General features: G+C 45.4%; 1 protein-coding gene across 1 annotated transcript; it reads left to right on the top strand.

Moving 5' to 3' along the window:
• Positions 1-30,354: 30,354 nt before the first annotated feature.
• On the top strand, positions 30,355-71,043 carry PXYLP1 (2-phosphoxylose phosphatase 1). The gene is made up of 5 exons (XM_052643492.1): positions 30,355-30,454; positions 54,688-54,846; positions 55,674-55,800; positions 64,827-64,966; positions 69,863-71,043. Exons 1-5 carry the CDS (start codon positions 30,376-30,378, stop codon positions 70,798-70,800), a joined length of 1,443 nt encoding a protein of 480 aa, XP_052499452.1. The 5' UTR covers positions 30,355-30,375; the 3' UTR covers positions 70,801-71,043.
• The last annotated feature ends 1,046 nt before the right edge of the window (positions 71,044-72,089 follow it).

Below are 72,089 nucleotides of genomic sequence, written 5' to 3'. Positions count from 1 at the left end.
ATTAAAATCTGAATTAAACGTTTGCTTAGGGTCTCACCCCATAGATATTTGGCAGGGAGGTGCCTAAAGGATCACGTGAGCTCTTGCTCTGTATAGGTCTTGGACACCATGTGTTAAGTGTTAAGAAGCTTCACCCATTTCATATGTTCCATTATGGAAAGCACTCAGATTTGTGTGTTGCTCTTTAGTTGGAGGGTTACGATGCCGCCACAGCATTTAACATCTGTGAAAACATCCAGGAGGCGGTGTGGTGTAATGAGAATGCACTGAACTGGCAAGGCAGAGAGCTCGCTCCAGGTTTCAGCTTTTCCCTTGACTGTTACGTAGACCTGAAGAAGACATTCAACCTCTTGGGTTCCCCAAGGTCTGTGTGGTTTGAGGATGACCGAGGTGTGAGTGGACTTAGAAGGCCTGGTGGAAGATAGGCTAGTAGCTAACAGGCTAGTTCTAACTCAATGAGAATTCTAAGAATTTGAAGCTTCTAATAATGAGGTTGGCTGTTGTGGTGTCATAAAAAAAAATTAATATTCAGTCTTTGTCCCAGGTTCTGGCACACAGCTCTTAAAACCCCTGGAATTAGCCACTCAGTCATGTCTGACTCTTTGTGACCCCATGTAGCCCGCCAGGCTCCTCTGTCCAGTGGTATTCTCCAGGCATGAATACTGGAGTGGGTTGCCATTTCCTTCTCCAGGGATCTTCCTGATCCAGGGACTGAACCCGGGTCTCCCGAATTGCAGGAGATTCTTTACCATCTGAGCCAGATGACATATAACTGGCTAGTGTCTGGATAGCTTTAGGATAGGAGCCTGTGCCCAAAAGACCAAGGCAGGATTAAGGGGTTTTAATGATCAGTAGGGGAGAGAAGGAAATGGCAACCCACTCCAGTGTTCTTGCCTGGAGAATCCCAGGGACGGGGGAGCCTGGTGGGCTGCCGTCTATGGGGTCGCAGAGTCAGACTGAAGCGACTTAGCAGCAGCAGCAGGGGAGAGAACAGAGCCGGAGGTAGAGTTCAGTCAACAATGCCATTGATTTAAGCACTCTTGCCTACATAGAACCTCAACAGAAAACTTTCAACAGTTAGGTTTAGAGAAGTTCCAGGTTGACAGACACGGAGAAGTGCTGGAAGGGTGGTGAGCCCAGAGAGATGGTGTAAGCTGTGTGCTCTTGCCCCATATCCTGCCCAGTGTGTTTCTTCCATTTGGCTGTTCCTGAATATCTTTTATGATAATCTACAGTAAATAATAGTACTTATTCTGCCTCCAGATTCATGAGCTCTCATAACAAATGATCAAACCCAAAGTAGAGGGGTTGTAAGAAGCCTCCTATCTTTGGAGCCAAAGCAGGGCAGAAGTGGGCAGCCTGGGGGCGGAGACCTGTGACTGGCATCTGATGTGGGAGTAGTCTTGAGGACCAAGCCCTTAATCCCATGGGGTCTGAAGCTGACTCTGGATGGTCAGCGTCAGAAGCAAACTGAATCGTGGGACACCCAGCTGGTATCTGGAAAACTGGTGGGTGTGGGAGAAAGCCCCATACATCTGGTATCACAAGGGTTGTGAGTAAAAACAGCTAAGTTGAATATCGTCCGTCTCCAGAACTGTTCTGACGTGCTTTCAGCGGACTCTGTGCCAGGTTTTGTTCAACGCTGGAGACACACTTGTGAACAGACAGAACCCATCCCTCCTGTCAGGTGGCTTACAGTCAAGCACAGGAGGCAGCGGGCCAGCCAGGAATTTCAGCAGCTTGGTTATGTAATGATAGTCCTGGGAAGTGTCATAAAGGAGAAACACAGGGTGATTCGGGGGTATCAGACAGGATGCTCATCTAGACAGGAGATGGGCAGTTACCCTGAGAAAGGAGAAAGTGATCCTGGAGCTGGGATCCAAGGGCTGATTGGGAGTCAGCAAGGTGGGAAAGGCAGCATGCTGGCCAGAAGAAGGTACCGAGCGTGGGTTGCTGTTGGTTAGAGTGAGCTTCTCCTTTGTTCATTCACTCATTCATCCAACAAATACTGCTCTGGGCCAGACACTGTTCCTGCCACTGGGGATACAAGATCAGGGAGCAAGACTCAAGTTCCTAGCCTTCGTGTTATGCAGTGTTGGTGCAAAACAAATCCTCAAGCTGGATGCTTAAGATAATCATCCTTTTACTCTCATCCTCATGGTCTGGAGGTGGACCAGACTCAGCTTATGCTTCTGGCTCAGATCTCTCACATAGTCATTCAGGGGATGGCTGATCTGGAATTGTTCAAAGGGTCCCTCACTCACAGGTCTACTGTTGGGCATCCCTGTCCCTAGATGGCCTCTCATGGGCTTTCTCCTGTGTTATGGCCTTAGAGCTCTGAAGCATGTGGCAAAGGAGACAAGCCAGGTGGAATCTGCATAGACTTTCTGAGCTAGTGTTGGAGCTCACACAGCATCATGTCTATGCCTTTCTACTCCTTAAGGCAGTCCCAATGCCTGTTCCCAGAACCTAGGACCACCTTCTGGTGGGAAATGTGACAGAGAATTTGTGGATGTGCATTAAAACTTCCATTGCTTTCATGCTTTGCCCTCCTGAGCATTTCAGCCTTGGCTTCAAACTTACCTGTCTGCCCTACCCCCCTCACCCGAGTCTTCCCGGCAAGATAAACCCAATGGCCCCTTGCAGTCCCACCTCCCTTCTCTGCCCAAGCAGCTCCAGAAATGTACAGTTTTCTCCACCTCAGGCCCTTTCCTGTGAGGGGCTGTGCCCCTTGTGAACTGGTACCCCATCTGCCTGGCTGCCCCATCTCCTAATTGGGTTGTCAGAGGACAGGCTTGGACACAAGTCCCAAGTCCCCAAGGAGCACAGCTCTTTTGTGGGGCTAAGAGATGACCAGGATGGCTGGGGGGCTCTCGTGCATGAACTGGAGGTGAGGCTGGGTCTGTAGGCCATGGGCAGGGTTTGGTCATCATCCCAAGAGCATTATGGGAAACCACTAAAGGGTGAACGTTCAGATGACCACCTTCTGAGAAGATGCTAGAAGACCGTCCTTCTGGGGATGACAAGATTTTGCATTATAGTTTTAAATGAGTCTGTTAGAATGGTTTATTTTTCTTACAAAAGAAGATACCAGAGATGTCCGAAATTCGAGAGGAGGAAATTTCTCCATCCTGATTCGATCAGTCATAACAAGACTAGTGATACGGCAGTCTGCAGTTAGTTATCCCTGGGTTGGTGGGCAAAGCCAGTCTTCCATAACCAACAGTTCACAGCAGTGATACAGAACACGATCCACAGCAAACATTCCCACCACCGTGATGTCCTGTAAATACACACAGTAGTCCCTAGTAATCACGCAGCAGACTTTGGAAGATGACTGTGAAAGCTCTGAATATTACAGGATAGCTCTTTGCCCTGTTTAGTAGACCTACGTGGAAACTCAACTGTAAGGTGAGAATACAGAATAAGTATTTGCTTATTTAGTCTGTGGCTATCCTATTGTTTGACATTCTCAAAAGCGCTTGCATCAATAGCTTCTTCCTTCATGTTTCTCATTAAGCACCCTTTTTTTAAGAACCACTAGTAAAGTACAAGTATGACTCACTCTGGAAAACTGGAAAGGGCTCGGCATCTAGTGAGATCTCACCTTCTCTCAGTTTCAAGTTAGCGTTCAATGCAAGCAGCATATACCAGATCACAGAGTAATTTAAAGATGTAAATAGAACTCTCCAGAAAATGTCACCTGATAATAAGTTGCGGGGTTAACCCCAATCTATACTTTTAAATATTCCTATAAAATGCTTACTCCAAAGCAAAAAAAAAAAAAAAAAAAGGCATGATTTTATTGGTGTGTTTTTCACGTAGGTGGCAGACCCATGAATATAAAGGAATTAACCATCACTGAGCTACTATGACTCAGGTGTTTCATGATATTTTGCTTAATCTTTATCAAAAGTCTATGTATCCTGTATCAAACCTAGACTGGCGATTCGTTTCTTACATGATAGTGTACATGTTTCAATGCCGTTCTCCCAAATCATCCCACCCTCTCCCTCTGGTGGGAGTGGGGTTCAGGATTGGGAACTCATGAACACCCGTGGAGGATTCATGTCAATGTAGGGCAAAACAAATACAGTATTGTAAAGTAAAATAAAGTAAAAATAAAAATTAAAAAAAAAACTATGTAGAATCGGGGACTAAGATGGTGGGGGGGTAGGATAGGGAGACCACTTTCTCCCCCACAAATTCATCAAAAGAACATTTAAACGCTGAGTAAATTCCACAAAACAACTTCTGAATGCCGGCAGAGGACATCAGGCACCCAGAAAAGCAGCCCATTGTCTTCGAAAGGAGGTAGGAAAAAATATAAAAGACAAAAAGAGAGATAAAAGAGGTAGCGATGGAGCTCCGTCCCAGGAAGGGAGTCTTAAAAAAAGAGAAGTTTCCAAACACCAGGAAACACTCTCACTGCTGAGTCTGTGGTGAGCCTTGGAACCACAGAGGGCAACATAACTGGGAGGAAAAATAAATAAGTAATTTAAACCCACAGATTACGTGTCCAACGGTAACTCCCCCAGTGGAGAAGCAGTGCAGATGCCAGCATCCGCCACTAGCAAGCGGGGCTGGGCAGGGAGGCGCAGGCTGCATTGCTTAGAGCAAGGACCAGGCCTGAATACCCCGAGGGCAATCTGAGGGAACTAACTTGGGTTAGCAAACCAGACTGTGGGATAGCTACCACGCGAAAAGCCCTAACCTAAGACACCACCAGGCCTGCTCACAGAACAAAGGACTGAACAGAGCTAGCCGGCTGCAGACCATTCCCTACCACCACCACCACTCGCCCCTCTGCCCCCCGCCCCGCCGCAGGTGACAGGCAGCCAGAGCTGGAAGGGGGCAATTGCAGCCCCAGAGAGGCATTATCTACCAAAGTGCAAGCAGGCTTCTTTGCTAACTAAGACTTTTTGGGATTCTGGATGGTCAACATCCACCTGAGAAGGTGTTCTGGTTGTACACCCAGAAAACTGAGCAGCAGGGACAGGGGAGGTGATAAGTCGCAGTGACCGCGCTCGCCAAACACCTGATCACCTGAGCTGCTCGGACCTGGGAAGGGCACAAAATGCAGGCCCAACTGAGTCTGCGCCTCTGAGAACTACCTGAGTGCCTGAACCTGAGTGGCTTAGACCTGGGAGGTGCACACAGCCCAGGGCCAGCCTCAGACAGTTCCCGGCAGAGCAACCTAGAGCTTGAGCAGTGTGGGCAGGGAAGGTACACACGCCGTGAGCGGGGGCAGGCCCAGTGTGGCTGAGACACTGCGAGCACCCGCCAGTGTTATTTGTTTGCAGCGTCCCTCCCTCCCCACAGCATGACTGAACAAGTGAGCCTTAAAAAGTGTCCACTACCGCCCCCTTGTTTCAGGGCGGAAATCAGACACTGAAGAGACCAGCAAACAGAAGACGCTAAAACAGAGGGAACCGCCTTGGAAGTGACAGGTGCAATAGATTAAAACCCTGTAGTTAGTACTGACTACATAGGAAGGGGCCTATGGATCTTGAGAAATATAAGCTGGACCAAGAAACTATCCGAAAATGAAGTGATTCCACACTGCCCACAGCAACACCAGAGAAAGTCCTAGATATATTTTTACTATCATTCTTTTTTTAAAATTTTTAAGTCCTCTATTACTCCTTTAATTTTCATTTTTATAACCTACTATAACTTTGCAAAAAAAAAGAGACCCTATTTTTTAAAGCAAACTTCATATTTTTTTTTATAATTTTTGTGACTTTGCTTTTTTTTTCCTTTCTTTAATATTGTATTTTTGAAAATCCAACCTCTACTCTAGATTTTTAATCTTTGCTTTCTGGTATTTGTTATCAATTTTGTACCTTTAAGAACCCAGTCTTCAGTACCCATTTTTACTTGGGAGCAAGATTACTGGCTTGACTGCTTTCTCCCGCTTTGGACTCTCCTTTTTCTTCACCAGGTCGCCTCTATCTCCTCCCTCCCCCTTCTCTTCTCTACCCAACTCTGTGAATCTCTTTGTGTGTTCCAGACGGTGGAGAACACTTAGGGAACTGATTACTGGCTGGATCTGTCTCTCTCCTTTTGATTCCCCCGTTTATCCTCCTGGCCACCTCTGTCTCCTTCCTCCCTCTTCTCTTCTCTGTATAAATTTGTGAACATCTCCGAGTGGTCCAGACTGTGGAGTGCACATAAGGAAGTGATTACTGGCTAGCTTGCTGTCTCCTCTTTTGATTCCACCTCATCTCATTCGGGTCACCTCTAACTCCCTCCTCCCTCTTCTCTTCTCCATGTAACTCTGTGAACCTCTCTGGGTGTCCCTCACTGTGGAGAAACTTTTCATCTTTAACCTAGATGTTTTATCAATGGTGCTGTATAGAAGGAGAAGTCTTGAGGCTACTGTAAAAATACGACTGAAAACCAGAAGCAGGAGGCTTAAGTCCAAATCCTGAGAACACCAGAGAACTCCTGACTCCAGGGAATATTAATTGACAGGGCCTCATCAAACACCTCCATACCTGCAGTGAAACCAAGCATCACCCAAGGGCCAACAAATTCCAGAGCAAGACATACCACACAAATTCTCTGGCAACATGGGAACACAGCCTGAGCTTCAATATACAGTCTGCCCAAAGTCACTTCAAACCCATTGACATCTCATAACTCATTACTGGACACTTCATTGCACTCCAGAGAGAAGAAATCCAGCTCCACCCACCAGAACACCAACACAAGCTTCCCTAACCAGGAAACCTTGACAAGCCACCCATACAACCCCACCCACAGCGAGGAAACCCCACAATAAAGAGAACTCCACAAACTGCCAGAATACAAAAAGGCCACCCCAACACAGCAATGTAAACAAGATGAAGAGACAGAGGAATACCCAGTAGGTAAAGGAACAGGATAAATGCCCACCAAACCAAACAAAAGAGGAAGAGATGGGGAATCTACCTGATAAAGAATTCCAAATAATGATAGTGAAAATGATCCAAAATCTCGAAAACAAAATGGAATCACAGATAAATAGCCTGGAGACAAGGATTGAGAAGATGCAAGAAAGGTTTAACAAGGACCTAGAAGAAATAAAAAAGAGTCAGTATATAATGAATAATGCAATAAATGAGATCAAAAACACTCTGGAGGCAACAAATAGTAGAATAACAGGCAGGAGGTAGGATTAGTGAAGTAGAAGATAGAATGGTAGAAATAAATGAATCAGAGAGGAAAAAAGAAAAACGAATTAAAAGAAATGAAGACAATCTCAGAGACCTCCAGGACAATGTTAAGTGCCCCAACATTCGAATCATAGGAGTCCCAGAAGAAGAAGACAAAAAGAAAGACCATGAGAAAATACTTGAGATAATAGTTGAAAACTTCCCTAAAATGGGGAAGGGAATAATCACCCAAGTCCAAGAAACCCAGAGAGTCCCAAACAGGATAAACCCAAGGCAAAACACCCCAAGACACATATTAATCAAATTAACAAAGATCAAACACAAAGAACAAATATTAAAAGCAGCAAGGGAAAAACAACAAATAACATGAAAGGGGATTCCCATAAGGATAACAGCTGATCTTTCAATAGATGAATGGATAAGAAAGCTGTGGTACATATACACAATGGAGTATTACTCAGCCATTAAAAAGAACTCATTTGAATCAGTTCTGATGAGATGGATGAAACTGGAGCCGATTATACAGAGTGAAGTAAGCCAGAAAGAAAAACACCAATACAGTATACTAACACATATATATGGAATTTAGAAAGATGGCAATGACGACCCTGTATGTAAGACAGGAAAAAAGACACAGCTGTGTATAACGGACTTTTGGACTCAGAGGGAGAGGGAGAGGGTGGGATGATTTGGGAGAATGGCATTCTATCATGTATACTATCATGTAAGAATTGAATCGCCAGTCTATGTCTGACGCAGGATACAGCATGCTTGGGGCTGGTGCATGGGGATGACCCACAGAGATGTTATGGGGAGGGAGGTGGGAGGGGGGTTCATGTTTGGGAACACATGTAAGAATTAAAGATTTTAAAATTAAAAAAAGAAAAAACTATAAAAAAAAAAAAAAGAAAAGAAACTCTTCAGGCCAGGAGGGAATGGCAGGACATACTTAAAGTGATGAAAGAAAATAACCTACAGCCCAGATTACTGTACCCAGCAAGGATCTCATTCAAATATGAAGGAGAAATCAAAAGCTTTACAGACAAGCAAAAGCTGAGAGAATTCAGCAGCACCAAACCAGCTTTCCAACAAATGCTGAAGGATATTCTCTAGACAGGAAACACAAAAAGGGTGTATAAACTTGAACCCAAAACAATAAAGTAAATGGCAATGAGATCATGCTAAGCTGCTGAGTCATTTCAGTTGTGTCCGACTCTGTGAGACCCCCTAGATGGCAGCCCACCAGGCTCTGCCATCCCTGGGATTCTCCAGGCAAGAACACTGGAGTGGGTTGCCATTTCCTTCTCCAATGCGTGAAAGTGAAGTCGCTCAGTCGTGTCTGACTCTTTGCGACCCCATGGACTGCAGCCTACCAGGCTTCTCCGTCCATGGGATTTTCCAGGCAAGAGTACTGGAGTGGGTTGCCATTGACTTATCAATAATTACCTTAAATGTAAATGGGTTGAATGCCCCAACCAAAAGACAAAGACTGGTTGAATGGATGCAAAAACAAGACCTCTATATATGTTGTCTACAAGACACCCACTTCAAAACAGGGGACACAAACAGACTGAAAGTGAGGGGCTGGAAAAAGATATTCCATGCAAATAGAGACCAAAAGAAAGCAGGAGTAGCAATACTCATATCAGATAAAATAGACTTTAAAACAAAGGCAGTGAAAAGACAAAGAAGGACACTACATAATGATCAAAGGATCAATCCAAGAAGAAGATATAACAATTATAAATATACATGCACCCAACATAGGAGCACCGCAATATGTAAGACAAATGCTACCAAGTATGAAAGGGAAATTAACAATAACACAATAATAGCGGGAGACTTTAATACCCCACTCACACCTATAGATAGATCAACTAAACAGAAAATTAACAAGGAAACACAAACTTTAAATGATACAATGGACCAGTTAGACCTAATTGATATCTATAGGACATTTCACCCCAAAACAATGAATTTCACCTTTTTCTCAAGCACACACGGAAACTTCTCCAGGATAGATCACATCCTGGGCCATAAATCTAGCCTTGGTAAATTCAAAAAAAATTGAAATCATTCCAAGCATCTTTTCTGACCACAATGCAGTAAGATTAAATCTCAATTACAGGAGAAAAACTATTAAAAATTCCAACATATGGAGGCTGAACAACACGCTGCTGAATAACCAACAAATCACAGAAGAAATCAAAAATCAAAATATGCATAGAAACAAATGAAAATGAAAACACAACAACCCCAAACCTGTGGGACATTGTAAAAGCAGTGCTAAGGTGAAGGTTTATAGCAATAAAGGCATACCTCAAGAAACAAGAAAAAAGTCAAATAAATAACCTAATTCTACACCTAAAGCAACTAGAAAAGAAAGAAATGAAAACCCCAGGGTTAGTAGAAGGAAAGAAATCTTAAAAATTAGGGCAGAAATAAATGGAAAAGAAACAAAAGCAAAAATCAACAAAGCCAAAAGCTGGTTTTTTGAAAGGATAAATAAAATTGACAAACCATTAGCCAGACTCATCAAGAAACAGTGGGAGAAAAATCAAATCAATAAAATAAGAAATGAAATTGGAGAGGTCACAACAGACAACACAAATACAAAGGATCATAAAAGACTACTATCAGCAATTATATGCCAATAAAATGGACAACTTGGAAGAAATGGACAAATTCTTAGAAAAGTACAGCTTTCCAAAACTGAACCAAGAAGAAATAGAAAATCTTAACAGACCCATCACAAGCATGGAAATTGAAACTGTAATCAGAAATCTTCCAGCAAACAAAAGCCCAGGTCCAGACAGCTTCACAGCTGAATTCTACCAAAAATTTAGAGAAGAGCTAACACCTATCCTACTCAAAGTCTTCCAAAGAATTGCAGAGGAAGGTAAACTTCCAAACTCATTCTATGAGGCCACCACTGCCCTAATACCAAAACCTGACAAAGATGCCACAAAAAAAGAAAACTACAGGCCAATATCACTGATGAACATGGATGCAAAAATCCTTAACAAAATTCTAGCAATCAGAATCCAGCAACACATTAAAAAGATCATACACCATGACCAAGTGGGCTTTATCCCAGGGATGCAAGGATTCTTCAATATCCGCAAATCAATCAGTGTAATACACCACATTAACAAATTGAAAAATAAAAGCCATATGATTATCTCAATAGATGCAGAGAAAGCCTTTGACAAAATTCAACATCCATTTGTGATAAAAACTCTCCAGAAAGCAGGAATAGAAGGAACATACCTCAACATAATAAAAGCTATATATGACAAACCCACAGCAAACATTATCCTCAATGGTGAAAAAATTGAAAGCATTTCCCCTAAAGTCAGGAACAAGACAAGGGTGCCCACTTTCACCACTACTATTCAACATAGTTTTGGAAGTTTTGGCCACAGCAATCAGAGCAGAAAAAGAAATAAAAGAAACCCAAATTGGAAAAGAAGTAAAACTTTCACTGTTTGCAGATGACATGATCCTCTGCATAGAAAACCCTAAAGACTCCACCAGAAAATTACTAGAGCTAAATCAATGAATATAGTAAAGTTGCAGGATATAAAATCAACACACAGAAATCCCTTGCATTCCTATACACTAATAATGAGAAAATAGAGAAATCAAGGAAACAATTCCATTCACCATTGCCATGAAAAGAATAAAATACCTAGGAATATATCTACCTCAAGAAACTAAAGACCTATATATAGAAAATTATAAAACACTGGTGAAAGAAATCAAAGAGGACACTAGTAGATGGAGAAATATACCATGTTCATGGATTGGAAGAATCAATATAGTGAAAATGAGTATACTACCCAAAGCAATCTATAGACTCAATGCAATCCCTATCAAGCTACCAACGGTATTTTTCACAGAGCTAGAACAGATAATTTCACAGTTTGTATGGAAATACAAAAACTTCGAATAGCCAAAGCAATCTTGAGAAAGAAGAATGGAACTGGAGGAATCAACCTGCCTGACTTCAGGCTGCACTACAGAGCCACAGTCATCAAAACAGTATGGTACTGGCACAAAGACAGAAATATAGATCAATGGAACAAATAGAAAGTCCAGAGATAAATCCACACACCTATGGACACCTTATCTTTGACAAAGGAGGCAAGACTATACAATGGAGAAAAGACAATATCTTTAACAAATGGTGCTGGGAAAACTGGTCAACCACTTGTAAAAGAATGAAACTAGAACACTTTCTAACACCATACACAAAAATAAACTCAAAATGGATTAAAGATCTAAATGTAAGACCAGAAACTATAAAACTCCTAGAGGAGAACATAGGCAAAACACTCTCTGACATAAATCACAGCAGGATCCTCTATGACCCACCTCCCAGAATATGGAAATAAAAGCAAAAATAAACAAATAGGACCTAATTAAAATTAAAAGCTTCTGCACAGCAAAGGAAACTATAAGCACGGTGAAAAGACTGCCTTCTGAATGGGAGAAAATAATAGCAAATGAAGCAACTGACAAACAACTAATCTGAAAAACATACAAGCAACTCCTGCAGCTCAATTCCAGAAAAATAAACGACCCAATCAAAAGGGCCAAAGAACTAAATAGACGTTTCTCCAAAGAAGACATACAGATGGATAAGACATGGAAAGATGCTCAACATCACTCATTATCAAAACCACAATGAGGTACCATTTCACGCCAGTCAGAATGGCTGTGATCCAAAAGTCTACAAGCAATAAATGCTGGAGAGGGTGTGGAGAAAAGGGAACCCTCTTACACTGTTGGTGGGAATGCAAACTATACAGCCACTATGGAGAACAGTGTGGAGATTCCTTAAAAAACTGGAAATAGAACTGCCTTATGACCCAGCAATCCCGCTGCTGGGCATACACGCTGAGGATACCAGAATTTAAAGAGACACATGTACCCCAATGTTCATTGGAGCACTGTTTATAATAACCAGGACATGGGAGCAACCTAGATGTCCATCAGCAGATGGGTGGAGAAGAAAGCTGTGGTACATATACACAATGGAGTATTACTCAGCCATCAAAAAGAATACATTTGAATCAGTTCTAATGAGGTGGATGAAACTGGAGCCTATTATATAGAGTGAAGTAAGCCAGAAAGAAAAACACCAATACAATATACTAACTCATATATATGGAATTTAGAAAGATGGTAATGATAACCCTGTATGCGAGAGAGCAAAAGAGACACAGATGTACAGAACAGTCTTTTGGACTCTGTGGGAGAGGGAGAGGGTGGGATGATTTGGGAGAATGGCATTGAAACATGTATACTATCATATATGAAACGAATCACCAGTCCAGGTTCGATGCATGATACAGGATGCTTGGGGCTGGTGCACTGGGATGACCTAGAGGGATGGTACAGGGAGGGAGGTGGGAGGGGGTTCAGGATGGGGAACACGTGTACACCATGGTGGATTCATGTTGATGTATGATAAAACCAATACAATATTGTAAAGTAATTAGCCTCCAATTAAAATAAATTTATATTTAAGAAATAAAAATAAAAGTATCAGAAAAAAAAATTACAATTGGTCAGTATTCTTTTAAAATGAGAAAAACCCAACCCACACATTCCTTCAAATGTAATGAAAGTTTCATGAATACTAAATTTAACAATTAATGAGGTTGATATAATGTTAGAGTTGGACATTTGATTAAGGATTTATTGATTTCAATTTTGCAGTGTTCTTATTTTAGAGCACATAATTTTTTTCCAGCTGTCAAATATTCAAATGATGCCCTTGTGGAGGCTCTTGTGGGCAATATATGAGCAACCTGGGCCAATACGTCTTGACTATCTTCCACCTGAAGCATACATCCCTTTATACACACACACACACACACACACACACACACACAGAAACAAAGCCTATGTATATGGACATGTAATTGTTAGGAATTGTGTTAAGCTACTATAACAAATAAACTTCCAAACTTCAGTGGCTTAACACAATAGATTATTTTTCATTTCCGAAAACAGTCTGATTTGGTTCCAGGACAATGATATCAAGGATGGGGGTGTGTTAAAGAGGGGGGACCTGTGTTCCACACAGATTTGGTGTGCCAAGCTTGTGGAAGCTCTCTTTCTGTAGCATGTGACTTTCAAGTTTGCCTTTCTCTCTTTTCTTTTGGTCATTTTATTATTTTTTAACACTATACATTCATATATACTCAACACCAATTCATATCCTATCTTCTTTTTCTTTCGTTGATTGATACAGCTGATATACAACATTGTATTAGCTTAAGGTGTATAACATAAGGATTTGGTATATGTGTATTGCAAAATAATCACCACAGTGAGTCTAGTTAATATCATTTACCTCACAATGTTACAAAACATTTTTTTCTTGCAATGAAAACTTTGAAGATCTATTCTCTTAACAACTTTCAAATATGTGATAGAGTGTTGTTAGCCATAGTCATTATGCTATATATAACATCCCAAGAATTTATTTATGTTATAGTTGGAAGTTTGTACCTTTTGACTGCCTTCGCTCATTTCTCCTACTGCCCATACCTTACCTTTGGCAACCACCAATCTGCTCTCTATTTCTATGAGTGCAGTTTTGTTTTTAAGCTTATTTCACATATAAGTGAGATCATATGATATTTGTCTTATTTTGTCTGACTTATTTCACTAACCATAATGATTTCAGCCTCCATCATGTTGTCACAAATGGTAGGATTTCCATATTTTTCATGGCTGAATAATATCCCATTGTGTGTGCGTGCATGTGTGTTTGTGTGTGTGTGTATGTGCATGCATTTGTGTGTATAAACAACCTAAGTATCCATCAACAGGTGAATGGATAAAGAAAATGTAATGTGCATAAAGATGTGATAGATACAGAGGTATATCTTGGTTATTGTAAATAATGCTGCTGTGAATGTGGGGTGCAGATGTGTCCTCAAGAGTGTGATTTTGTTTCCTTGAGACATACACCCAGAAGTGGAATTACTGGATCATATGGTAGTTCTATGTTTACTTTTTTAAGGATCCTCTATACTGTTTTCTCTAGGGGCTGCACCAAGTTACATTCCAACCAGTGTGCATGAGGGTTCTTTTTTCTCCATATCTTAACACATATTATCTTGTGTCTTTTTTGAAAATTGCCAGTCTAATAGGTGTGAGGTGGTATCTCCTTGTGGTTTTGATTTGTGTTTTCCTGATGATTAGTGATATTGAACATATTTTCATGTACTTATTGGCCAGTTGTATGTTTTCTTTGGAAAAATGTCTGTTCAGTTTCTCTTCTCTATTTAAATCAGATTGCTTGTTTTTTACTGTTGAGTTGTGTAAGTTCTTTATACATAATTTGGATATTAACTCCTTATTTCATAGATGGTTTGCAGATGTTTTATCTCATTCGTTTTCATTTTGTTGGTGATTTCCTTTGCTGTGCAGAAGCTTCTGAGTTCAATATATTCCCGCTTATTTATTTTCGCTTTTGTTGCCTTTGCTTATGGTGTCCAAATCCAAAAGAAAAAAAAGAAAAAATCACTGCTAAGTGATCTTGGAGCTTACCCCTCTATGTTTTCTTTTAGGAATTTTATAATTACAGGCCTTATGTTCAAATCTTTAATCCATTTTGAGTCAGTTTTTATGTATGGTGTGAGATAAGGATCCAGTTTCATTCTTTTCCATGTGGCTATCCAGTTTTCCAGTACCATTTATTGAAGAGGCTATCCTTTCCCTATTCTTTGCTTCTTTGTTGTAAATCAGTTAATCATATATGTGTGGGTTTATTTCTGGTTCTCTATTCTGTTCCATTGATCTGTGTGTCTGTTTTTATGCCAATAGTGTACTGTTTTAATTACTATAGTTTTATAATGTAGCTTGAAATCAGGAAGTGTGATGCCTCTAGCTTTGTTCTTTCTCAAGATTGCTTTGGCTAATTGTGTTCTTCGGTGTCCCTTACACATTTTAATTGTTTTTCTATTTCTGTGAAAAATGACATTGGAATTTTGATAAAATATGTAGATTTCATTAGGTAGTATGAACATTTTAACAATATTAATTCTTCTAAACTATGAGTATGGAATATTTCCATTTATTTTGTCTTCACTTTCTTTCATCAATACCTTATTGTTTTCAGTGTACAGGTCTTTTACCTCCTTAGTTAAATTTATTCCTGGTATTATTCTTTTTGATTCAGTTGTAGATGGAATTGTTTTCTTAATTTCTTTTTCTGATAGCTTGTTTTTAATGTAGAAAGGAACTGATTTTTGTATATTGACTTTGTATCCTATGACTTTACTGAGATTGTTTATTAGTTCTAACAGTTTTTTGGTGGAATCTTTAGGGTTTTCTGCATATAATATTACGTCATCTGCAGATAGAGTTTTACTTCTTCCATTCTGATTTGAATGCCTTTTAATTCTTTATCTTGCCTAATTGCTCTGGCTAGGACTTCTAGTACTGTACTGAATAAAAGTGGCAAGAGTGGGCATTCTTGTCTTGTTTCTAATAGAGAAAAAAACTTTTAGCTTTTCACCATTATATATATGAGTACCATTGACTTTGAGGCTTGTATTTCATTATGACTTCAAGAGGATTCAATCTAAATGGAACTTATTATAGTGTTATTCCCTACTTTATTGGAAGGGTCAGTCAGTTCAGTTGCTCAGTCATGTCTGACTCTTTGCGACCCCATGGACTGCAGCACGCCAGGCTTCCCTGTCCATCACCAACTCCCAGAGCCTACTCAAACTCATGTCATTGCTACCATCCAACCATCTCATTCTTTGTCACACCCTTCTCTTCCCACCTTCAATCTTTCACAGCTTCAGGGTTTTTTCCAATGAGTCAGTTCTTGGCATCAGGTGGCCAAAGTATTGGAGTTTCAGCTTCAGCATCAGTCCTTCCAGTGAATATTCAGGATTGATTTCCTTTAGGTTTGACTGATTGGATCAGTCCCTTGCAGTCCAAGGGACTCTCAAGAATCTTCAACACCACAGCTCAAAAGCATCAGTTCTTTGGTGCTCGGCCTTCTTTATAGTCCAACTCTCACATCCATACATGACCACTGGAAAAACCATATTTTTTACTACATGGACCTTTGTTGGTAAAGTAATATCTCTGCTTTTTAATATGCTCTCTAGGTTGGTCATAGCTTTTCTTCCAAGGAAAAAGCGTCTTTTAATTTCATGGCTACAGTCACCATCTGCAGTGATTTTGGAGCCCCCAAAAATAAAGTCTCTTACCATTTCCATTGTTTCCCCATCTATTTGCCATGAAGTGATGGGATCAGATGGAAGGGAACTGAGACTAAAGAGCAATCCAGGGTCCTTCCAAGATAAATGTCTGTGTTTCTATGTGACCATGTTTTTAGCTCTGTTTTTGCTCTACCTGTCTCTTCATACATGCAAAGGAGACAAAAACACCATACCAGTTTTGAGAGTTTCTCAGAACATCTGAATTAGAGAATTTTTGGATCTCAGCATATGGATGCGGTTACAAGTCATCCCCCGTCACCCCTCCACAGCACCTCCAGCAGGTAGTTGCCCATTTGACCACCTCCTTAGGTAGGAGGGCTTATTCTGTATCGATATTGATGCTGCCAGCCTCTCACTGAGTCACCCAGCAGTTCTCTTTCTTTCTTTAAATTTTTAATTTATTTCTTTGTGCCTATGCTGGGTCTTTGTTGTTGCGCTTGGGCTTTCTCTAGTTGTGCTGAGTGGGGCTACTCTTCCGTGTAGTGCATGGGCTTCTCATTGTAGCGGCTTCTCTTGTTGCAAAGCTCAGGCTCTGGCGCATTAGGGCTTCAGTGGTTGTAGCTTGTGGGCCCTGGATTGCGGGCTTAGTAGTTACGGCACACAGGCTTAGTTACTCCCCACCCAGCAGTTTTCTGAAAGGTATTTTAGAGGCATAGAGCTCCTGCCCACCAGCACTAGCAGTGATAGTGACCCACGGTGACCCACTGTGAGGACCTGGGGCCCCATGCCCCGTCACAGCTGAGTCATGAGGTGGGCCAGCGGTGAGCACGGGTTTGTCAAGGCTCTCTCGGTGAGTATGCTCCCAGCCTGAATAAGGCCTCCTTGGGAGAAATGCCTCAGTCTGTTGTGTGGACGAGTGCTCTGTTCATGGATCTATCCATAGCAAAATTCTATTTCCCTGTAGTATTGTTAACAGAGAAAATACACCTGTTCAAAAAGCATCAGTGACCTTGGCAGCCTGTACTTTCAGGCATGCTTGATTCACCTTGCACAGTTGAGATTCTCAGGACATTGTAAGCCTTTTTTTTTTTTTGGCCTTTAAAATTATTACTTTATTACTGAAATCTTCAATTGTATACCACTTACATTTCCAGTTTTACAGCCCTGCCTATTCAGTCCTTTCGTGCTTTCCTTGACATTTTAAGAAACTTTTAATTGACACAGTTTGCTTGCAAAATAAAAAGAATCAGCTATATTTTTAAGTGGTTTTGTGGTGAGTAAGGCTTGCCAACTGCATGTTCTCCTTTTTGTGTTGAGGTACTTATCATTGCTCTTGACATTCTAAAATAAGAATGCCAGTTTCAGATGCAATGCCTCTAAAACTTAAGAAAGAGCAAGGCAGCCAAGTTGGCTAGAACCCAGACATCTCCTCAAATGTCAGGGGAAAAAAAAATCACTGAAGATAAAATAAAAGTGAAAATCCTGGCTTGCTGGATTATTTATTTCAGTCTGTTCTGGTTCTGAGAAATGATCAGTAGCCCTCACAAGTTTATCCTTTGTCGAGCTGGAAAAAATCTCAAAAGGGAAAGTGGTGGGTACCTGTAGCTCAAAAATACAGGGGGGGAAAAAAACACTTTACTTATTCAGGGATTTAAAAATACTAATTCTGCAGATTATGTGCCTCAAAATCCTGTTTGGGAAGAAATGACAAATAATTCATGCTGCATATTTAAGCACATGTGAATATGGAATAAAAGGTCTGTTTAGTAGAGCCTGTAGTCAGTAGGCTGAGGGATGCTGCTCTGCTGGTTATACCCGAGCAAACCAGTACTGATGCCCCTTAAACATATAATTATGACGACATGTGCTTTGATTGCTAGATCTGAAAAGGGCTGCTGCTGTCATCAGATGACTGGGTTTGAGAATAATTTTCTAGAATAACTGTGTGTGTTGTCAGATCTTCTCCAGCTGTGGGTTGGTACAGGCATCCCCTCCCTCCCTCCGCCCTGACAGAGCTCCAGTTCTATTCAGGTCTCTACTGTCTCCCTCCCTGTGTGGGTCTCATCCTGCCAGGAGATGAATCCTGATTGATTTTACCCAGTCTCTGAGCTCCATTCCTGGTGCCAGCAATCAGTCTGGAGCACGGGCATGTGACACAGTTCTGGCCATTAGACATTTGGGGAAGTCCACTGGAGAGTTTCCGGGAGGGCATCCTGGCTTCCAGTAGACGTGTGCGGGATCATCCCCTTCTGCCTCTGCATAGGGCCAAGTGTGATGCCTGGAAAGTGGTCACCATCTGTGACTCTTGAGGGGAGCCATCCTAAGCACAGAGGGTGGCAGAAAGCCCGGAGAAGAAGAGATCCTGGCTTCCTGATGATGCCTTCAAGTTGCTGACTTCAGCCACTCTGGAGCAGCAGTTCCTAACATTGTGCATCATTATGTGAGAATGTTGATGAGTCCCTTTGCATTAGTAGGGTTTTCTGTTACTTGCAGCCAAGCCATCTGGATAGCTACATGGATAGTTTGAGATAAAACAAAACATACAGCTCAAAAAGAACAAAGGTTACCCCAGCCATGTCTCATTTATATCACATCTAAGAGTGATGTTCAGCCTGGTCAGCGATGAGCCTCATGCAGTTCACCATGAATATGTGTGTGCTTATTCATAACATCCCTCAGAGGGAGGCCTCATAGAGAGGACCAGTGTTCTTTAGAGCTAATGGTGAATTCTAGTTAGGGTACTTCTCTGGCTGCTTTAAAAGAATTGAGATAACAATGACTTACAAAGGTTGTGAGATACATTTTAGTGACATATTTTATTTTCTTGGGGACCAAAATCACTGAGGATGGTAACTACAGCCACAAAATGAAAAGATGCTTTCTCCTTGGAAGAAAAGCTAGCCAGTGTATTAAAAAGCAGAAACATCACTTTGTGGACAAAGGTCTGTATAGTCAAAGCTATGATTTTTCCAGTAGTCATGTACAGATGTGAGAGTTGGACCATAGAAAAGGCTGAGCACTTAAGAATTGATGATTTGAATTGTGGTGCTGGAGAAGACTCCTGAGAGTCCCTTGAACTGCAAGGAAATCAAACCAGTCAATCCTAAAGGAAATCAACCCTGAATATTCATTGGAAGGACTGATGCTGAAGCTGAAGCTCCAATACTTTGGCCACCTGACGTGAAGAGCTGACTCATTAGAAAAGACCCTGATGCTGGGAAAGATTGAAGTCAGGAGAAGAGGGTGACAGAGGATGAGACAGTTGGATGGCATCACCAGCTCGATAAACATGAGTCTGAGCAAACTCCAGGAGATAGTGAAGGACGGGGAAGCCAGGCATGCCGCAGCCTATGGGGTTGCAAAGAACAGGACATGACTTAGCAAGTGAACAACAACAAGTATGAGCTGATAGATGGTCCAGGAGTTGGGTGGACTGTCCCACAGGGTCATCTGCGGTTCTTCTCTGTCATTCACATGGATGTTGTCTCCATGGGCATCCAGAAAGCTGGCTCACCACTACTCCAGTGTTTCAGAGTGTGGGGTGGGGAGGAAGGAAGGGCAGAGTGGGGCAGTGTAGGCAGCCTCCTTTTTCCCAGAATTGCACAGATTACTTACAATCACAGTTCACTGGGTGGAACCTGGTCACATCATTATGTGGTCACATGATGATGACTAGTTGCAAGAGAGTCTGGGAAGTAGCTGTCTCTAGCTGGGTGGCCATGTGTCCAGCTGAAACTTAGAGGATTCTGTTGGTAAGAAAGTGAGAATAGACACTGGAGGAGTATCTGCCACAGTGAAGAGGCAGACGTGTGAGCGTGACCTCAGCAGAGTGCTGGCTGCCACTCTCAGGTTGTGGAGCAGGTGTGTGAGCCAGGAGGGCCAGGCTCCCTGAGCACCCTTGTGCCAGTTCTGACCTGCCCTTGGCCTGTCTTCCCAGTCAGACAGGGGCCTTGTACCAGGTAGTGTTTAAAACCTCTTCAGACTCTGACTTGTTCTGGCATGGCCCGCGTGCACAGGCATTCTGCCTCTGGAGTGGGTGCAGAGACAAGGCGGCAGCAGGCTGAGCAGCCGCACGTGGGTGGTGGGTGTTAAAGCCATAACGGAAGTCACTGCTGACCTTGACTGGGAGCTTACGAGGAGCCAGGAACTGGGCTCTGTCCCTTATGTGGATTGACCCCATGAGCCCTTACATGCCCTGTGAGACGGATTGTTCCATTTCACGGATGGGGCAGCTGTGGCTCAAGAAGGCTTAGAGAAGGAGACCTGGCCATCTGACTCCAGAGCCCACAGGCTCAACTCCATGTCGTGGGGAGGACTGGGACTGCAGTGGGATTTGTGAGGCATAGCAAGGTCATGGTGAGCCCAGAAGTCAGGGCCAATGTCGGGGGTGATCTGCAGCATCGATTCTCCCCCTCCATGGTGACCCCATAGCCAGGAGGGGCTGTTGCCACTGTGTACCACATCTGGGCGTGACACTGTGGGTTACAGCACCCCTCACCAGCAAAGGCTGTTCTTCGGGAGGAGAGTGTTACAGGTGAGAGAGGTGTCTGGGGGGTCAGTGTGGGGCACAGTGCAGAATGTTCCATGGGGGCTCGTCACATGGCTCTCAAGCATCCTTTCAAGTGCCGCTCCTGCTGAGAAGGGCAGGGAGACCTCGGCCTGCCCCTGTCCTGTGTTCCCAGAGAAGGCTATGCTGGGAAGAGGTAGAACCCCAGCCCTAGAAAATGAGGGTCAGTGTATGAAGCAGGCCCGTCCCTCAAGCCGACACTGCTTGGTGGCCTGGCTCCTGACATCAGACGCTGCCTCTTGCTCCATCCTGGAGGTCAGTGGCTGTGTGCTCAGAGGGGACTCCAGGAAGGGAGGGGGCACCAGTGGGTGTGCAATATAGTCCCCTTAGTGGTAGGATTCCTTGGTTTTGTGGGCAGGCTGGCCTAGGTGGGGTGAGTGAGGCTCTTGTGGCCACCCACCTGTTGGGTGACCGCCCACCTGTTGTTGCCAGACCACAGGCAAATGCCACATGGAGGAGCAGACCCAGATGAGATCAGGGCTCCCTGACCCAGCCCCATTGGGGTTTCTGGGCAGCCAGCAGTCTCCAGGCACAGCAGACTCACTGAACGTGAAGCTGTGGGGTGGTGCTCGGGCTAACCCACCTCCCTGTTCAGGGTCTCCTCACCCACAAAGATGCAAGCCCCCCTCCTGCTCCCCTCAAGTCAGGACAGTCTCATTTAGGGTTGTTTCTTTGGTTCATTCCTAAAATACAGTTATTTTCCTAAAATGCAATTACAAATGCCTCAGCTCCAGGCTGCTCTTGAAGACTGAACTTGGGCAGAGCCTCCTGCACAGGAAACCTGCCACCCTCTCTGGGCCTGGGTGGGTCAACCCCTCCCTCCCCGACTCTGCCTCTCATTGATGGTTCTAGTGTCACAAGCCTAATGGTCCATTTACTCATTGTTCCACTGAGCAGACTCTGAGCTTCCTTTTTTAAAAAAAAAAAAATGCTTAAAACGTCAAACATCCACAGAAGCACAGAGGATTATATGAGGTGCCCTCTAACATTCATCACCCAGCTTCAGAAATTGTCGCAGTTTGCAAGTCTTATTTCATTACTTCATCTTTGACCTCTCCCCACTGACCTCACCCCCACGTCCAGAATATTTTAAAGCAATTCCTAGATCTCATATCCTTTCTCCCATAAGTACATTTCAGATACGAGCTTCAAAATGGAAGAAACTGTGTCCTGTATCCTGCATTCTTGCCACCTCGGAAGTTGTTATTGTTTAGTTGCTAAATTGTGTCTGACTGTTTGCAACCCCGTGGGCTGTAGCCACCAGGCTCCTCCGTCTATGGGATTTCCCAGGCAAGAATACTGGAGTGGGTTGCCATTTCCTTCTCCAGGGATTATTCCTGGCTCAAGGATCAAACCCATGTCTTCTGCATCGGCAGGCAGATTCTTCACCACTGAGCCACTAGGGAAGCACACTTTGGATGATGCCTGACACATATTGGCTTCGGGGAAATAAATGTTGTTTTGAATCAACTGATTGACTGGATGAATGAATTGGTTTCAACCTTTAGAGCCCAGCCTGCACATTAGCTGTCACTTGAGTAGCTGGAATGTGAGTGACAGCTGGGAGCCCACAGTCCCCGTGGTGCTTTCCAGGAGGTTCTGGAATCTATCAGGCTCTCACTCATCAGACTTTAAGGTTGGTTTATTCTTAGCCAGGCATCTTTGATTTTGCAATTAAACCCCACTTTGAGGTCACCTTGGAGATGGAGGCCGATGAAGATGTAGCTTTTACCTTTGTTTGGTTCATATTTAGGTCACAATTATAGACTTTAGGGTTTTCTTAATTATAATGCTATATTTACTTGGGCCAAAATGATTAGGACCGAAAAAAATCAAAGAATAGAATACATCTAAAGCATTTTCTTTAATACCATCTTTCTATTCCTGGTAATGGTATTTTAACTACACAAATGAGATAATTGAATGCACATTTTTCTTTCAAACAGTCTTGGTAATGTTTAAAACCCTAAATTCTGTACACTTTGAAGGGGACTCTGAGACTGGAGTCACTAAACGTGGCATTTCCAGCTTTTACAAGGTGAAAGTCAGGCCAGGGCTTGGACTTTGGAAATCTCTGATGGTAGAATGGTAGCTTGTAAAAATGCCTTTGGTATATTCCTTTTTTTCTCTTAATTCAGAAATTGTATTTACCGTAATACTGTAATGAGAGCTGCCTATTTCCTAGTGCTTTTTTTCAAAATTACATTCTAAAGTATTCTCTTTCACTCTTCAGATCTATTGTAAAGTTAAATTAAGGTGACTGAGTTTTCTGTGTAGCTGTTTTCTTTTTTGCTGCTTCATCAGGGATGCAGAGTAATAATTCTATTTCTGGATTTAAGGTATTTTTTACTTTGTGGGTTTAGCAGTGGGGACTAAAACTGCCCAGTAGACATTTGATGACTGGTGACTGTTAGATGTTCAGCCCACAACATGAAGCAGTTGTTTCCACTGAAGTATTTATAGGGGTTGGATTTGGTCATGATGCCATATTGAGTCAAGAGCATCTTCCATGGACAGTGATGTCTGAGGATTAGGAGATGTGGGAGCTATTCTGAAGTAGGTCGCGGTCCTACTCCCCCTACTGATGTGGCAGTGTCTCTTCCTGTGGACTTTGCTTTCTGGGCTGTGAGTGAGCAGACTGTGGAAACTCTGCTGAGGGCTGAGTCCCGGCTATCACTTGTGATGACGTGGACAAGTCCAGTGGGGTAACTAGAGGAGTTGCAGGAGACCCCATGTGTGTGTGTGCTCCAAGCTCCTGTGGAGTGAATATGCAGGATTATGACCAGAAGGGAACCCAAGGAATGCCTGATTTCTTGAGTGCCGGAGAGCTTCCTCGCCAGGGATGGAAAGGAGAAAAGGACCCTGGAGAATGGGGCTGGAGCTTGAGCCACAGAGACAGAGTCCATTGGATGGTAATCCTGTCTTCTGACAGAAGCCGAGACACATGTTCCAGACTGGAAAACCTGTGGCAAGGCAGGACACCGCAGCTGAGTCAGCCCTGAGGAAGGCTTGCATGGTGGAGGCGGGGGCAGGAACAAGCTGCAAACGTGGCTCCCCACTGATGGATGGGGCTGGGCCAGTGAATAGGGAAGTGGCGGTGGCCAGGATTTGGAAGGGGAACAACAATGTGCGGCAGAAGTAGCAGCTCAGGGAAATGGCAAATCTTTGTGTTTAGATGGTGGAGTTTCCCTGGTGGCTCAGATGGTAAAGAATCCACCTGCAATGCAAGAGACCTGGGTTTGGTCCCTGGGTTGGGAAGATCCCCTGGAGAAGGGAATGGCAACCCACTCCAGTGTTCTTGCCTGGAGAATTCCATGGACAGAGGAGCCTGGCGAGCTACAGTCCATGGTGTCTCAAAGAGTTAGACAACTGAATTACTAGCAGGGGGCTCTGTATGATTCCTCCAGAACTGGAGAGCCAGACACGGCACATCCCTGCTTTGTGCCAAGTGCTCTGCATATTGTGATATTTACTCCTCACTGCCCTTCTGCTCATTTATACTCTTATCCCCAGTCTTATTTAAAGATCAGTGTCCTGAAACTTGTCGAGATACAGTTGTCAGGAGGTCACACAGAAGGCAGTAGTCGAGCAGAGAGCTGACACAGTTCTGCCAGCCTCTGAAGCCTCATGCTTTCCGCTGTGTTGGGGCTCCCCTGGGTCTTTTCCACTGGAGAAGTGAAGAAGCATGCACTGGAACCAGGCACAGGCTTCTCACATGGGCACACACCTGTGTACACACACTGCTTACTCACAGCGCTTACACACACGTTGGGATCCTAGCTCCAACTGCAAACACAAACTTCAAAGCCATGTGCGTTTTGCATTATGTCATTATTATTTAGCTGTTTAAAAAGAAAAGAACAGAGCATGACCTTCCTCTCCAAGTTTTCTAGGAAAATGAGTTCCAGGAGAACAGCATGGAGGTGCTTATCTCAGGGCTCAGTGTCAGTGAGCTGCTCCCTCCCCCTGCCCCTGGGCTGTGGACACACCAGACTGGTCTAGCACAAGCGGAAGGAATGAGATTCTGACCATTATTTGCCATTTGGACTGCCGAGGCAGATTCAGGAAGTAGGGACACAGAAACCCAGAGCCTATCAAGGGGAAATGTTTGGTGTTCCCATGTGGAGGCTCATGTCAGGTACGTGGAGATGTCAGGAGCTGGAGAACTAAAAGCAGTAAGGCAGTCACATGATCCCAGCCATCTGGTTAACCCAGCATAGCCTCAGTATTTTCAATCTAGAACTAAATATAGCCCCTTTCCCAAAAAGCCCTCAGCATATTGAAGAATGTGGATGAGATGGAGCTTTGACATGTGGGGCCTGCAAAAAAAAGATGAGGGAAATCTACACCCTGACTTAGAATTTCCTGGTAAAGACCCAAAGTGTTTTCTCTCTATGGGAATAGCTAGTTTTTGCTTTACATGTATCAAGCTTCCGAAACTTAGTGGTTGAAAACAGCAGCCTCCATATTTGCTGTGACCTGGGGGTTGGCCACACAGTTCTTGTAGTCTGGGTTGACTCTTGATCTATGGGTGGTGTGGCTGGACTAAAAGGTCTGAGATGGCTTTGCTCACATGTATGGTGACTGGCAGGCAGCCTGGTTGTTTAAGAGAGCCTCAGCCGGGAGTGCTTGCCTTGGCCCCATGTGGTCTCATCCTCCAGCAGCTCGCCTGGGTGTCTTCACACCGTGGTCTCAGTGTTCTAAAAGCAGCCAGGGAGGGCAATGTTCTAAAAGCAGCCAGGGAAGACAAGCCCTAATGCGTAAGTGCTATTCATGTCTCTGTTTGCAGCTTGTCTGCGAAGCTTAGCTTTTGGCTTGTGGCCAAAGCATAGACCTTGTCCAAGCTTAGAGTCGGTCTGGGAGGAGATTTCCCAAAACCATGAATACAGAAAAGCATGAACAAACAAACTGGGGGCCGTCACTGCAACAAATCAAACCTGTCTATAAGTCTGAGATTCAACTTAGCAAAAGCAGTTGTTTCTACCTGACACCCAGCTGAAGATGACCCTGAACCACATTGTGATCTGTCCTCGTGTGATGGCAGTGTTGGGAAAACCATAGACAGCCTCCTCAGCCACTCTAGCAGCCTCATCTGCCAGTGAAGGGGGTGATAAGTCTCCCAAGAGGCTGGAGGCAGGAAGTGGTTGAAGGGCCAGACCCGGCCTAGCACCGGAAGAAAGTTCCTGCCTCGCACACCCAAGTGCAGAGCAACCAAGAGGCGAGTCTGGTCTTCCAGCTGCAGAGGCAAGAGACACCATCAGGCTCAGAAATTGGGGGTGGGTAGATTCCCCAGGCAGCAAGGTTTACATTGCACAGTGAGATGCTGAAGATAGCATTTGAGCTGGAGTGACAGAGCGATGGATGGGGACAAGAACATGCGACCATTTCAATACTCATGTAGCTGGAGGAACCAACAAACTGGTTAAGAAACTATCCTATTTCTCAAGAGGAGGGAGGAAGCAATAGAATGAACTGATGGAGATGAGTAGGGGGGACTTCCCTGCTGGTCCTGTGGTTAAGAATCTGCCTTGCAGTGCAAGAGACATGGGGATGCGGGTTCAATCCCTGGTGGGGGAACTAAGATTCCCACGTACCGAGAAGCAACCAAGCCCGTGCTCCTCAGACCACATGCCACTACCAGAGAGCCTGTGTACCGCAACGAAAGATCTCGTGTGCCACAACTAAGACCTGATGCAGCCAAATTAAAACCGAAGAAGAAAATGAGTAGGTAACAAAGCTAGTGGCATCATTTTCTTTTGAATACCTACCGTACACTGAGATTACACTTATTTAGCCTTTGATTCAGTCCTCACAACATAATTAGTCCCAACTTACAGATGAGGATACTGAGTCTCAGAGAGGTTAAGTAACTTGGCCCATGGTCACCAAGCTTGGGGTTCTGACCCAGGTCTGTCCAGCTCCAGAGTCCTGAGGACTTCATCTGCACGTGCTGCAGAGGTGGTCCCCACACAAGAAGCAGAGCTGCAGGACCCTCCTAACAGAATTCTGACAGACCCTAGAGGCCATATGCCAAGGAGGAACACTTGAAGATGTTTATGTAAAGGAAAAGGAGCCATTCCAAATGTAGTATTAGGCTCAAAAGAAGGCAATAACATAACAAAAGGGAGAGGAAGAAATGAAGGAGAGCTCTAACGTATTTATTGTTGGGGGTACAGGGACACCCACCCAAAGAAGGTATTTGCTCTGAACCTTCTTCTTGTTCTGTGATCTAATCTCTACGCGCACACCCTACTCACCTTCCCCAAATGAAAAGGATCCCCTTCTAAGAGGATCATTATAAAGTAAACACATCTAATTGGGAATGACTGAGAGAGCGAGATGGATGTGAGAGTTGGACTGTGAAGAAGGCTGAGCGCCGAAGAATTGATGCTTTTGAACTGTGGTGTTGGAGAAGATTCTTGAGAGTCCCTTGGACTGCAAGGAGATCCAACCAGTCCATTCTGAAGGAGATCAACCCTGGGATTTCTTTGGAAGGAATGATGCTAAAGCTGAAACTCCAGTACTTTGGCCACCTCATGCGAAGAGTTGACTCATTGGAAAAGACTCTGATGCTGGGAGGGATTGGGGGCAGGAGGAGAAGGGGACGACCGAGGATGAGATGGCTGGACGGCATCACGGACTCGATGGACGTGAGTCTGAGTGAACAACGGGAGATGGTGATGGACAGGGAGGCCTGGCGTGCTGCGATTCATGGGGTCACAAAGAGTCGGACATGACTGAGCGACTGAACTGAACTGAAAGAGCGAGACCTTCTGAAATCCACAGGCTAGTGAGCCAGTAGCAGTGAGCCGTCCTTGGGTAGCTAAGAAGCTGGCACGTGCCGAGAGCCAACCTCTTCTGTATACATACATAGGTGGCAGCTAGAGTCAGCATGCAGACGTGTGGGGGTGACACTGAAAGGCAGCAGAAAGAGCTTTAGAGGCACACCTCTTGTTTCATATCTGTCATCACCACTTAAGAACCTCATGCCCTTAAGGTTAGGTTTTCCGCTATTGGTTCGAAATCACCAAGCCTGTCCCCAGGGCATGTCATGGGAAACCCAAGGGAATGGATGGTTTTGAGCAGGTGAAAGCTCCTGGTTCCTGGAGCAAAGGTTGGAGGCTGCACCGGGGAGGCTGCTGTGAGGGAATGCTGACATTCCGCCCAGGTCAGGTATGATTTGGAAATACTGCCCAGTGTTTGCAGCTGAATGGCGGCACCTTCTACGCTCATCCCTTTGGGGCTTGGTCGGGCCGCCGCCGAGCCTGTCCTGGGTGAGGGGTGGAGAGGCTGTGACTTGGATTTGACTTAGGTTGTTTTCTTTTGTGGCAGGGTGAGTAGGGGACAGTTACTGTTGAACCAGCAGATGAGTATTGCCAAGATCTCCCTCAAGGTCAAGGATACAAGAGAATGGACTGTGATGCCTCCCAGACACCCCAGGCAAGGAACTCTGCAGCCTGGATCAGGGAGCCACTCAGGCTTGATGCTTTACCTCTGAGAATGGGGTTTGTTTACAGGAGGGCTTCAGCCTCTTTGTTGCCTCAGGAGGGCAAAACTGTAGGCTGCATGTCAGTGGGCCCACATCCTGTCTCATTGTGATCTCAGCCACCTCTGGGGTTCAGTGCAGAAGCTCTGGCCTTGGGCCCCTCACCAAATGCAGATTCTGGTGAGCTGTCTTCAGGGTCTGTGGGTGTCCTTGCAAACACCCCCAGGTGGAGGCCACAGGGAGTTTCAGTTTTGGAAAGAGCAAACATTTATTTGGAGTCCTAAGTCTGTTAAATCCTGATGGGATCAGCCAGGGTAATGTGTTGTTTTAGCCAGAGATGTCAGAGAGCTCCTGAGGCTGTTGAGTCCCTACCAGGACAAGGAAGTGGGTGTCCCCAGGAGGACAGATTATCTTGGGACATGAAGCACTGGTCCCTGGAAAGGAGTGGGGACTAAAGGGACAGAAGCAGCGCTCAGGTGAAGGTGTAAATTGGGATTTGTTTGTTAACAGGGTTGCTGGATGCTGGACATACAGGCTCATTTGTGAGGTACAGTGTATTTTCATCAGCCTTTTAGCCGGTGTTGTCCTGTGGTAGAAGATCTGACAGGTCCCTTAAAGGAATGGTTCTCAAACTCCCCTGTAGGGCCTTGGGTGTGGTGGTAAGGTGAGTGGCGGCATTGGGGGGGCCCAGTAAGAGACCCCAGGGCTCTGGCTTCTGCCTCATTCCCTGCATAGTTTCTTAAAAATACAACCTTATTGAGATATAATTCACATACAACTCACCCAAAGTGTATAATTCAGTAGCTTTTAATATATTCATGGAGTTGTGCGACCCTCACCATATTAGCAGGTGAGCTTTTATCTGATTGATTTTCTATTGTATTTGAAGGAGAAAAAGATTCTGCTGCTAAAATCAAGTTTGAAATAATGGTTATAATCTTGCTGTGGTTAAGAACCTTTTCTGAAGAGGCTGTGATTTTTTCAAGTTCTATTTTAAACCTCAATGAGAACCAGAAAATAAATTTGGTATCTAAGAGGTGGGCTAAATACCCATAGCAACCATTCCCTTTTTCTCACAGAATGGACATTTAGAGCCACATTTGGCACTTTTGTGAAGTCCTTTTGCACAGTCCTAACATGGTCAGGGAGAAGGAAATGGCAACCCACTCCAGTGTTCTTGCCTGGAGAATCCCAGGGACGGGGGAGCCTGGTGAGCTGCCGTCTATGCGGTCGCACACAACTGACGAGTCGGACACAGTCGGACACAACTGAAGCCACTTAGCAGCAACATGGTCAGAGGAAATTAGAATGGTGGGTGGGGCTGCGAGATGACCCATGGATGCAGCTGAAATGGGCCCAGTGGTCCAGGTTGCGGGGGAGGTCTCTAATTAGCTTATGGGGCTGCTTGATGTAGGAACATATCTTAGACATAGCCCAGCCATCCCTAAAGGTGTTAAAGTGGAGCATGAGGCAGTGATTGATGTTCAGGTTAATTATTGAGATCAAAGACGCAGGGTCATCATAGCAAAGTGTTCATCAGAAATGGTTGAAGAAGTTGGGGATCAGAATGGGGTGTTCATTTCCCAGTCCTTGTAAAGACTGCTTGGGTCTGGCATATACTATAAGGGCTGTCCGTTTTTCTTTGCAAAGGCCATGCCATAAAATCTCCTTGCCTGTTGAGATCAGATAAACGAAGCCTTCCTGAACTGTTTCCGCTCATTAATTTGAAGGGTACCTTCTCAGCCAGGCTGATTTGGGGGCAAAGACATCAGCAACAGCGCTCAATTGTTCTCTGACCAGGATTCACACTGCCCTGCTGGAGAACGGGGCTGATCAGATTCTTTTCAGTTGACAAACTTGGTTTTCTGCCTCAGAAACATGTTTCTTGCCTCTCCTCTCTTCGCAGGACGTGTTCCTGATCTGAGATGAAACCATGAAGAGAAGATAAAATAAACAATAATGCTTTTCCGCAATCGCTTCGTGCTGCTGCTGGCCCTGGCTGCACTGCTGGCCTTCGTGAGCCTCAGCCTGCAGTTCTGTGAGTGTGGGTATGCGTGCTGGGAGGGTAAGGGGGCTTCTCTCTGGAGCAGAAGCCCCCACGGGAAGGAAACACATAGGTCCCAAAGCCTTCGTTCTTTTTTTTCTTTCACCTTTTTTTTAATTGAAATATAGTTGATTTACAATGCTGTTAATTCCTGTTATACAGCAAAGTGATTCAGTTATACGTATATATATATATGTGTGTGTGTGCTGTGCTTAGTTGCTCAGTCGTGTCCAGCTCTTTGCGACCCCATGAACTGTAGCCTGCCAGGCTCCTCTATCCATGGGGATTCTCCAGGCAAGAATACTGGAGTGGGTTGCCATGCCCTTCTCCAGGGGATCTTCCCAGCCCAGAGATCCAACCCAGGTCTCCCGCATTGCAGGCAGACTCTTTACTGTCTGAGCCACCAGAAAAAGAATGTGTGTGTGTGTATACATCTTTTTAAAAAAATACTCTTTTCCATTATTGTTTATCATAGGATATTTTTTAATTGGTGGGTAATTGCTTTACAGTTAGTTTCTGCTGTACAGCATCATGAATCAGCTATAAGTATACATATATCCCCTCTCTCTTGAGCCTTCCTCCCACCTACCCCCCATCCCACACTTTAGGTCATTACCTGTGTTCTTTAAATAAACAGTGAGGTTTCAAACAACTCAGTCTTTTTAGTGTTGGTGCTAGAGGTGGGTGGGTGTACATCTTTGCTTGTGAGGAACAAGAGCAATCATTTGGCCTCATGACATACTTTTGGCTTCTCCCTAGATTCCTCAACTGCCTGGTTATTCCTGGATCCTTAGTTCAGGTTCCCAAGTTGTAGACAGTGAGTGGTCAGCTTGTCTCCTCATGCTGGGCCACACAGCAGAGGTGCTTGGCTTGGGGGCTGAGTGTCCCATTATCAGAGAGGGTGGAGGGGTTAGGTCCCAGTACCAAACTGGGCAGCAGGGACTGTGCATTGGGAAGTCTGGAGTGGCAAGGCAGCAGCATGGCTGAGGAGGCCAGTCCACAGGCCTCACCACCTGCCCTCGGCCCATGCCTGGGGACCTGTGCTCAGGCTGAGCCCCAAATCTATGTCCCCTACTGCTCCCTAAGGGTGGTGGTCCTCAAACACAGATCCAACCAGGCACTTCCTTGGTTGTAACCCTTCAGCAGTGGGTCTCTGAGAGGCACCTTAGCCATTCTGGGACCCCTGTCTCACCTCGAACCCTACACTACAGCCTTGCTGCTGAGTGGCTTGGCATTCTCTGCACATCCAGGCTGCTCTCTGTGCCTGGAGCCAGTCTGTCTGCCTGGACTGTTCTCCTCACCTCCCTTCTATCTGCCTCCCATCCCATCCTCTCCTCCACATGGTTCATTCACCCCTTTCTCCTTCAGGAAGCTTCCATCACTCCCCACCTGGGTATGGGCTTCTTGGTTGTACATCTGGGATGCTCTGAACCTACCCCACTCCTTGCGCTAGCCATGAAGTGAAGTGAAAGTCGCTCAGTTGTGTCCGAGTCTTTTTCCCCTGTAGCTGGCCAGTCTCCTCTTCCACGGGATTCTCCAGGCAAGAACACTGGAGTGGGGTGCCTTTCCCTTCTCCAGGGAATCTTCCCCACCCAGGGATCAAACCCAAGTCTCGTGCATTGCATGTGGATTCTTTACCATCTGAGCTACCAGGGAAGCCTTGCAATATCATAATTTTTCGGTTCTGTGTCTTTTCCTTCTACAAGACTGGCTGCTCTTTGAGAACAGGGCCCATTTCTGCTTCCCTCTTTATCACAGGAACCAGCCCTGCCAACCACATAGGAGGTGCCTCAGGAGTGTTTCAGTGAATGAATGAATCTACACCTGCTCTGGAAAGCAGGTGAACCCTATTTCTCTATCCTTCTGGTGCTGTGTACTTGTAAGCCAAGAAAATATCTGTGTAATGCTGGTAATTGTATTTTTGCTGCTGCCTACCTGCCCTCCACTTTCCTGCTCACCCCAGCAGGTGGGAAGCAACTGCTTGGCCCTCATCACAGCTTAGGATATCTCTGGGAGGAGGTGGCATTGCTGTCACACTCTGCATGATGGGAGGAAGGGCAGGTGGCCAGAGAGGGGGGATGTTCTGAGTGTGCTGAGGGACATGGGAAAGACTTGGCGTTCAGAATGAGTGGTTTGAAGGGAGGAGGCTTTGAGCAAATTTCCCTGCCTCACCTCTGATTTGTGACATATTCCACACACACATCTCGTGCATATGACAGGCACTTCTAATAGTAAAGAGAAGTAAAAGTGCTCACTTTATCCTTCCAGAATAGGAAAATAGATTAAGAGAAGGTGGGCATAAGAAGTTTAAAGATACTCTAGATGGTTAATGAACTATATATAAAAAAAATCTTTTCCAGAGAGTGTTTGGAATTAGTCGTTTGTTTGTGGCTTTTCATTAAAAATTTTCCATCCTTTGCTTGTAGGATGTTTCAATCAACCTTGGTTCTTAGTTTGAGACACTGACAGGTTCTGAGACGTGAGTGTGGGTTACTTGTGTTTGCTGCGTCTCTCTTGCATGAGGTGGTTTCCACGTCACTGAATTGGCCTGTGTGTTTTGCTTATATAACTCCTCTGAAAGTACCGTCTGTTTTAGGAGAGGCAATTTTCAGCCGTACTTATTTTAGGGAAAAATTTTCAGGATAAATTGGCCAGCCTGGGTCTGAGGTCTTTATTCTTCAATGCGTTGGGAGTTTGGAGAGATATTAAGATATGGACCTTCTTACTGCTCTTCTGCTTCTAGGTAAACTGTAACTTTGGAATTTAACAATTTTTGTGAAAATTGAGTTAAATTGCTTTATTTATTTAACCACTTTATTGGTTGCTAATTATTATGTTGTAAGAAACTGGACTAATTCATAATACAAAGATGTCTGCTTAAGTAACACTTATATTTTCATTCTTACCCTAAAATATATGGACTTTTTTTCTTTTCTATTTCTTTTGACTAATTTTTGAATATCAGATTAGCACATATAATTGTTTCAGGTAATATATTTGAGACAGTCAAATGGAACTTGGCTTTCTTATGTTTTAAGTAAATAGTATAATTTTGTTTTCTATGATTGTGTATTTTATTTAGACACGTTGGCAGTTTCATTTTTCTGATGCTTTGAATATGAGAAAGTTATGACCCAGGTTACAATGAAAAAATCAAGTTGCTTAAAGAAGTGTTTCATCCTCTCGGTACAGAAAGTGTGTATGTGTACTAACATATATTTATTAAGTGCTTATGTATGCTGGAGATTTTTCTGCACTATTGGGGTGGAGGTGGTTGGGAGAGGATACAAAAAAGATTAAAGTACAGTTTGTAGTTTCTCAAAATATGTTTATTTTAAATGGTAGTAATGACTCACCTTATGCTAATAAGCATTAATAAGAATCATTCATTTTGTATTTTCAAGTCCTTGATGTTTTTGAGTTTGGAAATACAGTGCTTCTGAAATTCCTGATAATCGAAGAAGGGAACAAGTCAGGCATAAATATCATTAGTTATTCTAGTTAAAATAAGTATAAGTGGGAAAATAACTTCTCAGACTGTGGGACTCCTTCAGTGTGACAGGAAAAGGGTTATGAAGACTTGTGGATGGTTCCTTATTTTGCTGCTTTTTCTGCTCGCTTGTAATCGTCTATTTTCCTGCTTCAACCCTTTCGTTCACGCTCATTTTGTGCTCATTTTACCGCCTTCCAAGCAGTCCCAAAGTGGCAGCGTGGCCGGAGCCCGGCTCCCAGACCCTGAAACCACAGCCTTGGGGTTGAATGCTGCTCGGCCACTTAGCTGTGGTGTGCCTTCAGCAAGCGTGGCCTCCTGGAGCCTCTGTTTCTTATTGCATAAAATGAAGTTCACTGTTGCTGCTTTGAGACATTGGTGTGAGAAGGGAGATTTTGTGGGAGAACCTTTGGCTCGGGAAGCTCAGTCAGTGTAAACAGTACAGAGTCCTGTCACGATGCTTCCTCAGAAGCCAGGGCTCTTGGTATCCCAAATGCTGCTTCAGCCATTGTGGAGAGAGCTTTTGAAGCAGTGTGTGTGTGTGTGTGTGTGTGTGTGTGTGTGTGTGTGTGTGTGTGTGTGTGTTAGTCACTCAGTTGTGTGCAATTCTTTGTGACCCCATGGACTATAGCCCGCCAGGCTTCTCTCTCCATGGAATTCTCCAGGCAAGAATACTGGAGTGGGTAGCCATTCCCTTCTCCAGGGGATCTTCCCAACCCAGGGATCAAACTGGGGTCTCCTGCATTGCAGCAGATTCTTTACCATCTGAGCCACCAGGGAAGCCCCTTTGAAATAATATATTGTGCATTTCTTTCTTTTAAATCACAGTTCATCGGCCATGATAGGGGGTCAGTCTACACTGGTCATTGGTATCTTGGGCAGGGCCCTGGTGGACCAGAGCAGGTTTCTAAGGGAAATGTCCATGGTGGACTGGAAACTCAGCTTCCCAGGTAGAAGGGGGCGGTTAACCTGCCAAAGTGAAGTTGTCTTCAGTATCTGAAGAGCTCTTATCTCTCTCCAGTATCTGTAAGAGGAGTCAGCCCAGCTCTGTGGCCTGGTGACCCGAGACATATTTCAGTTCAGCGGCAGGTGAAGCTTCCTGACTGTCACGTCAAGTGGAGGTGGACTGGCAGGATGCACACCCTGGAGCATCGCTCTGTGAAGAATAGAACAGCAGGCAGGTCACTGGGCCTGATCCCATTTAAAGCCTTCTCAGACTCTTTGAGGTTTGGGGAATTTTATCGTTCCTTGTTGACCCAGGACCTTGAGTTGGCATAGCGCTGTCCTTCAGCAAACATTCCACTGTGTGCTGGGCCCTTGGGGTTTCATCTCTCAAGGGCCAAAGGAGCTGTCTGTCTAGTGAAGGAGAACCCTGAGCAGATACTTGGCACTCAAGGTACAGCGTGCTCAGACAGGAAAGAAGTAGCCCCCCCAGGAGCTGGGAAACAACATGGACTCTGGAGCCAGACTGCCTGATCGAGTCCCTGTCCTGCCACTTACCAACTGTATGAGCTCAGGCATGTTTGCTACCCTCTCCATGCCTCATCTGTAAACTGGGGAGAGGGACAATGAGAGTTTCTGTTTCATCGGGTTGGTGAAGGATATTTTATAATATACCTAGAACAGATCCTGGCACATAGTGATCACTATATGCATGCTTGTTAAATAAAATGATTGAGATGAATTATGGCAGGGTGACATGGGAGGATGGAGGACAAGAAGCCAGCCCACGTAGGAGGTCAGGGAAGACTCCCTCCCAGGGGAGGTGACATCTGAGCTCCAGCCTTGAGGGATGAGTTAGAGTTGTCCATGAGGAAGCTGGGAAAGGCGTTCCTAGCAGATGGAGGCAGGTGTGCAGAGCAAGAGACAGCAGGGCCAGGTTAGTCACCTGTGTGTAGCTGTGAAGGTGGACTATGCCAGGGCCACCTACATCACCATGTTATACCTCGAAGATACTAGAGCCCCTGAAGCAGGAGGACAGCATGCCATCAGATTCGTGTCTGGGAAAGGCTGCAGTCTGGTACAATGTTTGCCAAAGAGTGGTCTCCTGAGCCCCTTGATTAGAGTAGCCCTGCGAGTTTGTTAAAGTGTATGTTCCAAAAACAAAGAAGAGCAGATCTGTGCCCCTCCCCAGGGAGTCAGAACTGTGGTTCCCCCTGGGGATGCTAATGTACACAGAAGTTGGGTGCTGCCCATTCAGAGGCTGGTGGGAGGGTAATGCTCAGAGAACCCGGGGGCTACATCCCCGCTCCAGTTGAAGGCTGAGGATGGCTCTGATGAAGGTGTCGGGCCCAAAAGGAAGGAACAGAGCTGAGAACGTCAGATGATGCTGCGGACTTAGAGCTGATCTGGGGTGCAGTGCAACCAGGGTGGAGAGAGAGGGGAGTGTGACTCGGAGGTCTCGTAGGCTGCCCCCATTCATGCATCCATGCTGTCACTCACACAGTCCCTTCTCCACCTGGGGTGAGTGTGCCAAAGGCTGAAGGAAGTACCCAGAACACGGTCTGGGAGGTCAGCCATGTGGGGCCGATGCCCCCGAGTCTGGATGAAGAGGTTGGGGGAGAGTGCTCTGAGCAAGCAGAAGCAGGCAGCTGGACGGGCTGGTGGGGAACAGGGGAAGAGCTGGGGAGTTGGTGAGGTGCATCAGGGCCGTTGGGGGTACCAACGGGCACAGTGGGTGCAGGTCCTACTGGAGGTGATTCCAGGGCCTGAGCCCAAGAGGAAGCCCGTCGGAGCCCCTGTTTGCAGACCTTGTGTCCAGCATTCCCTGCTCTCCCTGGAGCCCATGGAGGCTACTCCAGCCCCGCAGCCTGTGGGCTTGTATTTTTTGGCCCAAGCAATGTTTTCACTTTGGAAAATTTATTTACCAATGTTTTTAAACTAGCCAATTTCACGTAAACTTCTAGCCCCTCTTTTAAGAACCAGACTGTCCACAAGCCATGGCCCACAGTCCTTTGCAGGGACCTCAGCTGCAGCCGGCTGCAATCTGAGTAGGGGTGGCGAGAGCACCATGCTGAGCCCTGTCAGCTCCGGAGTTTGTGCTCCATGTGCCTGCAGAGGGGAAGGACAGGGCGAAGGTGAAATGTGGGCAGATGGAGGAGGAGAGGCCATGAAGGAGACAGGGCAGCAGCAGGGAGGGGGGCTCCGAAGCCAAGGGGCTGGAAACCTGCCCCAGGTTCTCAGGTGGGCAGCCCAGGAACCCCAGCCTAGCCAGCTTTTGTGCATGTGCGATGTGTGTGCAAGTGGTGTGTGTGTGTCAGTGGTATGTTTATATGATGTGTGTAAGCAGTGTGTGTGTCAATGGTATGTATATGATGATGTGTATGCTGTTTGTGAATGTGTAAGTGATGCGTGTTTGATATGCATGCAAGTGGTGTGTGTATGTGATGTGTGTGGTGTGTTTAAGTGGTGTGTGTATGTGTAAGTGGGCTTCCTGGGTGGCTCAGTGGGTAAAGAATCTGCCTGCAATGCAGGAGACACAGGAGACGCAGGTTCAATTCCTGGGTCAGGAAGATCCCCTGGAGAAGGAAAATGGCAACCCACTTCAGTATTCTTGCCTGGAGAATCCCATGGACAGAGGAGCCTGGCAGGCTACAGTCCATGGGGTCACAAAGAGTCAGCCACGACTGAAGCAAATGAACACAGTATGTATAAGTGATGTGGGTGTGTATGTGTGGGGTGTGTATAAGTGGTGTGTGTATGTGTGGGGTGTGTATGTGTGCGGTGTATATAAGTGGTGTGGAGGGTGTATGTGTGCTGTGTGTATGTATAGTGTGTTTTTATGTCTGGGGTGTGTATAAGTGGTGTGTGTGTGTGTGATGTGTGTATAAATGCTGTGTACGTGTGGGGTGTGTGTAAGTCGCATGTATGTATGTGTGGTATGTTTATGTGTGGTGTGTGTATAAGTGGGCTGTGTGCAGGCACATGTCCAGTAGCTTCCCTGGCACCTTCCTTCCCTGCATAGCCATCATTTTCCTGTGTCCTCCAGCCCGCATGTCCCCTCCCTCATGCTGCTTTGGGTCTGTTGTCTTCTAGCAAAGGGCAGAGCCAAGCTTGGTAGAACAGTGTGTAAATTAAAAGAAAATTGCCTCTTGAGCAAGAGAGCGAGGAACCCCTGCAATGTGCCAGGTGTTGTGACACTCACCTTGGTCCGCCCACCCTGGTTTTAGCCTCAGCCCACTCTTCGAGGGTGGCAGTTGGTATTTGCAGCTCCTGCTCTTCATGGGCCCTTCTGCAGGGCCTTGGCATGTGGTGGTGGGATTTTGCTGAGGCCCAAATACGCATTGGGAACATTTCATGCAAAGATGGGCTCGATAAAGGACAGAAATGGTATGGACCTAACAGAAGCAGAAGATATTAAGAGGTGGCAAGAATACACAGAAGAACTGTACAAAAAAGATCTTCACGACCAAGATAATCACGATGGTACGATCACCCACCTAGAGCCAGACATCCTGGAATGTGAAGTCAAGTGGGCCTTAGAAAGCATCACTATGAACAAAGCTAGTGGAGGTGATGGAATTCCAGTGGAGCTATTTCAAATCCTGAAAGGTGATGCTGTGAAAGTGCTGCACTCAATATGCCAGCACATTTGGAAAACTCAGCAGTGGCCACAGGACTGGAAAAGGTCAGTTTTCATTCCAATCCCAAAGAAAGGCAATGCAAAGAATGCTCAAACTACCACACAGTTGCACTTATCTCACATGCTAGTAAAGTAATGCTCAAAATTCTCCAAGCCAGGCTTGAGCAATACATGAACCGTGAAATTCCAGATGTTCAAGCTGCTTTTAGAAAAGGCAGAGGAACCAGAGATCAAATTGCCAACATCTGCTGGATCATGGAAAAAGCAAGAGAGCTCCAGAAAAACATCTATTTCTGCTTTATTGACTATGCCAAAGCCTTTGACTATGTGGATCACAATAAACTGTGGAAAATTCTGAGAGAGATGGGAATACCAGACCACCTGACCTGCCTCTTGAGAAGTCTATATGCAGGTTAGGAAGCAACAGTTAGATCTGGACATGGAACAACAGATTGGTTCCAAAAAGGAAAGGGAGTACGTCAAGGCTGTATATTGTCACCCTGCTTATTTAACTTCTATGCAGAGTACATCATGAGAAACACTGGACTGGAAGAAACACAAGAATCAAGATTGGCGGAAGAAATATCAATAACCTCAGATATGCAGATGATACCACCCTTATGGCAGAAAGCGAAGAGGAACTAAAAAGCCTCTTGATGAAAGTGAAAGAGGAGAGTGAAAAAGTTGGCTTAAAGCTCAACATTCAGAAAACGAAGATCATGGCATCTGGTCCCGTCACTTCATGGCAAATAGATGGGGAAACAGTGGAAACAGTGTCAGACTTTATTTTGGGGGGCTCCAAAATCACTGCAGATGGTGATTGCAGCCATGAAATTAAAAGACGCTTACTCCTTGGAAGAAAATTTATGAACAACCTAGATAGCATATTCAAAAGCAGAGATATTACTTTGCCAACAAAGGTCTGTCTAGTCAAGGCTATGGTTTTTCCATTGGTCATGTATGGATGTGAGAGTTGGACTGTGAAGAAAGCTGAGCACTGAAGAATTGATGCTTTTGGACTGTGGTGTTGGAGAAGACTCTTGAGAGTCCCTTGGACTGCAAGGAGATCAGCCTGGGATCTCTATGGAAGGAATGATGCTAAAGCTGAAACTTCAGTACTTTGGCCACCTCATGCAAAGAGTTGACTCATTGGAAAAGACCTTGATGCTGGGAGAGATTGGGGACAGGAGGAGGAGGGGATGACCGAGGATGGGATGGCTGGATGGCATCACGGACTCGATGGAGATGAGTCTGAGTGAACTCCGGGAGTTGGTGGTGGACAGGGGGGCCTAACGTGCTGCGATTCTTGGGGTCGCAAAGAGTCAGACATGACTGAGCGACTGAACTGAACTGAAATACGCATAATCATAACGGCAAGCAGGCTCCTGGTCCTAGTCTTATGTCCTGCCCTCAAGCTGGGGGACTTTGTCATTCTCTTTTCTCTGTCTGGTGTACATTTTATGGAGCAAAACAAGTGTCTGAATGATGTGCATCAATTTGGGGATTCATGAAGATCTTAATATGTTTTGGAGGCAAAAGGTTGGGGATGCAACCCTTAGAATGCCGTGGCTCTAATGTATTTTATATTTTAAAATCACAATAAGTTTCCTCCAGGGTTTTTATTTTGGTGAGTTGAAGTCGAAAAGAATGAGAAATTTAAAATTAGGGCTTGCATTTTTAATCTATGGGTTCTTAGTTTCTAAGTAGAATTTTTATTTAGTATTTCTTAAATTAATCATGATCATTTTCTTGGAGATTTATTTTGTTTGATTTTTTAATCTTTATTTATTTATTTATTTTTGGCTGTGTTGTGTCTTTGTTATTGTGCGGACTTTTCTCTAGTTGCACCGAGTAGGAGCTATTCCTTGTTGCAGCGTGCGGGCTTCTCATTGAGGTGGCTTCTTTCATGGAGCACAGGCCCTAGGGTGCATGGGCTCTGTAGTTGCACCTCCTGGGCTCTAGAGCACAGGCTTAGTAGCTGTGGTACACTGGCTTAGTTGCTCCGCAGCATGTGGGATCTTCCAGGATCAGGGATCAAACCCGTGTCTCCTATATTGCCAGGCAGATTCTTTACCACTGAGCCACCAGGGAAGCCGCTTGTTTGATTTCTGAGAATTTTCATTTTAGTTTTTCTTTGAATGTTTTGGGTGTAACTGCCACATTGAGTTAAATATCTTTGGGTAGAAAAAAAGTTCTATAGATAAGTGACAAAGTTAAGCTAGACAAATCAGTGTCTTAAGTTCATGTCATACTTATTTTGGAGGAGGTATGTACCAGGTGGGCCCTTCCATGAACTAAAAATGGGACACATTTATGTCTGTGGATCATTTCTAGTTTTCTTCCAGGGTAGAGACATTGTTTCTCTCTCTCTCCCTCTTTCTTCCTTCTTTCTTTCCCTCTTTCTTTGTTTCTGATCTTAGAGAGTTTCTCCTAAGAATAAACTGGAGGATAGAGATACATGCTCAAAGATGTTAGTTGCAGCCCTGCTTGTAGTAGGAAAAGGGGGTCAAGAGCCAAAATGTCCAGCAGGAAATACTCCTGCATCCATTACACCATATTTACATAGACATATCAGTATTGACTTGAACAGTTGTCCATAATATATTAGCTTAAAAGACATGTGGTACCTTTATGTGAGTGTGTGTGTGTGTGTGTGTATGTGTGTGTGTAGTCAGCGGTATTGATTACGAAGGTGAATCTCCTTTTTTTTTTTTTTGGTTAAATAGACATTTATTCTGTTATTATATAGCTGAACAATCTCTACACACAAAATAATATGGTTTAAGTTTTTTTGAGTTGGAAGGAATTTGGGTTTTAAAAGGTTTTGCAAGCCTGCTTTCTGGAAATCATTTAAGTGGGCCTTTTTAAAGACCCTTGAAGAAAAAGAAAAATTGGTTCAAGAAAACCAGCAATTAAATTTCAAAATCAAACTATTTATGAAGATAGCAAGCCAAGAATTGGGACAATTCCTCTTCTGTATTTCCTGCACTCAAATCCACCCTGGGAAACAGAAGCCTCGTCTACAGGAAGACATGATGGAGCAAGTGGAATGAGGTGGTAAGGGCAACCACAGCTGGTGACCTATCAAGTCTGGAACAGTGAGGCTGGTTGGAGTAGGGATGGGACTTGTAGACAACACAAAGTTGGAGGCTAACTGAACTTGCATTGACACCAACGGCATGAGTTTTCTCAGTAGCCTTTTAAGAATGGAGTGGCTTGACCCTAGAGAACAGATTATACTTAGCAATGATACTTTTAAATATAACCACCCCTATTTCCCCATCCCTTAATGTAGCTTAGAGAGTTCATGATGGTCACAAACTAATACTACAGATAAAATATTTAACTTTTTGATCCAAGTTTTTCCTATCATCCTACACTTGAAAGGGATCTGATGAACACCAAGCTCCCAACTCTTAACATCACTGCCTTACAAACCTAGGTCTAATAACTCCCCAGTCACTTATCTAACGTTCGATTTCCATCAGTTTTAATTGACACCAGTGTAAATACAGCCATTTTGCACGAAGTTCAGTATTCTACAGACCCCAAAGCCTGAACCAGGAGCTTTATATGAACTTCAGTGGTACCATGGAGGCCAAGGCAATTTAATTTAGGTAAACCAGGATTTGATTCATTTGTCAGAACCCTCTTGCAACAGGTCTATTCACTTCTCTTAAAAATGGTGGCATTACTTTACTTTTTGCCTTTCAGAAGCAGCAGTTACACAAATGTAGTATTAGATTAAGCCTAAACATGGGCCCTAGTCAAAAACTTCATTATTTTTCTGCATATGATCATGAGAAAGGATCAGGACACCCTTCACATTTCCAAGGAAAATCCAACTGAAAACATTGTCCCTGCCAAACTCCATAAAACTGCAGAGCATTGCATCACCCCAGTAAAGGTGCAGGTCTCACCACATGCATCAACAAATCTACAGGGTTGTTTCTGCACTCCTCTTTTACAGAATTTTACACCTATTGTGCCAAACAGCATTTTAAACACAGACATATCAACTCCCTAATAAAGCAAAAACAAAGGCATTTCCCTTATTAAAAACAAGATATACCATCACTTCATATACACTTACATGTGTAAGTATAAGTAACTTCAATAAGTTCAAACATTATTGCACTTTAACTTTCATAATTTGACAGTGCATTCAATGAAGCAATCTGTAGGCACTAGTTTTAACAGACAAATTAAAAAACACTTTTAAGCAGACAAGAACGTCCTAAATTGTTTATTAGGTAAGAACTTTACCAACATTACTTATGTTAGTGGTAGCGGTGGAGCTGGAGAGTATTGCGCCTTCTCCAAGCTGCACGGCGAGAGCCTCCAGTAGTGTGGTGGAGCTTGTGGCCCTTGCCCAGGGCGCGGCTTCTTTCTGCCTGCAGACATCAGCCTCCACATCTCCCTGTGCTTGGGGACTGGTTTGGTGATCACTGAGTGTCAGGGTTTCTTCTGATAGCTTTATGGAGTGGATCAATGAGGATAACCTCAAAAAATTTGTATGTAGACTCCACCAACCCAGTAGGAATTCAGGATCCTCAGGGCCCCACAGTGGCGGCCAGCGCGCCCCTCCGCAACCAACTGCAGGCTTCGAGCAAACGGGAGCTGGTTGACACCATGGTGGACAGACTTGCCATAGATGGCGCCCTTAGGAACTGGGCGTTTGCGGCCGCCGCGGCGCACACGGATCCGGTATATGACAGCCTTGCTTGGCCTTGCGGCCAGCCTGCGCGCCTTGTCGGGCCGGGTGGGGCGCGGACGCGGGGCGCGGTGCAGCGCTGAGAGCTGGCGGTACTGCCAGCAGCACGTCCGACTGCTTCCTCCACAGCTCCTGGATGTACTTGTAGGCGCCCGCATCGGCTCACCCTGATGGCTGCTGCCTGATGGAAAGGATGAATCTCCCATTTTAGAAGAGAGCAAGTTATCAGGACTCGTTAGTAAAACTAGAACGTGTTAGCAAAATGAGTCAGTGAATTCAGCAGAGTATGTGCCGATTGCCAAGACTGTACGAAGAGAGACAAATAGGAGAGGAAGCTGCGGGACGTTGACCCTGGAGGAACAACTGAATAGAGGTGAGCCAGGGACCCAGTGGGAGCCTGCCTGGGCAGAGTTTGCACTGATCAGCTTGGGCCTCATTTCTCGTTGTCTTGGCAACAGGGCTCCAAGCTGACGACATTAATAAAAATGAAAACCAACTTGAAGTGAGATAAGTGGTAATCAGATGCACAGCCCTGTGATATTGGTAGCACTCTGCCTTGGGGGAAGGGGTTGGAGGGGGAGGTTTTTGAGACTGATCAGAAACAAGGTCTTGAGGGGGACAGAATCTGAATCCTGAATAAGAAGGTGCAGTCAGGAATGCCCGCAGAGACATTGGAGCCATCTCACTGCGCTTCCTGCCAGCGTGGCCCCAGCACTGGATGCCTCACTGGGGCCCAGCAGAGCCGCCGCCCAGGATAGGAGAAGCAGGGACTCGGCCACAACGCAGGGCCCTCTCTGATTTATCTGGTTCTGGCTCCAGCATGATCTCTTGCCCTCCCCATCTCCTTCCTTCTTTTTCCTGTGTCAGCTAAGGGACTGGACCACACTGCCCTGGGGTTTGCTTTATGGGGAACTCGGAACCCAGCTCTTCCTCTCCCCAGCCCCAAATATCTACCAGAGGGTGAGATCAGTCTTCACAGTATCCAGATACCTGCAGGCACGAACCCCCCTGCAGCACATGCTCTCTCACTCAGGTGGCCTCCCTAAGACTCTCCCATCCCCCTGACCGCTCTTCTTTTTTGACTGTTTTTGTAGAAACAAATGACCAACCTTCACCCACTTTCCTGGGCTGTTGGTTTGGTGACCTCAATGGGATACAGACCTTTGAGACACAAAAAACTTTTTGCTGCTGGGGAAGGGGCAACAATGTTCTTGAGCCACAGTGACCCTGTCACCATTCGCACTGGAGCAGGGACTGGAGCACCATTCATCTCCGGCAGGACTTCCAGCCACACACACTACAGCGTTCACTGTGGGTTCTCTGGGTGGTAGGAATATGCATGACTCACTTCTTTTTATACCTTAGTATTGGTGCCTATTTTAGGATGAGCACATGTCTATATGAACTGTAACAATCCTTTTTCATTTTGTAAAATGAAAAAACCTCTACTCGAGGGTGTTGAAACTGGAAACCTGTTTCCAGGTGCGTTGCGTTCTTAACCTGAGTCCATGGACGTCTGCGTTGTCTCACATGGTTTCAGAGGTGCTATGAACCCCCAGAAACCAACTCTAAAAGAGTGTACACAGTCCTTTTTCAGGGCTGAGGATCAATAGCTTTTACCAGATTCTCAAAGGTAAGGTAGAGAGGATCCAGGCCCTGAGGTGGTTGAGGATGGCTGGGGCTCTTTTCATAGTTCTTTTTGGGGATCTGTCTTGGATGTCTGTCTGATTTCTAGTTTCTGTCATGATTCAGAGTCTTTGGCACTTCCAGCATCTAACCCGAGGGACCCTGTTTGGTCACAGCCAGTTTGCAGTGGCCCCAGAGGAATGCAAGGAATGTTTCCTGGCCCCTCCAGGAGGCTGCACCTGGGCTTGGGCTCAGGTCACAGTGGGACCCCTGCCCCTTGCACTCTGGCCACCCTTGGGGTTAGGTCTCAGATGTCAGAAGGGGGTCGGGCAGGGAGGAGATAAGAACTTGGAACAAACAGCCTAGGGCAGGAGCTGAGTCCTCAACCCTGTGAGCACCCCCACTCCCATTGTGGGGCTCTGGTGGTCTGGCTCTGGTTTTTATTTGAGAATCACACACATTTTTATACTCAGTGCAGGCTAGAGAAAGAACGAACATTAAAGACACGTTAGTGGATTAAGGAAGCCTAAGGGAATTATGGGAGTTGTCTGTTAGAGCAACTCCAGTAAAGAGAATTCAGGGCAACTAGCTGTTAAATAACCTACAACAAGAGGATGCTGAATCCACCAAAGAAAGATACCCCACATCCAAAGACAAAGGAGAAGCCTCAGCAAGACAGAAGGAGGGGCACAATCATGATAAAATCAAATCCCAAACCCACTGGGTTGGCAGCTCACAAACTGGAGAATGATAACACCAAAGAAGTTCTCCCACTGTTGTGAAAGTTCTGAGACCCCACATCAGGCTTCCCAGCCCGGGGGTCTGGCAAAGGGACTGGGAATACCCAGGGAATCAGACTTTGAAGGCCAGCGGGATTTGATTGCAGGACTTCCACAGGACTGGGGGAAACAGATTCCACTCTTGGGGGGCACAAACAAAATCTTGTGCACACCAGGACCCAAGGGAAAGGAACAGTGACCCCACGGGAGACTGAACCAGACCTACCTGCTGGTGTTGGAGGGTCTCCTGTGGAGGCGTGGGTCGGCAGTGGCTCACTGTGGGGACAGGGGCACTGGCAGCAGCAGTCCTGGAAGGTGCCCCTTGGTGTGAGCCCTCTTGGAGTTCACCATCAGCCCTACCATAGAGCCATAGACTCCACAGCAGGGTCGCCTCAGGCCAAACCACTAACAGGGAGAGTGCACCACCCCCATCCCATCAGCAGACAACTGGATTAAAGTTTTACTGAGCATGGTCCTGCCCATCAAAGCAAGACTCAGTGTCTTCCACCACCAGTCTTTCTCATCAGGAAGCTTGCACAAGCCTCTTATAGCCTCCTTCACCAGAGGGAAGACAGAATAAGCAAGAACAACTACAGTCCCACAGCCTGCAGAACAAAACGCACACAATCCGGAAAGTTAATCGAAATGAAAAGGCAGAGGGTTATCTCCCAGATGAAGGAACAAGATAAAACCCCAGAAAAACAGCTAAATGAAGCGGAGATAGGCAGTCTTCCAGAAAAAGAATTCAGAATAATGATAGTGACGTTGATCCAGAATCTCAGAAAAAGAATGGAGAAGATGCAAGAAATGTTTACCAATGAAAAACTAAGGAACAAACAGAGATGAATAATACACTAGAAGAATTAATAGCAGAGGAGCTGAGACAGAAGTTCTGGAAGACAGCATGGTGGAAATCAGTGCCCCAAAATATAGAAAAAATAATGAAACAAAGACGGTCTCTGGGACAACATAAAAACACGCCAACATTTGTATTTTAGGGGGCCCAGAAGGAAAAGACAGAAAGGACCCGAGAAAATATTTAAAGAGTTAATAGCTGAAAAGTTAACTAAAATGTGAAAGGAAATCGTTAACCAAGTCCAGGAAGCACACAGTGTCCCAGCCATGATAAACCCAAGGAGGAACACATTGAGACACATGGTAATCAAATTGGCACAAATTAAAGACAAAGATAAAGAGAATTTAAGAACCTTTTGAGCTTTGGGGAGGAAGAAATCGCAGAGATCAGGTGACAGGACTAGGGGTGTTTAACTTATAAGAAGGTGTGTTAAATAGTTGGGTGAGCTGAACTATTTAAGAGAATTATGGCTGCAGGGCTGACTCAGGACAGACTTGAGTGATGAATGGTGAAGTGACTACAGTCGTTTAGGAAGGTGATCAGCCCAGGGCTGAGGTCCCAACAACGGTGAAGCAGACTCTGGAGCTAGGAAGGTGAAAAGCAGGTGGTGGGGCCATACCTTGGCCCCACCAGGTTCTTTGCTGGTCCAGTCAGTGGTGAGACCTGTGGGGCAGCTGAACCCAGAGTGGTGGAGACGGGTCGGCCAACACTTGCCCACCTGCCCTGGGACACCTGTGGATCCTAGATACCTGACTTCAACCTGCCAGGGTGTCTATATAATCAGAGGAAGAGTTGATAACTAAACAGCAGCAGGATAACTAAATGACTAGGGCAGGGATGGCAGGAGGCAGGGGTTCTGGGGTCACCTGATTCCTCCATGTGGGGAAGCTGTCTTTCCTGGAAAGGGCCTTTATTGACCCAGTTGGCTAATGCCAGGTCCCATCCCTGGGACCAGCATGGCAAGGACAGGGTCCTGGAGGAGGGTCATGACCACCCCCACCACAGCATGGGGTTGACCTGGGAGAGGAGCCATCTACAGAAGGGAAGGAGAGGTGGTTCTCTGACCCTCCGTCAGAATCTCCTGTAAAGGGCAGCATACAGCAGGTTCTGAATGCTAGAGCAGGTGGAAAGAGGCCTGGAAGCAGGTAAATTCTTGTCCCCTGCCCTGGGCCAGAGCCCCCATATGGAGTGAGGAGCTGGAGATGGTGGGCATGGGCTTGGTGCCCTGGAAGAGAGGCACTGACCTGTCTTCGTGAAGTCACAGTGATTCCCAGGTCGTGACTGGCTGCACACACACAACCCGCTGAGCATGTAGAATAACTAAGGGGCCTGAAACCAAGGCCAGACAAGAAGGAGCTTGCACCCTAGGGGCTAGGGTCATGATCTCACCCTGACTCTGGACTCGTTCTTTCTCTCCTTTCCTCTCTCCCATGGGGGTCTTCAATAGAATAGATAAAAATTAAAAGAAGCAGTTCATTGTTGGATGAAACATCTCTCTTCAGACATGTTCATCAAGTTGGCTGCTGAGCTGAGACTTGTTGATAGATGGTATTTCTTCCGAGCCTCTTCTTGATCACTCTTGTGGTGACTTCCCAGTTTCTCCTCTATATCCGGTTTGTTTCTGCATTATTCCTACACCCAAACCAGCCCCCAGGGTATGCAGAGGCACTGTGGCTGAGAAGGACATTTCCCCATATGCTTTCTGCTCCCGTTTTCTTATTTAATATCTTACCACCCTCCTCAACTGGATTGTAAGCTCTGGCAGAAGGACAGCAACTGGAGTCTTTTATTCTCTGAAGAATTCCTAGTAGATGCTCAGTAAATGTTGGATAGCTGGATGGGAGATGCCTAAATACCAGGCCTGACAGGTCAACAGGCTTACAGGGCAAGTGACCCCAGGCAAGTCCCTTGACCTGCCTCTGCCTGAGGTTCATGCCTGACTGATAGTTGCTCTTCCTAGGATGAGGTGAGGTATAAGGCTGGAGAAAGCAGCACCAGCCAGTTTGGTTTGAATTCTAGTCACAGCTACAGGGATGTTTGGTAATGAGGCATATGGATCCTTCCTCTGTGCATTGAGGGATGAGGTGGGTGGTGAGACAAGGGAGGGGCCTACATGAAACAGCATCTGATTGTCTTACTCTCATTCTAAGAAGTTTGCTAGTTGCTTTTGTGTGTGAGGGGGCCCAAGGGACTGCTTTAGAGGTCATGTTCTCTGCCATTCTTTGACCTTGAGACGTAACTGGCATCTTTTTATACAAGAAGGTTTATGGATGTGATGACGGGATGAAAGTGATTATACATGTGATGAACAGGTACAACAGACATAAATGGGAGAGACTCATATCCCCAGGTGGCGTATGAAGTCTTCTATTGGGAAATCACACCACAAAGAAAACGTGCCCATTGATACCGAGTTAAATATTAATAAAAGGTGTCTCCTATTGTGTCATTGTGTTGGCCACAAGGATACAGTGGCCCCAGGGCACTCGTGTCTGTTCATGGAGCTTTTTACGCCTACATGACACCTCGTTATTCTTCCATCTGTTTGACTGCCCACTGTTCCTTCTGATGCGCCTACAGTTCCTTATTCTTACCCAGTGACATATGAGCTGCGTGGGATCAGCAGAGTTCCTACGTGTCCTCAGGGCAGTGGAGGAGCTGGGGAGGCCTGCCAGAAGAAGCCGCATCCTCCAGCCCCAGGCTGCTCCCTTACACCTAAGTCTGCCCTTAGCCCTCTTTTTGCTGTAACCTCACATTACAGAAATGGGGGTGGCAGCTCTCTGGGATCTCTCTTATAATGGCTAATCACATTCATGAGGACTCCACCCTCTTGACTGAATTACTCCCCAAGGCCCCTCCTCCAAATACCATCACACTGGCAGTTAGGATTTCAACATGTGAATTTGGAGGAGCATGAACACTCAGCTTAGGCTTCCCAAATGGTGCAATGAATGGTAAAGAATCTACCTGCCAGCACAGGAGACCCAGGAGATGCAGGTCAGTCCCTGGGCCCAGAAGATCCCTGGAGTGGGTAATGGCAACCCACTCCAATATTCTTGCTGGGAAAATGCCATGGGCAGAGAAGCCTGGTGGGCTACAGCCCATAGGGTCGCAAAGAGTTGGACATAACTGAGCACGTCTGAGCACAGCACAGCAAACACTCGGCTTATAGCAGTTCCAGCAGGCCTTATCCCATGTGCTCTCAAATCAACCAGCAAACTGTGAGGACTCTGGGGTGCTTAGGGACCCATGCCCCTCTGTCCCAGGGTCACTCGTATTATGTCTCCTTAGCTTCAGCTAAGTGGCCCAGATTCAAAGGGAGTGTGCCCACAGGCATGGCCAAGGGGCCAGCACCTGGTACTGCTTAATGAAAGATCAGAATCAAGGACTGAGGGGTGCCACATGGCTGGAAGGGCTGGGTCATTAACATGCTGCCTTAGGACATGTACTTCCCCCCCACCTTCTTTATTTTATTTTTGAACTAATTTATTTATTTTAATTGGAGGCTAATTATGACGTATACTTTTTATTGTCCTCTTGTTCTGGCACAAATTCTCCCCACCATGGTAAATTACCTTTGGACACTTGAGCTGTGTGTTAGCAGTTCCAGACCTTCCTAACTGTTAGGAAGAGAGTGGCTTTAGGACAAACTGAAGGGCTTCTTTAGTTGGTGAAGGGCCAGCTCTAGCTCTGTGGTTGTTGTTTCATCATAAGTAAGGAATGAAAATATGCTTATTGAAAAAAAAGTATCAATATATCTAGACATGATAGAAATATACATATATTTGTATACATATAGAATGTAAATAGTATGTAACATATGCTTATTGTAAATACATGTCAGTATCTACATATATATATATGTATGGATTTATAAAACAATGTAGACAGTCAGAAAAACAAGTGAAAATACTTCTTTATACCCCATTCTACCCATTCCCCAAAGGCTCTTTTGGGGAATGTCCTTGTAGACATTTTTCTGTTCATTTACATAATAAAAATGCCTATATATTCATATACTTATGGTTAATTTTTTCTTTCCATAAAAAGGATTATGTGAATATCCAGTGACTTGGTTTATTCACAAAAATCAAAGAATATTTTATTATTTTTCATTCTTTTTAACCTTGACAGAATATTCCACTGTGGGTGTTACATTCTGTTCTGCTGATAAAAGATATTTAGGTTATTTCCCTTTTTTGTGTTACTATATACAGTGCTGCAGTGAATCTCTTTGGCCATATGTCTTGGTGATGGGAATTGATATTTTTGTTGAATAGATTCCAGGAGATAGAATAATAGGGTCATGGATAAAGTACATGTAACATTTTGGTGGTGATTGGCAAATACTCCTTCCTAAAAGTCCTTTCAACTTCCTCTCTCACCTGAAATATAGGGAAATGTAGGTTTCAAACCCTGGCCAATACTGATATTATTGTTATAATGTGGATTTCTAATCTGATGGAATGGAAGGAATCCTATCCTATTGTTTCATTTGTATTTTTAAAGTATGTATAATATTGAACATTTTTTTGTATGTTTATTGCCCTGAGATTTATTTTTCTATAATTAGCCTGCTCATATCCTTTTTAATTTTTCAATTTTAGGAGATTTGTGCACTTTGAATATTAAATAGTTTGTTATATATGTTGTAAATATTTTCTTCTTGGTGGATTGCCTATCTTATACCTTTGTTTATAACATGTTTGCCAAAGGAAAACTTTAAATATTAGGAAAATTTGTAGAAGTAGTTAGGGAATTTAAGTTGTTTTAGACTGGTGATTGAACCCTGTTTTAGCTATTGTTCAAATGTATGCATTCATATTATATGATGATTAAGAAGAAGTTAAATGATTCATTGTTGTTGTTCAGTTGCCAAGTCATGTTCAACTCTCTGCAACCCTATGAACTGCAGCACGCCAGGCTTCCCTGTCCTTCACTATCTCTCTGAGCTTGCTTAAATTTGAGTCAGTGGCCATCCAACCATCTTATTGTCTGTCATCCTCTTCTCCTCTTGCCCTCAATACCCGGCATCAGGATCTTTTCCAGTGTATTGGCTCTTCACACCAAGTGGCCAAAGTATTGGAGCTTCAGCTTCAGTGTCAGTCCTTCCAGTGAATATTCAGGGTTGATTTCCTTTAGGATTGACTGATTTGATCTCATTGCTGTACAAGGGACTCTCACAAGTCTTCTCCAACACCACAGTTCAAAAACATCAATTCTTCAGCGCTCAGCGTTCTTTATGGTCCAGCTCTCACATCTGTATATGACTACTGGAAAAACCATGGCTTTGACTAGACAGACCTTTGTCGATAAAGTGGTGTCTCTGCTTTTTAATACGCTGTCTAGGTTGGTCAGCTTTTCTTCTAAGGAACAAGCATCTTTTAATCTCATGGCTGCAGTCACTGTCCACAGTGATTTTGGAGCCCAAGAAGATAGTCTCTTGTTGTTTCCAGTGTTTCCCCATCTATTTGCCATGAAGTGATGGGACCAGATGCCATGATCTTAGTTTTTTTAATGTTGAGTTTTAAGTTTTTCACTCTCCTCTTTCACCTTCACCAAGAGGCTCATTAGTTCTGTTCACTTTCTGCCATTAAAAGGTTATCATTTGCATGTCTAAGGTTGGTGATATTTCTCCTCGCAATCTTGATTCCAGCTTGTGATTCATCCAGCCTGGCATTTCGCATGATGTACTCTGCATATAAGTTAAATAATCAGGGTGACAATATGCATCCTTGATGTACTCCTTTCCCAATTTGGAACCAGTCTGTTGTTCCATGTCCAGTACTAACTGTTGCTTCTTGACCTGCATGCACATTTCTCAGGAGGCAGGTAAGATGGCAGATATTTACATCTTTTTAAAAATTTTCCACAGTTTGTGGTGATACACACAGTCAAAGGGTTTAGCATAGTCAGTGAAGCAGAAGTAGATTTTTTTGGAATTCCCTTGCTTTTTCTGTGATCCAGTTGATGTTGGCAATTTGATCTCTGGTTCTCCTGACTTTTCTAATTCCAACTTTTACATCTGGAAGTTCTCAGTTCACATACTGTTTGAAGCGTAGCTTGAAGGATTTTGAGCATAATCTTGCTAGCATGTGAAATGCATGCAATTGTGTGGTAATTTGAACATTTTGGGGCATTGCCTTTCTTTGGGATTGGAATGAAAACTGACCTTTTCCAGTCCTGTAGCCACTACTAATTTGCTGACATATTGAGTCAAGTACTTTAACAGCATCATCTTTTAGGATTTGAAATAGTTCAACTGGAATTCCATCACCTCTACTAGCTTTGTTTGTAGTAATGGTTCCTAAGGCTCATTTGACTTCACACTCAGATGTCTGGCTGTAGGTGAGTGCCAGAGTGGTTATCTGGGTCACTAAGAACATTTTTGTATAGTTCTTCTGTGTATTCTTGCTACCTCTTCTTCATCTCCTCTTAATGATTCATGGGCACACCTATTTTAACATATTCCCTCAGTTGGTGATGGTAAAAATACAACGATTATTATTGTAGGTAGTTCCAAATTGGGAACTCTTTGAAAGATCGAGTACTACTAACCTAGGAGATGGACTTACAGCTGCTTATAAATAATTGATAAAATGTAAAAACCAGGACTCATTTGGTTGAAAGGAACAGAAGCTCAAGTGAGACTAGCTTAAGTAATAAGCAGACTTCCTTGGCTTACAGAACTGGGACATCGAATGGGCACTTCAGCCGCATCTGGACCCAGGGACTGGAGGGTGGATGTCCTCAGATCTTCTTTCCTCTTTCTCTCTGATAATTCTCCTCATTTATTGCTCTGGCCACTGCAGGCAGAGGCTGTCCATGGAGGGACAAATGACTGGGGCAGCCCTGGGTTTCTGTTCTTAGATATCAGTGTCCAGGAGAAAAGGAGTCCCCTCTTCTTGTCTGTATTGTACTTGACATTGTGACTGGCAGTTCAGCTGAACCACAAGGCAGGGAAGGAGTGGTTCCCCAACAGAAAGAGGGGTGCTGTCTGGACAAGCATAACAGATGCAGTGTCCATCCATAACATCCAGCAGATGGGGGTGGAGGAGAACCTGGCATTGGGACAGATGGGTGAGATTGAGATGTCTTCCCTCCAGCACATACACCTTGTGCAGTTGCCTCAGCCTTGCCTTGGGTCTGTGGATCTCTTCACTGTAAAATAGTCTCTTGAGAATTAATGAGCAGATACCCATGCTTGGGCTCAGGGGGCCCCAGAGTGCAAGGCAGATGGTATTAAATGAGATATGACAGACACATGTCTAGCACTTCATAGGCACTCGGTAGATAATGGCTTTCCGCCTTAGTATTTACCAGAATTCAAAGGGTGTTCAGAACGAAGTAATCAGATTGCATGAAGTTAGTAAGTTCTTCCTTCACCACTGTGGGTGAGGCCCCCTCTCTCTGGGTGGCCCATCTGGTGTTGCATAGATAATTATTCACAAGGGGAAGAGGAGGGTGTTGAGAAAGAGGCAGGGCTTGGAGGGGACTCAAGGCTTCCCTGGTAGTCCAGTGGTTAAGAATCCATCTTCCAGTGCAGGAGACATGGGTTCGATCCCTGATCAGAGAACTAAGATCCCAAAACTAGAGAGTCTGCGCACTGCTATGAAGAGCCCATGTGCTACAACTAAGCCCCAATACAGCCAAATAAATAAGTACTTTTTAAAGATATTTATATATAATTATGGGCTTCCCAGGTGGCTCAGTGGGTAAAGAACCTGCCTGCAGTGCAGGAGACACCGGAGATACGGGTTCAATTCCTAAAAGTTGGGAAGATCCCCTGGAGGAGGGCACAGCAACCCCCTCCAGTATTCTTGCCTGGAGAATCCCATGGACAGAGAAGCCTGGCGGGCTACAGTCCCTAGGTTGCAAAGAGTTGGACATGACTAAATGAGCACAGCACACATATATAATTATGCCTGATTTGTGTTGTACGGCAGAAAATGGCACAACATTGTCAAGCAGTTTTCCTTCAATTAAAAAATAAATTAAAAAAAATTTTTTAAGAGTTCTTGAATGGGAAGCTGACATTTTGCTATTGATGCATTGAAGTCCAGCCTAATTCTGAGAGAGAGGTGAATTCTGGTGAAAATCTAGCTGCCCTCTGCGGTCCTCTAGCTGGCATATGCCCTCCATGATCACATGTTTCCTGACCTACTTTGCTTTCCCTGCAGTCCACCTGATCCCAGTGTTGGCAACCAAGAATGGAGTGACCAGCAAGAATCGAAAGAGAATCATGCCTGACCCAGCAACGGAGCCCCCCGTGATGGACCCGGTATATGAAGCCCTTTTGTACTGCAACATTCCAGGTGTGGCTGAGCGCAGCATGGAAGGTAGGCCGGCTGTGCAGCCAACGTGGTAGCATCTTCACACAGCATCTAAGGAGCTAGACAGCCGGGCCTCCAATCCTACAGTCGCCACTGGGCTGTGCCCTTGAATGAGTTCCCAGGTCTTAGTTTCCTCATCTGTAAAATGGGCATAACAAGCCATCCCTACTCACAGACAGGGCTGCTGGGACGAGTAAGGAATTGCTTTGAGCAGCATGAGGTGCATAAGAAGGCCTCCACCGTTGTTTACCGTCATCCTGATTCTCAGTGAGAATGAGCAGAAGGGTGGCCTTGAGGGGTTCTAGGGGGGTCACCCTCAGCTTAACTCTTTCTCAGGTGGGCTCTCTCAGGGCTTAGGACTCCCACATCATACCCCGCTGGTGTCTGGCATTAAAGGTGTAGGAAAATATGGTTTCTCTGTTGACTTCTGCTTTTCTGAAAGTAAGTCAAAGAAGATGTTGAGTATTTATCTCTTTCTGCCCAGTCTTGTTTCACAAGAGAAAGATTTAAAGCAGAAGTCATGGTTTCCAGTACTTCCATGGGCCTCCCCCTGGTCTGTGGATGTGAGTGAGGCTACCTGAGCAGTCTTGCCCCCACTTCACTGATCTCCAGCCCCCAGCCACACCCCAAAGCCTCCCTGTGAGTACTGGGACTCTGGGGCATAAGCAGCCCTCTTACGTTCCTCTGCCCTTCCTTGTGAGGGAGTCAGCAGGCCCCCCTCACTCCAACCCAGCAAGGCACCCTTCCACCAGGGTCACCCCTCCCAGCCTCTGCAAGCTGAAAGGATAGACCGTTCCTGAGTGACAACCAGGCAACGTGCTTTTCTCACGCAGGCCACGCTCCGCATCATTTTAAGCTGGTCTCTGTGCACGTGTTCATTCGACACGGGGACAGGTACCCACTGTACGCCATTCCCAAAACGAAGCGCCCGGAAATTGACTGCACTCTGGTGGCTAACAGGTAAATCGCACTTTTCTTAAAAGTCATTGAAAAGAATCTCTTTTCAGATCAAAAGAGTGACTAGAAAACTATTCAAAACAGGATAACAGGATGGGGAAGTGGCCTGCACACATCCAGTGAGTACTGTTTGCCAGGATTTGGATCTTCAGAACGATCCTGCAGGTTAATCCCATTTCATGGTTGAGAGGACAGAGGCCCAGAGAGGTGAGGACAGAGGCCCAGAGAGGTGAAGACACCTGTCTGAGGCCACACAGCAGATAAACTGAGATTTGAGCCCTGGCCAGTCTGCTATCTACAGTCTCCCTCCCTGCTGTTGTTTAGTTTAGGAAACAGTTGAGACACTCTTTGCTCTGGGCCAGGAGTCCTCAGACCCTGGCGTGGCTGTTCCACTCAGGGCTGCAGGTATGTCCCTTACTCTCTCTGGGTCTCAGCCTTCCGTTTCTAAAATGGGGATGATAATGCTGACCATGCAGAGCTGGGGTGAGGAGTAAGAGGGATGAGAAGGCTGAATCTCACCAGCTGCAAAGTCATTTACAGGGAGAGCATTACGTCAGGCTTTCCATTCTTCCCAGGAGGAGAGACGACCTGCTCTTGGGTGACAGCCTTTAGGATGAAAAATACTTGAAAAGACAGTAGAAGTGTGCATGTGGAAATGGCATGGCTCTAAAGTGAGAGCCACGGTTAGCAGTAAAGCAGTGGGCCAGGCCTCAGCAGGTGTGTTGGGGTCTCCTTGTCTCCCAGGCAGAGTTTAATGAATGAAGGGAGGAGACGGGGAAGTACTCCGTGGGGAAGATGTTATGGTGATGGAATGCTGTGGGTACCAGCCTGGTGGAACCATTGCCCCCCAGCAGCCAGGGCTGTCCATTCACAGTGGACTGCAGTGTGAACCCAGGAGTTCCAGGCTAACCCTTTGCATCTCAGCCTTCTTATTGTCTAATATCACAGGGAAAAGGAAGTGAACCATTTTATGTAAAAACATCATGAAATACCACATGACTCTAGGCTTTCATTTCCTGCTGGAGGTCACAAAGCTCGAAGCCTAGGAATTTGTGTCTTCTCCTCTGTGTTCAACAAGCATGGATGCATGTCCTCATGTCCCACAGCCTGGAAAACCTCCTGGGTGGAGTCCAGCCCGTGTGCAGTCATTGGCTTTCTTCCTCATCTCTAGCCCTCTGTGCAGCCTTTCCGCTGGGACCCTCTGCCCCTGCCCACCACTGCCTGCTGGCTCTTCACCCTTCAGGCCTTTGCACCTGTGGTTCGGCTTGCTGGTCCCCTCCTATAGCTCCTCCAAGACCCTCTGAGATGGCACCCCTTCTAGGAAACCTCTCCCACTGCGTTAGGAGAGCTTCTCTGCTTGTATCAGGCACCAGCACTGTCTCACTCTACCTGAAAAGAGGGATGTACAGGAAGGACCTCAGAACAAAATATTTAATGGCCAGACCTTAACTAGCCTTATGTTTAGGGCAGGGATAGAGGCCACTTGCTGTGCTGGGTGTTAACCCTTTAGTTACTGGGCTGGAGCATCCAGGGTGACGGGAGGGTGGCTAGGGGAAGTGGCTTCCCTCCTTCGGCACAGCAGAGGTTCAGTGTGTTAACAGCTGACTCAGTCTTGTCATTGTACAGGACTTTGAACAACCCAGGGACAGATGGACCGCTGGGCCTCTGAGCTGGCTGGACCTAGATCAGCCTCACAGGGTTTGTGGGAAGTACCCTGCTCCAGTGGGCAGCTCTTAGCTTCTGCTCGCCTTTCTCTGACTGGGCTTCAGAATCTCAGGTGGGACAATGGGTCTGCCCCCAGGCCAGTCAGCTGATGCTGGAAGGCCCCTGGGCACCCTGAGGGCTCTGGGGACCACCTGGCTGTTCCCAGGGAAGGAGTCCATTTGGCAGGGCCGCTGGGCAGCAGGCTAGCCTCCTCCCTACCGGCAGGCTCTCCTCCCAGCGTCCTTGTTTCTGCCCTCCCACACCACTGGCTCTGCAGGGCATTGGGCCTTACTCCTTTTATATCACTGGTGCCCAGCCCGAGCCTGGTTGTTGGACTGGGTTGGTTGCAGAATGAATTCAGGAGCCCAGTAAGAATCACAGGTCATCGTTGCCTCTCATGCGTCTATCACAGTAGATTTGAGCCTCGGCTGTGAAATCCTGGTGAGGTCTAACTGTGGTGATGCAGAAAAGCGCAGAACCTGATCCCCACTGAGAATTTGAGCCATGGTGTTTCATTCACTGCAGCAGCCTGGAGTCTCCCAGGCCTGGCCTTTTCTCCTCTCCTAGTGGTTGTGGTCACAAGGCCAGGTCAGGCCCCAGGGCCCCTCGTTCTGCCAAGGCGATGGCAGGACCCGTGACGAGGCCACTTCTGCGGCTGCCACCTGAGCAGTGCAGTTCCCAGGAGCCAGCTGCCCCAGCCACTTCTGTGTCATTTCCTTTGGTCTTGACTTTTTGGCCTAGTTCTACTATTTCAGTCTACATTCTGTATTTTTAGGAGCTACTCTCAGTCTTTTCTAGAGAGTGGATAGAACGTGTGCTGTGTGTACGCTTAGTCACTCAGTCGTGTCTGACTCTGGGTGACCCTATGGACTATAGCCCACCGGGCTTCTCTGTCTGTGGGGTTTTCCAGGCAAGAATACTGGAGTGGGTTGCCGTTTCCTTCTCCAGGGGATCTTCCTGACCCAGGGATTGAACCTGCATCTCTCTCTTGTGTCTCGAACATTGCAGGCAGGCTCTTTACCCACTGAGCCATCAAGGAAGGTCTATTTTAGTACACATTCTGTATTTTTAGAAGCTACTTTCAATCTTTTCTAGAAAGTGGGTAGAATATACATGTTTAATTAATTAATGGCATTTAATGAATTCCATCTTTTATAACAATAAACGTTGATGGTGATTGCAGCCATGAAATTGAAAGACGCTTACTCCTTGGAAGAAAAGTTATGACCAACCTAGATAGCATATTCAAAAGCAGAGATATTACTTTGCCAACTAAGGTCCGTCTTGTCAAGGCTATGATTTTTCCAGTGGTCATGTATGGATGTGAGAGTTGGACTGTGAAGAAGGCTGAGCGCCGAAGAATTGATGCTTTTGAACTGTGGTGTTGGAGAAGACTCTTGAGAGTCCCTTGGACTGCAAGGAGATCCAACCAGTCCATTCTGAAGGAGATCAGCCCTGGGATTTCTTTGGAAGGAATGATGCTAAAGCTGAAACTCCAGTACTTTGGCCACCTCATGAGAAGAGTTGACTCATTGGAAAAGACTGTGATGCTGGGAGGGATTGGGGTCAGGAGGAGAAGGAGACGACTGAGGATGAGATGGCTGGATGGCATCACTGACTCGATGGACACGAGTCTGAGTGAACTCCGGGAGTTGGTGATGGACAGGGAGGCCTGGCATGCTGCGATTCATGGAGTCGCAAAGAGTCGGACACGACTGAGTGACTGAACTGAACTGTCATTATAAACACACGTTTAGCAAAGAGTGAGGAGGTGTTCCAGCAAAGGGGACCCACCTGGGACTCTTCGTCCCCTGGGACTGTGTATCTGGGTCACCAGCTGGGCCTGCTGCGTTCCCAGGTGCCAGTTCATCTTCACGAATTATTAATTTTATAGCCTCCTCTGAGGCAGAGCATTCTGAAGTGCGCCCATTACTCCCATCTGGTGAAGGAGACTTCTGGGCTGGCAGGTGGGGGTGCACCGAGCTGAAAAAGCAGGGGCCAGACACCCCGATGTTTCCCTTTACAAGGACACCTCCCCTGACTCTCAGAGTCTTTATAGTGGAAGCTGCCTCTTCGTGAGTAGTTGTGGGGCTCAGGAACATTGTCCTGCAGGGAGGTGGAGGTCGATTCAAGAGTTCAGCATGTAGACGGTAGCTGAAGCTGTGGGCTTGAATGGTATCACACACAGAGGCTGTGGGGTGAGGAACGGGCCAAAACCAGAGCCCTGAGAGCACCAGCCAATTATAGCACAGAGAGAAAGAAGGGTCCCTGAAGGAGATAGAGGAGTTGCAAACAGGAAGAAGGCAAGAGAGTGATGTTATAGGAGCTGAGGAAGGAGAGTTTCAGGAAGGGGGAGTGGGGGAGGTAATCCCATCAAACAGAGCAAAAAGGCCCAGAAAACCAAAGACTGGGAAAAGTATATTAAGTTTATCTTTTTAGCATTTTACTTTATTAATAATATAAAATAATAAATTCTTTAATTGGCATAAACTGTAAAAATCTGTGGCATGAACTTGTTCTGGTTTCCAGCCATGCAAGCTTTTTTGAATTGTTTTTTTGAATAACAGTGTCGCTGGTCTTATACTTCTCTTTGCTTGTCTTACTAGTCTTTGCAGAACTCAGTAATTGCTCAAATGATGGCCAAAGCACAATACATTTTCTTATATATGTGTGGTTTAGCCTCAGGGCTTCTGTCTAGAGCTTTGTGTAATAAATAGGCGTGAAAATGTATAGAAAATGTAATTAAGAACTCTGAAGCAAATAGTTTGAAGGCTTAAGATGGTAGCACTGCTGGCTGTTTCTATTTTCAGTGTGAAAGTAGATTTCCAATGAAAATACAATAACATGGGTATTTCCTGAAGAAAAATTCATCATCATAGATACAGTCATTTCTGTGCATGCTGTTATAATAAAGAGAACCAAGGAGAATTCTCCGATGGGCCAGCGGTTAGGACTCAGTGCTTTCACTGCCATGGGCCCAGGTTCGGTCCCTGGTCAGATAACTAAGATCCTGCAAGCTGTGTAGCATGGCCAAAAAATAAAAATACAGGAAGCCCTCTACATATGAACCTTAAAGTTTCAAATTTTTGAAGATGTGAACATGTGTTTGTGTGTCCAGTCGTGTAAGTTAGTTCACATGTCTGCTGTACATTGTCATGTGTGTGCAACCTGTACAAGTGGTTGTGCTCTTGTGTACTTTATAGTATTATATAGAGTACAGTAGTACAGTAGCTTTATTTCAAGCCCAGGATGTCTGGAATCCAGAGTAAAAGCAGTGGTGATGTAGCTGGTACTATCTTACTTTTCAAGGTACTATATGGTAAGATTAAAACTCTTTATTTTTTGCATTTGTTTTTATGTATTATTTGTGTGAAAAGTATTATAAACCTATTAAAGTACATACTATATAGCTGATTGTGATAGTTGACTTCTTAGGCTAACTTTGTTGGGCTTATGAATGTGCTGTCAGAATAGAACTCATTCGTATGTATGGGGACTTTCTGTAAAAAATAAAAAGGGGAGCCAGGAATGCCTTGCCTTAAATAACAGCAGTTTATCTCTTGCATGAAGGTCTGAGATGAGTATTCCAGGTTGTATAATTTTACTTTACCTGATCATTCAGGGCCCCAGGTTCCTTCCAAGTTGTTGCTCCCACCATGCCCTAGGGATGTGTACTTGACTGAACCTGGATTGCTGCCCTAGGGATCGTGGCCAGAGGGAAGGAAGAGAGTGTGAAGGGGGCACACCCGTGATCTGAAAGCCTAAACACAGATTGGCATACATCCTTCCATTCCACTGGCAAATACTTAGTCATGTGACTCTACTTACCACTAGGATCTCAAAAATGGGATCTAACCAAGTTCCCAAGAAGCGGAGAATAGTTTTTAGTCTCTAACTGTTAAAGAAAAACCAGAGCTGAAGAACAGATAAAGCAGTAAAAACTGATCTTATTGAGGAGTTAATACAATAGGGATAGAACTGAGCTCAGTTCCAGATAGAACATAGACAAGGGGGGCTTTTTAGCCAAGGAGCAGGGTGGGAGTCAGTGGAGGGAGAGTTACTATGAGGACACATCAGAGTGAAGGGGTTCCAGTTAACTGGCTCCACAGGATTCCTGATGAAAGCAGAGCAGGGTGACCAGATACCACTGGGGTTGAGGAATTTGATCAGGTGTCAGGTGATCAGATACCAAGAGTGGGAGATTCTGGGCTTCCCTAGTGGTCCAGTGGTAAAGAATCCGCCTGCTGATACAGGAGACATGGGTTTGATCCCTGATCAGGGAACTAAGATCCCACGTGCCTCAGGGCAGCTAAGCCCATGCACCACAACTACTGAGCCTGTGTAGCTGGAGCCTGCGCTCTGCAACAAGAGAAGACACCTTAAAGAGAAGCCCTCACGCTGTAACTAGAGAAAAGCCTGCATAGCAACAAAGACCCAGCACAGCGGGGGGGTGGGGGGGAAGAGTGTGAGATTCTGGCTAAACTGGCTTTAGCAGGATTTTTGCTACACATGGGCATTGCAAAGACAGGTATAAATCCAAAGATCAAGGCCTGGTTGGGAAGAGGGTTCAGAGGAGACTAAAATTTGACCAAAGAGAGTCTGTCATATAAGTAAGGCTCCCTTACAACTGCCTTTATTTTTAATATTTCCATCGAAATCTGGATATTTTAATAAACTATGGGAACTTTCTGTATTCGTTGCTACAGATTATAGAAGGCTTGGACTTTTCCTGAAGTATCTAAGTGTGGGGCACTTCCCAGTTGAATTCATTAACATGTGTTTTTGAGGTATCTACTGTGTGCTAGGGACCCTCTCACTCCAGGCATGGAGCAGTATATGAGCTGATCTTGAGAGGCTGTGGGGTGGCCTCGGCTGTGATGGCTTGAAGCAGGAATCTCAGTTCCCCTACCAGGGTTTGAACCTAGGCTGCTGCTGTTGTCTGCTTTGAAGGAAGAATTCAGCAAAGAGATGAAAAGTAGTGAGACAGCTAAAATGTTTATTAAGAGAGAAAATATGTGCAGAGGAAGCATGGGCTGGCTCAGAGAGAGAGACAGAGAGTCCTGTGCTTTTGGAGGCAGTTCTTCTGGGTTTCCTCTGGCTAGTCATCTTGCTTTGTCTGGCTTTAAGTCCATAATTGGTCTGGCTAAAGGCCCTCCCGTGTGTGCACATCCATCTTTTAGCCAGGATAGATTGCAGTGCACAGGTCTCAGGGAAGCTGACAGAACATATTATGGTCTAGCACCTTCTCTCCTAAGGATCCTTTCTTTGCATGCATAGTTTGGGGGTCTCTGACCTCAAGAAGGAGAAATATGTGGTCTCTTTATCTTTTATCCAAGCAGGACTCCACTTCCTCTTGCTCTTGCCATTATCTTTGTCTTGAAATATCTGTCCTCAGGAGACAGATTCCAGCTGCTCAGTCTGGGGCCCATATATCTCCTGCCTCAGGACCTGATCACTCAGATCCAGGACAGGCCCAAGGACTCAGGTTACCTGGTCCTCTTCCTGATTAAAAGACTCAGTCTTTTGTTATATCATCCATAAGTGAAATTTTTCTTTCATGAATTGTCATTTTTCCATATCAAAAACAGGTTTTCATGAATATATTTAGATATTAATGCATCATTAAGCAATCAGATTCCCTGAAAACTTGGGACCTCCCAGCAAACACTTTCAGTGGGGAAATTTCATTTCTAAAATTGGTAGCAAAGCTTTCTTGGTTCCTCAAACATCACCAACCTGAAATAATGGCCTGGAGCAAAATATTTGACTCCTGTTGATAGATAGCCTTTGTTTATGTGGATTCGTTTTGGCAGCCTCATTATCAGTCTGGACATTTTATTTCCCAGTTTGCAAATATATATGTGTTTCAGCCTCAGGGAAAATAACATCCTCTGTTTTTATGGAAAGCCATAATGTCTTGTAGCAATACAGGGTGATTTATTAGACTATATACTGTATGTCAGGATTAGCATTCTCTAAAACATATTTTTGTAATGGGTTTTTTTTTTTAGCTTTATGTTTTCGAAAGATAATCAACCCATTTTGGCAGCCATTGTAAAAGCACTGCCAAAGTTAATTAGGTTTTCAGACAGCAGGGGTCTGCCATCAAACAACTTATCTTTGCTTCTTTTCATGCTGCTTTAGTTTAGTTGGGAACTACTCTATCTGTCCACTTCTGTTCAGCCGGACAATGTATAAACAGTCAAAGGCCATTTCATTATTCAAGGGAAAGGTGTGGATACTCATAGGTCATCTCATTATTCAGAGAAAATGTATGTATATATTCATAGGTCATTTCATTATTCAGGGAAATTGTGTATTTGTGATGAGACTGATAAATCTTGATTTACCACATGTGACTTCATGGCAGAAATATAAATAATATCATAAACTTCATAAGATCTCATAAGTAACCTGTTTTTTTTTCCCACTCCTCATTATCACCCCACATGCAGTGAGATACCATATGTGCAAAGTGCATAGTGAGCTGTAGAGATATGGGTTATCCTGATCAGTTAATTTTCTTCACAAGAGATTTTCCAGAGGTCACGTAAGTTAAGGATTAAAGGTTACCCCAGTGAAAGTTGGGTTGCCTTTTCTAGGAGGAAGAGGGAGCATGTGGAAAGTCTTGGAAGCGTGCAAGAACGAGTGTGGGGTACAGAAGGCAGATGCTATGTGTGGCCAGAGAACAGCACTGGGGAGCCCTGGGCCTGAGTCAGGCAGGGCCGGAGTAGGCTAATGGCCACATGAGGCTCCTTGGAAAGGTGGCGCTGTGGGGAGCGGCGACAGGGCTGCCTCCTGTGTTGACCTCATTGTCTGTGAAGAAGGCAAGATTAGGCTGCAGGAAGGTCAAGGAGGAGCCCACACCATCTAGACAAAAGCTCCCTGAGCCAAAACCTATTCAGGGATGCAGGGATAGGAGAGAGGAGCAGAGCAGCCCAGGAAGGCACATGGGCAAGGGCAGGGGAGGGAGAAATCAAGGACGACCACCAACCGAGGCTTGGCTGCCTGGTAAGGTCGGTGGCCTCCTGGAGGGGGAGACAGGAGTGGTACGGGCTGGGGAACAGAGTGCGTGAGGTCAGCGCTAACCCCCACAGGGCTTGAGAAGGATGGGCACTCTGGGAGATGGCAGGGGCTCAGGCTGGCCTTACAGAGCGGGGTTTTATATGTAGGTGTCAGCAGGCGAGTAATCATGAGATTGGAATGTACTATTCTTGCAGGTGAGAAAGGGCCTGGCTCACCTGGGATACTGCTTGTTGCAACTGAAATTGTTGTGGACTTTTTCAGAGCACATTGACTGCTAACTCTCTGTGTTGTTTCCTTAGGAAGCCATATCACTCTAAACTGGAGGCTTTTGTGAATCACATGTCAAAAGGACCTGGAGCCTCTTTCGAAAGCCCCTTGCACTCACTGCCTCTTTACTCCAGTCACCAGCTGTGTGAGATGGGAGAGCTCACACAGACAGGTAAGTACATCAACCATTCTTCCACTTTCTTCCACCCACTCCCGTGTGTGGTGGACGCATGCAGCGGGGCCTCAGGTGAGACGCTGTGGGCGCGGGGTGAGTCAGCACTAGTACCTGAAGCAGCTGTGAGCCCACCAAGGTATCTCATTAAACATTTCTTTTTAAAGATATATTTATTATTTTTGGTTGCACTGGGTCTTCATTGCTGTGTGCAGGCTTTCTCTAGTTGGAACAACTGGGGGCCACTCTTCGTTGCAGTGCACTGGCTTCTCATTTCAGTGACTTTTCTCATGTGTGGGCTCAGTAGTCGTGGAGCACAGGCTTAGTTGATCTAAGGCATGTGGGATCTTCCCAGATCAAACAAGGATCAAACCCATGTCCCCTGCTTTGGCAGGTGGATTCCTATACGCTGCTCCAACCAGGGAAGTCCCGTCTGATTTCTAAATATTAAAAACAGCCTTTTCTCTTATTATTAAACATATATATATATTCATGGAAGAGAAAGTAGGAATGACAGTTAAGCAAAAGGAAGATGAATCTAAAGCACTCATAATCTCACCAAAGAAATTAATAACCTTTAGTGTTAATATCTGTATGCAGTCATGGGTATGCAGACACACACTCATTCTCACAAGTTGCATCTTCCTGAGCACTATTTTGTAGCCTGCTTTTTCACTTAATATATTGTGACAATCTTTCCCTACCAATAAGTGTTCATCAACAACATAATTTCTGATAGCTGCATATTCTTCCCGTATGGATAGGCCATGATGTATGTAACCAGTCCCATGTTCTTAGATACTTAAGACAAAACAGCTAAAAGGTTTTAATGTCCCAGATCTGAGGGACATGCATATGGCAGAGCCCCACCACACATGGAGCCTGCAAGTGTGTTCTTCACAAAAGCCATCTCTCCCTCTGCACCCCTGTTCATACCACTGAGCAGCCAGTACACTGTCAGCATAGGTTGGTGAGTTAACTGTGGGTTGGGACGAGAAAGAACTGGTGCCCCCAAGAGGTACCAGCTTTCTACTTCTTCAGTCTGAGACCTCAGAGGACCTTTGTGTGGTCACTGGTCTTTCTGGAGGAATCAGGATGACCTATAGGCCATATTCTGTTTCTTGATCCACCAGCATCTTAGGACCTCAGCTTTGATAGAAAGAAGATCCATCAAACCCCATTGGGTTCCCCATATTTTGAAAACTATTATTATTGGGGAGAATGATAGTAAGTGACCAAGTGGGGCAAGATGAAGGCTGTGGAGGTCTAGCCTTGAATAAGGAGTTTTGTCAAAAGCTTTTGCTAATTAGTTCCACATGCGCAAGCTCTGCATTGGTTTAAAACGGGAGTCCTGGGATTTCCCTTGTGGTCCATGGCTAAGACTCTGTGCCCCCAATGCAGGGGGCCCGGGTTCAGTCCCTGAACAGGGAACTCTATCCCACATGCCACAGCTGAAGATCTTGTATGCTGCACCCAAGACCTGGAGCAGCCAAATGAATAAATATTTTTAAAACAAATAAAAGTAGAGGAGTCCTCCTACCAGAACCAGAGCCCCCTTTTATTAACAAGTATTTTGCGGTGCTCCCTGAACTATCCCAAAGTGAAATTCAAATATAACCGTTCTATATACATAATTTTACAAAACAGTTATATCAGGTATCCTACCTATAATATGAAGTGGAAACAAAAGGAAATTATATTATTATGTAATTGTATATATCTCAGTATAAATGTTTGAGCACACCTTGGTTAGAAAAGAGAATGAAGTAATCCGTTGCTTGCACGTAAGTGTAGATGGGTGTGGTGACAGCTACAAATGCAGACCGATCAAAGGATGTGCACTGATGACTCTTAATACCCCATGTATCAGGACATGATTTATTTGACAAATGTGATCAAAACAAAAGACAGATGTCCCTTAATTTATTTCTGGAAAATTCAGTAGATGTTAATGTTGTGCAAAAATGGTTTTATGTCTGTAGACACACACAAAAAAAGTTTTGAAATTGAAGTATTAAAACTTCAAGGATTAAAGTATTAAAGCTTGAAGGATTTTCACATATGGGAATGTCTTGTACATTCAAAAGTTTTTCGGAACAGAGAACAGTTCCTTGTGAAGACTGTCCAGCCCTTGGCCCCCACCCACAGGGGTCAGCAATGTTCCTCCCCATGTTACTGTGTCAACCCAAACCCTCCCTGAGTGCAGAACTGTGCTTGCTGAGAACCACTGGTGGTGAGTAACAGAAACCAACTCGAGCCAAAAAAAAAAAGGACATTTATTATAAAGACTGAGGATGACTCACAGACTCTAAGGACAAAAATATGACTAGGCCTCCAGAGACTGGTCCCAGCGATAAAAAAGCTGTCTATCCCTGCTGTTATGGTTTTGCTGTGTGTCTGTCGATGGAGACAGTCCTGGCCACATATAGAGATGAACTTACACGTTCATGTTCTTGAGAGAATCTTATGGTGTCCTTGAGGGTCAGTGTGCATAAACTGGCTGGGAGGTCAGGGTAATTGCATCAAGTAGTTTATTCATTCCCATCTTTCTTTCCAACTGACCTATTATCATCAGTGTTTTTCAAATTAGCCTTGCCCTAGAAATCTTATTTGTGGTAGTTTGCTCCTATTCCCTTGGTCTCTTTTAATGGTCATTTTTATCTGTTTGAAATTTTGCATCGCTGTTAGAATAATCATTTATAAGTGGCACACTTAGGGGACCTCACAGGAACCATGTAAGATGCAGTTGACCATTAGTGTCTACTCTGTCCCAGGTGCTTTAGCAGCTGCCGTGTGTAGGGGAGGAGGGCAACTGGGTGGCACAGCGCATGGAAGCCCCTGAGGGTGCTGCCGCAAGCTGCGGGTTCTTACAGAATAAACACAGGCTTTGGAGTAAACAGACCTATGAAGTGCGGCATGTAACATATTCCCGACAGAGCTGGTGGCAAGTTGCATTTGACAGTGTGTGTAAAGCGCTGAGCACAGTTCTAGCACATGCTACGCTCAGCAAATGCAGCGAATGCCTCAGAAGTCCAGCAGCCTGTGTGAACAGGAGGGAATGATTAATTCCACCTGGGGGAGAAAGAGGCCAGAAAAGGAATTATAGTATTGGAGTCAGGATGAGGATTTCACTGGGAAGAGAAAGGGAAGGACAGGAGCCGGGTTGTGAAGATGCAAGTTGTGTTTGGAGAGGAGACACCCTGAATGGGTAATATTTTGGCATGAACATGTAGGGAGGAGGTGATATGAGCCGGGACTAAGAGCACAGGTGGGGCCCACAGGGGAGCTGGAGTTCTGGCTCGGCCACATCTTAACTGTGAGTGGCTTGGGCCTCAGTTTCCTTCTGCTTTCTTTGTTGGGTTTTTGTGAGGATTAAAGGAGAAAGGCCTGGTGCGTGGTAAATGTAGGCGGCCTCAGAATGCAGGCTAGGCCCAGAAGGAACTGGGGGCCAGACACAGATTCTGGGTGTTGGCCCCTCTGTGCAAGTCACTTGAAAATGCTAAGACCTGTCCCAGCCCGGATCTCTGAGGGGACCCTGCTCTCCATACTCTTCATTCAGAGTAGGATCTAGATAGCCTTCATGTTTTTTTCCCCCCTGAGCTGTTCCCCTTCCTGGGCCAACATTGTTCCCTCTGTCCCACACATTTCAGCCTGAAGTTGTCTTGTCTTTGTGGTTGAGCTTTTCAGACCAGTCGGGCATCTGAATAAGTGGCATCACTGGTCACAGGGCCTGCCCGTGGTTTACACTCTCAGGGAACTCAGATCTCACACTGAAAGGCCATCCCAACACCTTGTTGGCTAGAGTGAGCTTGCTCTTATCTTGGATTGCCTTCTCCTACTTGAAGATAAGGTTTCTTCAGTGTTTGTTTTTGTTTTTGTTTTTTTAATTGTACTGTGGCATAGTTCCTGTGTGTATTTCAAAACTGTAACTACTAAAGTGAAAGTGAAGTCGCTCAGTCGTGTCCAACTCTTTGCGACCCATGGACTCTAGCCCACCAAGCTCCTCCATCCATGGGATTCTCCAGGCAAGAAAACTGGAGTGGGGTGCCATTTCCTTCTCCAGGAACTACTAAAGGGAAACTTAAAATTTATGCTGCTACCCATGTTCTATCACCACCCCCCATCTCTGTGCCCCTCTCACCCCCAGATAACCATCATGCGCCTTTCCAAAGTTTCTCTATACAAAACACAGGCAGCTACATAACGTTCTTATTTTTCCCCTCATTTTAATTTAAAAGGTGCATAGTAAACACGCTGTTCTGCAATTTGCTCTCTTTTTTTCCCCCAAATATTCCATCTAGGTACGTGGGAGATCATTCCATATCTGTGCAGGGAGAGTATCCTTGCTCAGGTAAAGGGCAGGACTGGGCAGAATGGACCCAGAAGGTGAGCAGAGAGCCTTGGGCTGGGAGAATAGGAGTATGGCGTGAAGAAGGGAACTGGGCAGCCAGGATTTGACTTGTTCTCCTTGCCTGACTGATTTCTGTGAGCTTCCAGGCACTCTGAGGAATGGTGTGTCCCTGGTCAGGAGGGAGAAAGCTCTCCTTAGGCTCCGTTACCTCCTGCACCTCCACCAGCAGGCTGGTCTTACCTCTGAGCCCCACCAGTCACAACCCTCTTCCAGAGGAGGGATCGAGGCAGACAGATGGTCCCTGTACTCCCTGGAAAGGCGTGGGTCCAGAGGACAGGGCCCCACTCTGCTCATCCCTTTGTGTGTAATCCCTTCACATGCTGGTGGGAGCCCCTTCTGGAGGGTCCCTTGCAGTGGGGGCCGGGCTCGAGGATGTAACCATACAGTGTCTGAAGCCTTCCAGCATTGGGCGAGCCTCAACTCCCCTGGCTGTCCCTTTCACTGAGCTGGTAGTGAGGCAAGCGTGTGGCGCTCTTGTGTTTCAGGGGTCGTGCAGCACCTGCAGAACGGCCAGCTGCTGAGGGACATCTACCTGAAGAAACACAAGCTCCTGCCGAGTGACTGGGCTGCAGAGCAGCTTCACTTAGAGACCACCGGCAAGAGCCGGACGCTGCAGAGTGGGCTGGCTCTGCTCTATGGCTTTCTGCCAGATTTTGACTGGAAGAAGGTTTATTTCAGGCACCAGCCCAGTGCTCTGTTCTGCTCTGGGAACTGCTACTGCCCACTGAGGAACCAGTACCTGGAGAAGGAGCAGCGTCGGCAGTACCTATTACGTTTGAATAACAGGCAGCTGGAAAGGACCTATGAGGAGATGGCCCGGATCGTGGACATCCCCACCAAGCAGCTCCGGGCTGCCAACCCCATAGACTCCCTGCTCTGCCTCTTCTGCCACAATGTCAGCTTCCCCTGCACCAAGAACGGCTGTATCACCATGGACCACTTCAAGGTGATCAAGACGCATCAGATAGAGGACGAGAGAGAGAGGCAGGAGAAGAAGCTGTACCTGGGGTACGCGCTCCTGGGCGCCCACCCCATCCTGAACCAAACTGTCAGCCGCATGCAGCAGACAGCAGAGGGCAAGAAGGCAGGGCTCTTCACTCTCTACTCTGCTCATGACGTTACTCTGGCCCCGATTCTCAGTGCCTTGGGCCTTACAGGAGCCAGATTCCCACGGTTTGCGGCCAGGTTGGTCTTTGAGCTCTGGCAGGACAGAGAGAAACCCCATGAGCACTCCGTCCGGATTCTCTATGATGGTGTTGACATCACATTCTACACTTCATTCTGCCAGGACCATCACAGGCGGTCTCCCAAGCCCATGTGTCCCCTCGAAAATTTAGTCCGCTTCATCAAAAAGGACATGTTTGTGGCCCTGGGTGGTGGTAGTACCAATTATTATGAAGCATGTCACAAGGAAGGATTCTAAAAGGTGCATGATGCAGCGCTGAGAATCGACGCCAATTCAAAAGAATGGGGAATGTCCACTTCTCGTTCTTTCGGCTGCTAAAGTTACAAGGTGGTTTGCAAAGGCCAGAAATCATGCTTGGGGCCCACGTGGATTTGGGGTTGAACGGGGAGTATGTTACTGTAATTCGGTACGTGAGTAACTTGAGACATAGTGGTCAGTTCACAGAGAAAGGAAGGTACTTTATTCCAGCTAGACTTTACTTGGATGCCAGAATAATATTTCAGTGCCCAAAGTTGCCAATTCAAATGTGTATTCTTTTGATCTGCCTTGGTACTGTGTGATGGAATCAGCAAATCTCAGCCAAACCGCCTCTTCATCTGGGACAACCTCACCTTGTCCTTGTTCAGTGAATGGTTTCCTGAAGTGATTCATTTAAAACAGGGGTGGGCAACCTTTTTCCATAAAGGGCCAGATAGTAAATATTATAGACTCTGGACCAAAAGGCCACCTATAGCACCTGTCACAGCTGCTCGACGCTGCTCTTGTAACATGAAGGCAACCACAGATGACCCTTGGATGAGTTAAGTGTGGCTGTCAAAGGCCACACAAAAGAGGCAGTGGGCCAGCTGTGGCCTGAGGGCTGTAGTTTGCTGACCCCCATTCTAAGAACCAGGCTGTACTACAATTGCACTTTCAGCACTTTTTGAGAGAACCAGTTGAATACCCAGAATTATTCAGTGGTGCCTCCAGTAACTTCTGCTAGAAACACAGAATCTGGTCTGTATCTGACATTATAACAAAACTTGAGGGGAAACAAACATTGAACCAGAATGAATCATAAAAAAATTATTAGAATAATACTTGATGTTCATGATGATTGTGGTATAAGATAGTTTCGAGTATGTCTTCAATATTTGTCTGCTGTAGTCTATTTGCTGTACATGCTGAAATTTTTGTATTCCATTTAGTATTTTTATAGTCTAGGAAAATATTTTCTAAGACCAGTTTTAGATGTGCTCTTATTCCTATGAAATATTCAATTTACTGTATCTGCTTGGTGGTTAGAAGGGAACTAGAAGCTGAATTCAGGCACTTTCTCCCAATAAAACTAATGATGGCTCATTCCCTTTGACAAGCAGTAGAATTGGATCGATTTTTAGACCATTTTCGTCCGTTTCAAATGGTACATTCAAATTGATTTTTAAATAAGTTTTTGGAAGAACTTTGTTACTAGATAGTTAAATAATATTTATAAGGTATTTTATATATTAGAAGCAATTATAATTAAATCTGTGATTTCTGCCTAA

The sequence above is a fragment of the Budorcas taxicolor genome, chromosome 1, assembly GCF_023091745.1.
Source record: "Budorcas taxicolor isolate Tak-1 chromosome 1, Takin1.1, whole genome shotgun sequence".
In the NCBI taxonomy this organism is placed as follows: domain Eukaryota; kingdom Metazoa; phylum Chordata; class Mammalia; order Artiodactyla; family Bovidae; genus Budorcas; species Budorcas taxicolor.
The sequence above is the reverse complement of the archived record's forward strand: the minus strand, read 5'-3'. Positions and strand labels throughout refer to the sequence as shown.

Coding starts and splice junctions, on each gene's coding strand:
- PXYLP1 (XM_052643492.1), top strand. CDS start 30,376: ATGCTTTTCCGCAATCGCTTCGTGCTGCTGCTGGCCCTGGCTGCACTG. Junction 54,847..55,673: donor GGCTGAGCGCAGCATGGAAG/GTAGGCCGGCTG, acceptor TTTCTCACGCAG/GCCACGCTCCGCATCATTTT. Junction 64,967..69,862: donor GGGAGAGCTCACACAGACAG/GTAAGTACATCA, acceptor CTTGTGTTTCAG/GGGTCGTGCAGCACCTGCAG.